This window comes from Dermacentor andersoni, chromosome 1, assembly GCF_023375885.2.
Source record: "Dermacentor andersoni chromosome 1, qqDerAnde1_hic_scaffold, whole genome shotgun sequence".
NCBI lineage: Eukaryota > Metazoa > Arthropoda > Arachnida > Ixodida > Ixodidae > Dermacentor > Dermacentor andersoni.
This window is the reverse complement of record NC_092814.1, coordinates 410,343,044-410,415,132: the sequence shown is the minus strand read 5'-3', so window position 1 is coordinate 410,415,132 and position 72,089 is coordinate 410,343,044. Positions and strand designations below refer to the sequence as shown.

The 72,089-nt window shown below is 45.6% G+C and overlaps 1 protein-coding gene across 1 annotated transcript; it reads right to left on the bottom strand.

Moving 5' to 3' along the window:
- Positions 1-29,495: 29,495 nt before the first annotated feature.
- LOC126518684 (uncharacterized) lies at positions 29,496-52,808 on the bottom strand. Its single transcript, XM_050168451.3, has 11 exons — positions 52,665-52,808; positions 50,964-51,061; positions 50,589-50,780; positions 47,609-47,643; positions 47,552-47,576; positions 43,518-43,602; positions 42,974-43,120; positions 40,267-40,479; positions 39,509-39,683; positions 36,292-36,368; positions 29,496-29,816 (listed from the first exon to the last, which is right to left on the bottom strand). The coding sequence occupies exons 1-11, from the start codon at positions 52,806-52,808 to the stop codon at positions 29,541-29,543; spliced, it is 1,467 nt and encodes a 488-aa protein (XP_050024408.1). The 3' UTR covers positions 29,496-29,540.
- Positions 52,809-72,089: the final 19,281 nt, after the last annotated feature.

Below are 72,089 nucleotides of genomic sequence, written 5' to 3'. Positions count from 1 at the left end.
TGACTTTGCGCTCCGCTTGCGAGCTACACGGACCGCGTACGACAGCAGAACTTGAGTGAGATGTTCACAGCAGCGTATGCTACCCGCGGACTGTGTTATTTCACCAAACCCGAGGGATGGTTCAGGGCCCCTTTAATCCACACTCCAGAGGTGACTCTCATAGAGTAGAAACAAATCTTGAAGGCTATGTTTTAGCTGGCTGAGCCAGCAACGCGGCTGTGCGTGTGTGTGCGCGAAATGCCCCCCCCCCCCCTCCTCCTCAGTGCATCATTCTTTGAGCCGATGATATTGTCACAGTCGGTAATGTGGAAAGAAGACAACGCTGATGGTGGTCTTGGAGGCGACGAAGAAGAGTTTAGCAGTATCGATGCTCTACGCTTGTTGGCTCAGCCATTAAAAGCCATATCTGTAAATAGACGAACGCTTCTTCCTTCCCGTAACATAATTGGTGGACGTGCGGGGTAATCACTTGAGCAAGACGGAGCTCCGCAGCGGACGTAACCTGGCCGCCATGTCATCCGAAGGAGAGAGTCCAACCGCGGCCCCGTCGTCGCCACCGACGGTCATCCTGGCCCAGCCTCGCGACCCTGGCATGTTTTCCGGTATTGACAACGTTGACGTCGATGACTGGTTACAGAATTATGAACGGGTCAGCGCACACAACAGGTGGGATAACACGCTTATGCTGGCTAATATAATATTCTATCTCAAAAAAACAGCACGGGTCTGGTTCGAAACACATGAAGAAGAGATTACGAGTTGGGACCAGTGTAAACAGAAGCTGAGAGATTTGTTCGGCAAACTCGTCGGCCGCCAACGTGCTGCGAAGAATGGCCTTGGGACCCGTGTACAGACGTCCACTGAATCTTACGTGGCGTATATCCAGGACGTCCTCGCTCTTTGCCGCAAAGTAGATAACAGTAACTAACCGCGTGAGTCTACCTCCTGCGAGAACGTCGTACGTATCGTTCGGCGAGAAATCGAAGCCGCGTCTCCTTCCAGGCCAGTCACGCAGTGCTTTGCCGATTCCCGGCCGCTTGTGTTCCTCATTCAGTCGGTCATTCGACAAGAACTTGCCAATATAGGTCTTCCATCCATCTGCTCCGCCAGCCGTCCTGACTTTGCTTCGTCTGCTGCCTCTGCCACTGTTAACCGGAGCCAATACGGTCCATATCCGAGCTATCGCAACCCGGCCGAATGGCGCACCCATGACGATAGACCCATCTGCTTTTACTGTGGACGTGTGGGCCACATCTCTCGCCAATGTCGAAGTTCCTGGCCAGCCCACTCTCGACCAAGCTTTCCCGCCTACCGCCGTTCCCCACTGAATCCTCGCCGGCCATCACTCTCCACCGAGGTTGAAGACGCACCTGACAACGCTCGAGCCACTGCGACCAGCCGATCGCCATCACCACACAGTCGCCGCTCCCGTTCGCCCCAGCTGCGTCGCTCTCCATCCCCAGCTTACCGTCGCCGCTCTCCGACGGGAAACAAACTGGGGCAGCTCCTGCAGGTGACGCTGCTCTAGAACACCGGCCTGAAATTCTTCTGCTGACCCTGCCTACTAATCGGAAACTTCTGGATGTGAACGTGCATGGTTTGCCCGTTACAGCACTCATCGACCCTGGAGCCCAAATTTCCATCATGAGTGTGGAGCTTCGAAAGCGCTTGAAGAAAGTACTTACTCCTGCTCCGACTCGACTGCTCCAGGTCGCCGATGGTGGAACTCCGGCTGTGCTTGGAATGTGTACTGCTCGTGTCAGTGTCGCCGGTCGCCGCACGTCCGTTTTGTTTAGTGTGCTTGAACGTTGCCCTCACAATGTGATCCTCGGACTCGACTTTTTGTCCGCCCATTCTGCTCTGATTGACTGTTCCGCCGGTGTTGTACAACTTGACCTACCCCTACCTATTCCCATTGACCTTCCTGCTCAAGCTCGAGCTCAGCTTTGTTCCGCAGATTTTATACGCCTGCCATGTCTTGCAGCAACCTTCATCCCTGTTTTAGCCAGCCCACCTGTACCTGACGGAGACTATGTCCTTACTCCCGCGACGTCAGTCCTGCTTTCTCACAATGTCTCCTTCCCACACACCATCGTTTCTGTTGCGGACAGTCAGACATGTCTTCCCATCCTAAATTTCGGACAGTGCCCGCAAGTAGTTCCTCGAGGCATGTCTCTTGCCACGTTGTCGCCAACGCACGAGTGCCACATTTCTGCTCTATCTGTTGCGCCGTCTTCGACCACTGCTCATTCTGCGCCTTCTGCATCAGTCCCGACCGAAGACTTTACAAAGATGATTGCACCGGACCTTTCAACCCAACAAGCCGCACAGCTCCGTGGCCTCCTCGAGTCCTACTCCGACGTTTTCGATCTGAACGATCGCCCTTTGCGTCTAACTACGGTCCTGAAGCATCGGATAAATACCGGCGATGCAGCACCTGTTCGCAGACGCCCATACCGGGTGTCGCCCTCTGAGCGACAAGTTATCCAGAGCGAGGTTGACAAGATGCTTGCCAAAGGGATTATTGAACACTCTTCCAGCCCGTGGGCGTCCCCTGTCGTTCTCGTCAAAAAGAAGGATAACAGCTGGCGATTCTGCGTTGACTATGGTCATCTAAACACGATCACCAAAAAGATGTATATCCACTTCCCCGCATTAACGATGCTCTGGATTGTCTCCACGGTGCCACTTATTTTTCATCTATAGACCTTCGCTCTGGATATTGGCAAATTGCCGTGGATGAAATGGACCGTGAAAAGACCGCATTCGTCACAACAGACGGCCTATATTAGTTCCGAGTAATGCCATTTGGGTTGTGCAATGACCTTTAAACGGATTATGGACATGCTCTTGCGTGGTTTGAAATGGTCCATCTGTTTGTGCTACTTGGATGACGTCATCGTATTCTCTTCAACTTTTGCGCCTCATCTTGAAAGACTTTCATCTGTTCTTTCTGTTTTTCGCACCGCTGGCTTGCAGCTCAACTCATCCAAGTGCCACTTCAGTCACCGCCAAATAACCATGCTCGGACACCTCGTCGATTCGTCAGGCATTCGCCCCGACCCCGCTAAAGTTCATGCAGTGCAGAATTTCCCCGTACCAACTTGTGCCAAAGACGTTCGCAGCTTTATGGGCCTTTGCTCTTACTTCCGCAGGTATGTGGAAAATTTCGCCCATGTTGCCCGTCCCCTTACTGACCTCCTGAAGAAAGACGTTCCTTTCCGTTGGGGCTCTGAACAAGCGTCTGCTTTCTCGCAGCTCATCACGCTGCTTACCACACCTCCTGTTCTCACCCATTTTGACCCCTCCGCTCCGCCAGAAATCCGCACTGACGCCAGTGGCTACGGCATCGGCGCAGTTTTAGCTCAACGCCAATGTGGGCACGACCACGTTGTCGCCTACGCCAGTCGCCTCCTCTCTCCCGCCGAGCGCAATTACTCGATTACTGAGCGCGAGTGCCTCGCCCTCATTTGGGCGGTGGGCAAGTTCCGACCCTACATGTATGGTCGACCATTTACAGTTACAACCGACCACCACACCCTTTGTTGGCTTTCCTCTCTCAAGGATCCCACCGGACGCCTCGGTCGCTGGGCCCTACGGCTGCAAGAATACACATACACTGTGGCCTACAAGTCGGGTCGTCTACATCAGGACGCCGACTGCCTGTCTCGTCATCCCGTCGATGTACCGGACGGTTTAGTGGATGTCGCACCGATCTGCGTTCTTTCGCTCTCAGCCTTTCAAGACATTGGCGCTGAACAACGACGCGATGAGTCGTTACGCCCCATTATCGAACGCCTGCTCTCTGCTCCGTCTGACCCATCCCTTCACATGTTCGTACTACAAAATGGCATCTTGTATCGCCGCAACATGCACCCAGACGGGCCCGAGCTCCTAACCGTCATTCCGTCTCATCTGCAACAGATTGTACTGAAGCAACTGCATGACATTCCCACCGCTGGACACCTTGGCGTCACGCGGACGTATGACCGAATTCGGTGACGGTTTGTCTGGCCCCGTCTCAACCGCTCCGTCCGGCACTTTGTTGCCTCGTGTGAGTCGTGTCAACGCCGAAAAAGACCAGCTGTGCCTCCTGCCGGACTGCTGGAGCCTTTGGATATACCGGCCGACCCTTTCTTTCGCGTTGGCCTTGATCTCCTCGGACCATTCCCTATATCCAAGGACGGAAATAGGTGGATTGCCGTCGCTACGGACTATACAACTCGCTATGCCATTACTAGAGCCCTACCGGCCAGCTGCGCTACAGACGTCGCTGATTTTTTGCTTCACGACGTTATCTTGCACCACGGTGCACCTCGTCAACTTCTCACCGATCGCGGCAGATACTTTCTTGCCAAATTCATAGACGACCTACTTCGATCATGTGCTACTAAACACAAACTTACTACCACTTACCATCCTCAAACTAACGGTCTTACCGAACGCCTGAACCGCACAATAACTGACATGCTAGCAATGTTTGTTTCCTCCGATCATCGCGACTGGGACATTGCTCTACCATTTGTCACGTTCGCCTACAATTCCTCGCGCCACGACACAGCTGGCTGTTCACCCTTCTATCTCCTCTTCGGCCGTGAGCCGACTTTGCCTTTCGAGACTCTCCTTTCGACCACACTCGACTCGCCGACAGAGTACTTTCGGGATGTAATAGCCACAGCGACCCAAGCACGCCAGATTGCCCGCATTCGTCTTTCTGCTTTACAGACATGCCAGAAGTGCCGTTACGACCAGCGCCATCACGACGTCAACTACGAACCAGGTGCTCTTGTGCTAGTTTGGTATCCAACTCGGCATGTTAGTCTTTCCGAGAAATTCTTCTCGCGATACTATGGCCCTTACCGCATCCTTCGCCAGGTGACCCCTGTCCCATATGAAGTGTCTCCGATGAATGCCACGGTGCCTTCACCTCTCTGTGACATCATCCACGTCAGCCGTCTCAAACCTTACCTTTCTCAGACCGATGAGCCGCAGCAATCAGGTGCTTTTTCCGACGGGGGTGATGTCACAGCCGGTAATGTGGAAAGAAGACAACGCTGATAGTGGTCTTGGAGACGACGAAGAAGTGTTTAGCAGTATCGATGCTCTACGCTTGTTGGCTCAACCATTAAAAGCCATCTGTAAATAGACGAACGCTTCTTCCTTCCCGTAACATCATTATGCTTGACGCACTTAAATTTACACCGCGCTTCATCGTGCTAACATTTACTTCAGCGATGTTGTTTCATCTTCGCCTTATCTCAACAACCAATCACCGGGCATCGGGATGAGCCTGGGACTGGAGGGTATTTCACAGTGCACTGTACTAACATGGCCATGCATGTCACGTGGTAGTGACGGTGAAGAAAGAAGCAGTACGGTGGAATACAAAACTAGCTTTTATTGGGCGAACCTGTGCCCACAAAACAGGCTACACTTATAGCACAACGAAAGCGGCGAACACAGTCGGCGATCGTCGAAAATCTGATCTGCGGGTCAAGCGGGTCGGCTTTTATAGAGCAGTCGTCGAATGTTCCAGACTAATCGTTCGCACCCGCGTGCCTTCCACAAAGTTCTACACCATTCGCGTCAGGTGATGAAATCAGATAACATAAGTCTCGGCGACAACAGACAGCGGATAGAAGCATCGATAACTTTCCAGAAACTTCGGATACATGCAGGCGCGTCCCATGCTGTGCGATTACATTTGTTAGGTGGCGAAACGTGGTTGCCCGATAAAGATAAGTACACGTGTCAATACCCCCCTCTTAAAAAAACATCGTCCCGATGCTACAAATATAAGAGAGCGAAACAAAAGGACACTTCTTAAACATAAGTAACAAAAAAGAAATGAAGTCCAAAGGTCAGTTACGCGAAGCCACAAAGTTCGTTAACGCTGGTAGTAGGGCTTGAGTCGCACAACGTGGACTATTTCAGGTCGCGAGCGGCGCCGCTGTGATAGCGAAATACCGTCTGGCACGACCTCATAGTCCAGTGCGCCAATACGTCGGATGATCTTGTACGGTCCGAAATAGCGACGCAAAAGCTTCTCGCTCAGTCCTCGTCGGCGTATAGGGGTCCAAACCCAAACAAGGTCACCGGGCTGGTACTCCAAGAAGCGTCGTCGGAGGTTGTAGTGTCGGCTGTCGGTCCTCTGCTGGTTCTTGATTCGCAGGCGGGCGAGCTGTCGGGCTTCTTCGGCGCACTGGAGGTAGGTACGGACGTCAAAGTTCTCCTCGTCCGTGACGTGAGGCAGCATGGCATCGAGCGTCGTCGTCGGGTTCCTGCCGTAGACGAGCTTGAACGGCGTGATCTGTGTTGTTTCTTGTACCGCCGTGTTATAAGCGAATGTTACGTACGGCAGGACGGCATCCCAGGTCTTGTGTTCGACGTCGACGTACATCGCTAGCATGTCGGCGAGGGTCTTATTCAGCCGCTCCGTAAGACCATTCGTCTGCGGGTGGTAAGCCGTTGTCCTCCTGTGCCTTGTCTGACTGTATTTCAGAATGGCTTGGGTGAGCTCCGCTGTAAAGGCCGTTCCTCGGTCGGTGATGAGGACTTCTGGGGCGCCATGTCGCAGCAGAATGTTTTCGACAAAGAATTTCGCCACTTCGGCTGCGCTACCTTTCGGCAGTGCTTTTGTTTCAGCGAAGCGGGTCAGGTAGTCCGTCGCCACGACTATCCACTTATTCCGGTTATTGACGTCGGAAAGGGTCCCAACAAGTCCATCCCGATCTGCTGGAATGGTCGGCAAGGAGGCTCGATTGGCTGTAGTAATCCGGCTGGCCTTGTCGGCGGTGTCTTGCGTCGCTGACAGTCTCGGCATGTTCTGACATAACGGGTGACGTCGGCGGTCAGGCGCGGCCAATAATACTTTTCTTGTATCCTCGATAGTGTCCGGGAAAATCCGAGGTGTCCAGCGGTCGGATCGTCATGTAGGGCGTGCAATACTTCTGGACGAAGTCCTGACGGGACAACAAGAAGGTAATTGGCGCGGACTGGTGAGAAGTTCTTCTTCACGAGTAGACTGTCTTAAAGCGTGAAGGAAGATAATCCGCGCTTAAATGCCCTGGGAACAACGTCGGTGTGCCCTTCCAAATAATCGACGAGGCCTTTAAGTTCCGGGTCCGCTCGTTGTTGTTCGGCGAAGTCTTCCGCGCTTATTATTCCAAGGAAGGCGTCGTCATCCTCGTCATCTTGCGGCGGCGGGTCAATGGGGGCGCGTGATAGGCAATCGGCGTCTGAGTGTTTTCGTCCGGACTTGTATGTTACAGTGATGTCGTATTCTTGTAGTCTCAGGCTCCACCGTGCCAGCCGTCCTGAGGGATCCTTTAAATTCGCTAGCCAACACAAGGCGTGATGGTCGCTGACGACTTTGAATGGCCTGCCATATAGGTAGGGGCGAAATTTCGCTGTAGCCCAAACGATGGCGAGGCATTCCTTTTCGGTTGTAGAATAATTGCCTTCCGCTTTTGACAACGACCGGCTAGCGTAAGCTATCACGTGTTCATGTCCATCTTTTCTCTGGACCAGGACGGCGCCGAGGCCTAGGCTACTGGCGTCAGTGTGGATTTCGGTATCGGCGTGCTCGTCGAAGTGCGCAAGTACGGGCGGCGACTGCATGCGTCGTTTGAGTTCTTGAAATGCGTCGGCCTGCGGCGTTTCCCACTTGAACTCGACGTCACATTTAGTTAGCTGCGTCAGCGGCTCAGCGATGCGTGAAAAGTTCTTGACAAATCGCCTGTAGTAGGCACACATGCCAAGAAATCTACGCACTGCCTTCTTGTCGATGGGCTGTGGGAACTTTGCTATGGCAGCTGTCTTCTGCGGGTCGGGGCGGACTCCAGATTTGCTGATGACGTGGCCTAAAAATAGAAGCTCCTCGTAAGCGAAGCGGCACTTTTCCGGCGTCAGAGTAAGTCCTGATGACTTGATGGCCTCTAGTACTGTTGCCAGCCGCCTAAGGTGAACGTCGAAATTTCCGGCGAAGACGACGACGTCATCCAAGTATACGAGACAGGTCTGCCACTTCAATCCTGCTAAAACCGTGTCCATCACGCGCTGGAACGTTGCAGGCGCCGAGCACAGTCCGAATGGCATAACCTTGAACTCGTAGAGGCCGTCTGGGGTGATGAAGGCGGTCTTTTCGCGATCTCTTTCGTCGACTTCTATTTGCCAATAGCCAGACTTGAGGTCCATGGACGAGAAGTATTTAGCGTTGCAGAGCCGATCCAATGCGTCGTCTATCCGTGGGAGGGGGTATACGTCCTTCTTCGTGATCTTGTTCAGACGACGATAATCGACGCAGAAACGTAGGGTTCCGTCCTTTTTCTTTACCAGAACAACAGGGGATGCCCACGGGCTTTTCGACGGCTGGATGATGTCGTCGCGCAGCATTTCGTCGACTTGTTCTCTTATAGCTTCACGTTCTCGCGCCGAAACTCGGTAAGGGCTCTGACGGAGTGGTCGAGCGCATTCCTCGGTGATTATGCGATGCTTGGCGACTGGTGTTTGTCGAATCCTCGATGACGTCGAAAAGCAGCCTTTGTATCGTCTCAGCAGACTTCTGAGCTGCTGTTGCTTAATCATAGGGAGATTTGGATTAATGTCGTAGTCTGGTTCGGGAACCATGGTCGTCGGGGTAGATGCGGCGGAATCCGAGAGGACAAACGCATTGCTTCCGGCTGCGGTGGTTCTGGTTGCACCTCAGGAACTCCAAGGGATCGGTGCACCTCTTCTTTCACGATGTCGGCGATAGAGGCCACTTGAGGCTGCGACGAAGGCAAGACCTTGCGCAGTTCTTCGCGCACAATGGCCCTGATGGTCTCGCGCAGATCGTCCGTGGCCAGTGATTGAATTCCTGCGTAGTGGGTAGAGCTTGTGCGGCGGTTGAATTGCCGGTTCCGCATTTCGAGTGTCTTCTCAATGCCGGTGGCCTCGCGAAGGAACTCTGCTACGGTCGTCGGTGGGCTTCGTACCATTGCGCCGAAAAGTTCTTCCTTCACACCACGCATGAGTAGGCGTACTTTCTTTTCCTCGGCCATATCCGGGTCGGCGTGGCGGAACAGACGGCTCATTTCTTCCGTAAAGATGGCAACGTTCTCATTTGGTAGCTGCACTCGGGCGTCCAGCATAGCTTCGGCCCTTTCCTTGCGCACGACGCTTGTAAAGGTGCGCAGGAAGCCGGTACGGAACAGGTCCCATGTTGTCATTGTCGACTCCCTGTTCTCGAACCACGTTCTGGCGGCGTCTTCTCGGGCGAAGTATACATGCCGCAACTTGTCGTCGGAGTCCCAGTTGTTGAAAGTCGCGATTCGCTCGTACGTCTCCAGCCAGGATTCCGGGTCTTCAGTTGCTGCTCCATGGAAGGTTGGTGGGTCCCGAGGTTGCTGTAGGATAACGGGGGACACTGGGGCAGCCATTTGGTTTGTCTTGACCACGGCGATCTTCTTTGTCGTTTCAGGCAGAAGTCCGTGCTCTGGGGGCAGTCTTTGCAGTCTGCGGCTAGCACGCTGGTCTTGGGCGATGTCGGTTTTGTCCTCGGGCTTCGGGCTTGGATCGCGGCTTTGCGGGGGCGTTCGGTACATGAACGCACAAGCACCTCCACCAGATGTCACGTGGTAGTGACGGTGAAGAAAGAAGCAGTACGGTGGAATACAAAACTAGCTTTTATTGGGCGAACCTGTGCCCACAAAACAGGCTACACTTATAGCACAACGAAAGCGGCGAACACAGTCGGCGATCGTCGAAAATCTGATCTGCGGGTCAAGCGGGTCGGCTTTTATAGAGCAGTCGTCGAATGTTCCAGACTAATCGTTCGGACCCGCGTGCCTTCCACAAAGTTCTACACCATTCGCGTCAGGTGATGAAATCAGATAACATAAGTCTCGGCGACAACAGACAGCGGATAGAAGCATCGATAACTTTCCAGAAACTTCGGATACATGCAGGCGCGTCCCATGCTGTGCGATTACATTTGTTAGGTGGCGAAACGTGGTTGCCCGATAAAGATAAGTACACGTGTCAATATGGTTGGGCGATCGTGGCGCCAACATGAAAGAAGGGAAGCATGGGTAGATGACACGCTCCAGTGTGTCCAAGGGGAAGGCGTCTGGTTGAAGTATCGCGCTGGGCACAGTTTTCGGCCTAGTTCGCGTTTCTCACGGTAAGATGTTTACTGCCATTTTCCTTTGCGTGTGAAATGAACTTTACCGCGACAGGCGTTAAGGGCCCCATGTCGCAGAAGATCTGGCGTCGACGCCGTTGCCGTGTGAAAAAATGATTTTCACACAGCAACGGCTGTTTTCACGGCTGGAACATATGCATTACTGAAGTAATTGATTTTCTCAAAGTAGAAGGCGTCAGAAAATTCGTAAAGTACGACTTACACTCAACCTACACACATGGTAGCGTCGAATTGAAATCTGAATATACGAGAAAACATGTTTGTCACGCGGAACCTCGAACACAAACCCCTTTTCCAGCTGCCGTTCGACATCTTAGTAGGGGGGCGATGGTTTGGGATAGTTGGTTTTCCATGAGACTGAGTGGTGCAGCGTGAAGCAGGAAGGGGACACAGGAAAAACACGAGGACAAGCGGTTACTGCCAAGTAGGAGCGGTGCGCCCCGCTCGGTTCAATGCAACACCATCCAGATGGCCCTCTCCTCCGCAGCAGCGGCGGCGCCTGCCATGCGAGTGGAATGAAAAAAAAGAACCAGAAAGCTCGCCGTCGTGCATATTGTTCGCCTCCAGCGTTTGCAGGTAAATATTGTGATTGCATACGCTGCAGTTGCCTGGAAGCGCGAGAAGCAGTCAGGGATCTTTGAATGCTATCACATTCCACTCTAAAATCTGAATATTAAAGAGCTGAGAGCCAATTTTCTTGGTACCTATTTTTTAATACAATGGAAAGTTTACTGGTCAGAGTGTGTAATCAATGAGTGGTAACGCGGAAAACGCCGTGGAACATTTTTTATCAGAATTTTTTTATCTGCAGTGAGGATATAGTCTTTCACTGGCTGCTTGTTGACAGCGGTGGTAGGTGAGCGTGATAGTGATTATACGCCGGCATTAGTGGGAGGCAGACGACAAGTGCGGTCGTAATTGTGACAAAATATTTTGTCTAACAATTCGACATTCCTGCGATTCATGTTTTCCGAAGCATTATGTACTTTTGCGGTAATAGCTACGTGTTTTCATTGTTTTCTCCCCAACTGCTGCGGTATTTAAACAGTCAAAGCGAAACCAATCGTATTCAAAACGAAACGACGATTTTACGCGTGATACGCAGTTGAGCGTGTTGCCGTAGCCATGCGTGCGCTTTTGATTTCCGAAGCATAGAATAAAGCGCAAGTGTCTAATATTATAGCAACAGCAATTTTAAGCAATAATTATGTTGTACTTAACAGCCTTCTTACAGTGATCTCATAGACTACATCCGAAGTACCAAGATTTCATTGCCAGGCCTCGCCACTTGCTGGCCTTTGAGATTTTCTTTGCCAATTTAAAATTAGGATCCCTACTTCAATCCCGAACAGCGTGCCTGTTTCTATTACCATAAGTCATGATCAGTCATGATCAGTTCATTTCCATCAACGTCACAACACTTTCTGGCCAGTTGTCCTCCAAGCGTCCTCCGAATTTTTTGTTCGTGCCTCCATTCGACATTCATTTCGATAGGTTCTCCCTCAGCAGCGATTCGCTGGAACTTGAGTTTCCGGCGCCAACAAAAAAGTGTTCTATGTGCAAGCATCATGTAGCTGTTTGTAGAAGGATCGACGTTTGGGCGAGTTGGTACTGGATGAACATCTTGAAGGGACAGCGCAATATGACGAAGACAGAAGGCAGAAACACCCAGGACAGCGCTGATCTCACAACTTCATTCGAAGGTATACACAAACGTATGTACACAACCCATAGCCAAGTGCTCTCCCATCGATGGCGTCATTATCAGTGCGCAAGCGAAAAAACGCAAAACTCTGTAATCTAATGCTATACTATGAGGCGGCTTAAAAATTCAAATTCACTGCCAGGCAAATTTAACGATGGCATGCTTACACAACGCGACCCTTTTTTCCTGATATAGTAGGCCTCAATAATCTTCCTCGTGGTCAGATTCCTATGCGCGGATTTCTAGGCCCAGGCTGCCTGCACTCATGCTGGGAAAGGCTGCACTGTTAAGCCTGCTTCCCTGTTTGTGCACTGTAGAATGGGAGTTGTTTACGAGCTTCAATTTTCCTGCGGTCACGTCTATATCGGCCAAACAGGTTGTTGCCTGAACGTTAGATTGTCTGAGCATATATGCGCTCGCTAACGGGTAATGCCTACTCACATTTCGTGCGCCATTGCTCTGAGCATGGGTGGACTCCACTCTATAAAAACGCCACAATACTTTCCGCGTATAGAAATCAGGCCACGAGGGAGATTATTGAGGCCTACTATATCAGGAAAAAAGGGTCGCGTTGTGTAAGCATGCCATCGATAAATTTGCATGATAGTGAATTTGAATTTTTAAGCCGCTTTATAGAGTAGCATTAGATTAAATGGTTTTGCGTGTTTTTTTGCCTGCGCACTGTTAATGACGCCATCGACGGGAGAGCACGTGGCTATGGGTTGTGTACATAAGTTTGTGTATGCCTTCGATTGAAGTTAGTTGTGAGATCAGCGCTGTCCTGTGTGTTCCTGCGTTCTGTCTTCGTCATATTGCGCTGCCCCTTCAAGATGTTTAGCTGTTGTAGATGTCAAGGCTCGACCGTCACGGCATCACGGACATTTTTTTATGACGGGTTGTACGAAAAGGGATTACCGTAGTTGAATCTGAGAATGTATATACTGATAAAACTGAAAATAACAATGGCTATATTTGGCTACAAATTTGTTTTGCTCTTTTTTGTGTTTGGCTACATTGGGGATAAAGTTTCTCTTGCTTTGGGCTACGCCGCGTTGTACGACCTGGCAACACTGGTGATCCGTCCAGCGAGCAGGAACGGAGGCCAGGCCCCGCACACTCTCAAGTTCAACAAATGGCCACAGAGGGCGAAAAATCAATCGAGGCGTGTTTCAGCGTAAGCGCGCAAGTGGAGCTACTGTAATTTGGTCGAATACTTTAATTTGTGCTTTTTCTGCTAGGGGCGCTGAACATGCTGAATTTTTTACTTTACACAAACCATTGACATAAACAATCGAGGTGTCTAAGGATGTTTTGTTACCTCAGGCAAATAGGCAGTTGATTTTTTTTTAATTTGATTGTTTAAGCTGCTTTTTAGTCATAGCGTCAAGGTTTTTGTACTTGATTAACCACCGACAGCCGACAGCCTATTGGCATCGATGTGTTTCCTGGCCGTTGGCGTTCGAATACTACGGCGGTAAAACATTTTCGATAGCATGCTGGTTTCGTCTGCGACTTATTACATAGACTTGCTGTAAAGAGGTCTACTCTTGGCAAGAAATAGTGCCTCATTTTGTTTAGGCGTTGATTATCATAATGAATACGGCGGAGGTTGAGGGAGTACGCTTGAAGGTACGTTTTTATGCCGTTGATCTCCATAACACCGTAAGTACGCAAACCGATGTCACAGAACACCCGATGCATCATTGTGTGTTCTCCGTCATCGCTTGTTTGCTGTACGCCTACTAATTCTTCATTTCTTCAAGTGTTGTATCCTCCTTTTGTCCTTGTTCTCTCGTGCTTCACTTGCAGTATGTCGTTCCGTCAGCTGTAATGCGCATTTGCAAAACCAATACGTTTGATAAGACGCAGTGGTTATCATAATTTTACTACACATGTGTTAAGCTGGCACATATGGTTCAGATACAGATGCCTGTATGCGGACTTGCACGACGTTGATGCGGAGATTAGGATAATTATGACACCCGTAAGGAAGAGGCAGCTGACGGCCGTAGGCTGTTGCGTTCTTTCCGCCAAACTACCCGGCCTGGTAGTGCTGTAAAGATGCTGTACAAAAGTGACACGCGGTGACCGGGAAATCATTATACTTAGCAGCCGACCGTACGTTTTGTAGCTTAGGTCTTCTTTCTTGTGCGCTTGTTCTACCCTTATTAATGAGCGATTTCTTGACTATGTTCTTGACTATGTAACCGCGTTTGTGTGGATGCGTAGACGTGTGCTTTTTGTTGTACTTGTATAATGCAAATAAAATATTTTCAGGCTTACTCAATCTTTGGTGTCGTGTGCGTTTATTCCACCCGAGGCCATCGTGCCACCTGGAAACCGCATTCTGTCAGTAGCCCTACACGAAATGCAACAGCTGGAGCGCGGCGGCACAACTCGGCGTAACGGCGGCGTAATAAACGAAAAACCGCTCGGGATGCCCTTAAAAGTCAGTTCAGAGTGTGCCTTAACTCGATATGACTCAGCGCTACATGTATTCTGCTGCGCCTCGATCGTGCTCCCGCCAGTTTGGTTGCTGTATGGCAAACGCAGCGCCTACGTAGGCGCTACGTTTGCTACACAGCAATTAAACTGGCGGGAGCACGATCGAGGCGCAGCCGCCAGAAACCCAGTAAAGCCACAGAACACCTGGTAAAGCGTGTGCAAAACCCCGTTTCCGTTTCCTGTTGTACAGCGCCACCTGTGGTCACATACTTTAGTTCACGACGCCACCGCTACGCTTATTTCCGTAGCACTGTGGAAGGTACAGTTTCCCTTCTCTAATTTTGTGTAGGTGTTCTGTGCGGAGGCCATCCAAGGGAAATAGTGTGTCAGCCATCTCGTGTCGCCGCGAGAACACGGCAGTCGTTCGTCTTCTCTTGCATATAACAACAAATCCTCCACGGTAAGTGAATTCTAACTTAGGCGCACATTCTGCGTATATGACGTGCTATCGTCAGAAAGTCGTCGCGGCGCTTAGCCGACGCAGTTGACGACGGACTAGGCAAGCGCGCTGTGTCTCCCGCTGTCAATCGAAAAAGCCAGTCGTCGCGATAACTGCGTGTGATTTTATCACTTGCCGCTATCCGTAAGAGTTTTGAAAATCGCAAAAGCTGTCAGAACCATGGTATGTTCCATAAGACGTGAGGCGAGAGGACGCTTAAAATGGTTTGTTCACCAGCCCATGATTCCGAGCCTATGCGGAGCGTGCTTAGCGTGTGTTTTAATTTATTCAGTTTGGCGGTCTACTGCGTACGGAACGTTCTTGAAATAAGGAGTCGCGTAACCAAAGGCGTCATTTTGCTGGCGGCATGCTTTCGTTATAAATAAGCCGAGCACTTGACGGTGTCTCGCACATGGGTAATCTGAAGTTACGTGCAGCGCCAGTGCTAGTTAGAAACTTTGCCGCAGGCATTCAGCTACATGCTGCAAGAGTTCCGTTGGGCGCGTTATCTTGAACTTATTGAAAACGCATGAGGAATTCATGTTTTATGCTGAATAAAGTATAAACCCCATATAAGCGATCTTGCGCGCGACAGCTACAAGCGATGCGATGGAGATGGCTATCGCGTTCGCTCGTCGCCTACAAGTCGTACTCCGTCCGAGCGACGATATTGAGCGACGCCTCCCCGGTGTTGCCGGTATGAGGGCTGAAAAGACGCGTCGAAACTAGCGTGAGGCGTGCTTTAGTAATTTAAGTTTATGTATTTTACTGTAAACAGTAGCTAAAATATTTCCGAAGGTCTTGCAGTAAGTTCTGCACGTATAAAAATTCTGTCGTTTTCTCCTTCCGCGCGACAATCGGTAGTATTTCAGCGATGTAAATCCAGTTCCGGCTTCGCTCTATTGGCTAGTCGCTCATAGCACTTCCGGTCGACGAGCGACGAATTCTAGATTTCGAGAACCGAGCGATCTTTTCATGCGACAGCCTGTTTTGTCGCTCGAAGCCGTCGCTCGTCGCCGTCGCACATTAAATATCTCTCATGAGGTTTAGCCCCAAGACTGAACTGTTTTGCTCATGTATTGATATGGTGTGATTTTATGTCTAATTTTATGTCTCCTGTTGCGGTTCTCGAGCACGGTGCAAATCTGAAAGGGTGCTTATATCTACGAACTCGGTGAATTGTCAAACAGCTAATTACACATCGGCATCGAATATAACCGCTGCTGTATGGAATTACAATTGCGGGGGCGCTTTGCATACGTTTATTGTTTTGGACATGCCTGTGCGTTTGATAATATGATTTGGGGTTTCAGAGTTGTGTCGAATGAACAGCTAAATCACCCATCCTCTGGGGGTTACAAGTGTAATGTGTGCATCTTGCTACTGCATGGCAGATCAAAATGTGTTTATCGCTTTAATATCTTTAGTGGAAAAATAAAGTGTCAAAATAAAACGTTGCTTTAATTCTGTGTTACGAGTCGTCTGTCGTACTCAAGACAAATAGTCGGTCTAATAAACTAATAACTGCAGTCTAAGTGCAACTTTTACGTGCCTTCAAGAATGTAAAAGGCTAGATTTCAAGCTGCAGCAGTAGTCGAGTCTGTCAAAGATGAACTCCATTGCGCACCTCATAAATGAAAATAAGTTCATGCCTTTAGTAAGCTTAGATGCAGGGCGCAGGGAACTTTCTTGTTAGTATTGAAATGTTGGTAAGCTTGCCAGAACAAGCCTTGTGGCCCTTTCTTATAGGCACATCCAGTCATATGCATTGAACTGGAGGACCATATTTTCATCCCTACTAAGTATCATGTTTGCAGATATGATCCTCAAATTACGGCTTGAGATGTAGCACAACCAGAGATGGTGCGGGGGGCACACTGGGCACGTGCTTAGGATGTGTCACAAGTGGTGTTTGCGACACACCAGACTAATGACAGACTTATGACATCTGACAATGACCAATATTCTATTTTTATTTATTTATTTATTTATTTTATTTATTTATAGATACTGCGATGTTTTAAAAGATCTTAGCAGGGTGGGAACATACAAGTACATTCATACAAACATACAGTTCAAGCAATCATGCCGAGGCTTGAATTCAACAATTCAACAACAGGACAGAATGCATGAAAGAAGGAGCGAATAAACTATGTGCGGTTGAGTCATGAATGCAGGAGCGCCTGAAAACGGGATAAAAATTTTGTGTAATGACTTCATCAGGAAGTTTATTCCAATCAACTATTGTTCTTGTAAAATAAGAGTATTTAAAGCAGCTGTACGGTGTTAACGGGGTTACCGCTAGGGAGTGTTTATGACGAGTAGCCTAACCAGTTAAAGGTATTAAGATGTGCAAGGTGTGCAATATGGTAGTGGCCATTCATTAGCTGAAAAAAGAATTTTAATCGGGAAACACAATTTTGTACTGTAATCGGAGAAGCCACTAAGTTTAAGGAGATCTGTTATAGAAGCTCGACCATAAGAATTGTAAATAAATCGGACAGCTTTCTTTTGACTTCTTTCTAATTTTTCAATATTTGTTTTTGTGTAGGGTCCTAAATGATTATTGCATATTCTAAAGTAGGACCAACCATTGTATTATATGCCAGGAGGACGGCAGCTGGTGTGGAGAATTTTAGCGACCGTCTGAGGGTGAACAATTTGTGAAGACAATTAGCCATTACAGTATCAGTATGTTTTGACCAGGAAAGATTGTGGGATATGTGTATACCGAGATATTTATAGTGAGATACTTCGGAGATATAAGCGTTCTGGGTAAAATAATGGAAGACAAGGGGCTTTTTCCTTAGTGTTATTCTCATAAAGACGGTTTTTTCATAGTTCATAGCCATTTGCCATTGACAGTACCATGCAACTATTTTGCCCAAGTCACTGTTTAGGCTGATTTCATCTTGAGGTGAGTCAATTTCGTCATATATTATACAGCCATCCGCGTAAAGTTTAATTTTTACAGGTAGATTATTGCCAATGTCATTCATATAAAGCAAGAAAAAAAGAACCCAGTACGGATCCCTGGGGTTCCCTGGAACGCCAGAGGTTAAACACGTGGTTATTGCCGGCAATTCGTCGTGGTTCAGCCCTATCGTCCATGCGTATGGTTGGCGTGAATTTACTGCGCACTTTCTTCCTCTGGTGGTTCTGCGCACTCCTGTGGATGCTCCTTGCGTGGCCACTCCGACTGGGGACGCCATCGGATCGGTGGCGGCAAGCTTCTTCAGTATAAAAGCTCCGTCGTTCCAGCGCCCCGGCAGTGGGCAATGCACCAGCAGCAGCTTCAGCATGTTGTCTAAACGCTTCTTCTTGTTTGCACAGGTACGTTACTTAGACAACTCGTACTGTATCCGATCCGATAATCGATTCCTGCTGCGCCTGTGTTGTCCACACAGTTGTTTGCGTAGTAGACTGACGACTGCAAATAGTGCTTTGACAGCTTTGTTACCCTTCAAAATGAGTCTTTTGGAATGTGGTGATGTTGAATCAAACCCTGGCCCAACGTGAAAGGAAATGTTGTCGCAACTTTTATCTGGCCAAACTAGTATGACTGCCTCTATCAATGATGTACTGTCTAGACAGTAGAATTGAAACAGATATCGCTGATTTAAAAGAGCGCATGCTCAGGTTGGAAGCTCAACTGAGTACTTTACGTTTATTACCAACTGATGTTAATAATGTCAAGGAAGCAGAAACTCATTTGGAATATAACGTCTCCAGTTTGCTATGTAAAGTCGATGAATTAGAAAACAGAGGTAGAAGAAACAGTTTGATCATGTATGGCCTAAATGAACAAGACAGGGACACAAACGACAGTCTCTTGAATGTGATTAAAAAGATGTTTTCAAGGAAAGGCTTGGACTTACTATTGATAATGTAGAAAGATGTCACAGGCTAGGAAAGAAGAAAGAAAAATCACGCCCCGTGATTTTAAGGTGCTTGGACTATCGCAATAAAAGTTCAGTGCTGAAAGAGTGCAAAAAGCTTAAAGGGACAACGTTTTCTATAACAGAGGACATTTCTTTTAAAGTTAGGGAGATAAAAAAAATTATGGCAAAGCTCAAACGTGATCAAGGCTCCAAAGTTAAACTTGTTTTTGATAAATACAGCATAGATGGTGAAATGCTTGTGTGGGATGTGGAAAAGGACAAACGCTGTAAGCTAAAAAGAGGGAGTAAATGACGTGCTAACATTTGCCAATTACCATTCACCATCTTAAACCTTAACTGCCGCAGCGTTGTCAACAAAGTAGAGCAGTTTGAAGGCATCCTTTGCTCGCTTGACCTTGATACTGCCGTATTGACGGAAACTTGGTTAAATGAAGATATATATGATAGAAAATTTGTACCCATAAACTACAGAATCATGCAAAAAGACCGCACTAGAAGAGGAGGGGGTGTAGCTATTCTTTTTAAACATTCCCTTCGAATTTTAAGAATGTTGCACACCTCGGGAGCAGAAAGCATTTTCTGCAACTTTTTATTTGTAGTTTTTTTATTTGTAATTTATTAGTAGGAGTATTTTAACATTGGTGCTGAACGAGGATGAACTGTCGGTTATTTCTCTTTTGTTTAAATCTAAAAATTTAAGTTAGTTAAGCACTTGACTGTTTCAGTCATCTAGATGGTTGGCATGCATTTCAGTAGGAAGACTAAGAGCTAAGACTTTATTTTAGTGCCATGACCTTCCTGACTCTCTTGATGTTGTTTCTTGATGTTTCACACCATGTCCTCGTGTTGACTTTCGCACACAATATTTTTCAGGCACCCGCTTTATATAACGCAAGAAGGCAGCTGCAAGGACACAAGGATGTCAAAGGCCAGCCCAGCGCGACTCCACGTAGTGCAGGGGAGCGCAAGCCAAAGCATCAAAATACATTGCCGTGCAATTTCCGCGAGAAAACTAGAGTGTGGATATGTTATGTGTACCATTTGACTAAATGTCAACAAAACTTTCAAAATACAGCATGTCACACCAAGATGAAGATTCTAACGTGCTCTAGGCAGTCATTTTAACATAGTATATTTATGTAATATCTCTGATGGGAAAGTCATAATCAAGTATGCTCTCTGGAGACAAGCACATAGAAGCAAGTGTCAAAGTTAAAAATGTGTATAAAAACAGCTGATTAGTTTTGTGAGAAGTGACTGTTTTTTGTATTGCCTCTAACATATATATCCTTGTGATAAAAAATAGTGGTACAATGAAATTGCATATTTGCTTAGTGACATGATACATACTTGCAATGAGGATGGTGCCTGTGTTCACTATAAAAAGCAGTAGCTCATGCTTGGTTAGGTGCTTAGATTAACAGCTTTAATAGCTTACAATCAACAGCACGTGAATGCAAGGGTGCAAATACAAACCACTGTCATTCTGTATTTTAAATGCTGACATGAAGCAGACAGATTTTCAAGTCCTCCCTTTCATCTCTTTTTTACACCTACTTTTAGAAGTATGGCTTCCTTTTAGGTTCCAGAAAGGGGAAGCATTGGGGTAAGAGAATCCCATGTTTAAAATGTCATTATCGTTTACGTGCATGCTCACAAAACCAGTTCGTTAGAACGGCTCGTGCTTCCCGAAGCGAAAGCAAGGAGCAATTAAGGCTTTTAACTGTGTACACCGTGGTGCACACCTCACGTCTTAGAAGCCGGAGAATCACTTGGAATTGAAAATTATTTTAAAAATGTAAAATTTTGGTTTCTCCTGTGAAATAGTCATATGATAGCTTCTGGCAGGTATTTGGTATTTTGATTAGAGGGACTCAATCTGCTTACCAACCATGTATGCTAATGGAGGTAGAGATGCGTTCAATGCAAAGAACTGAGAGCATCTGAGTAGAACACTTGTTCATCAATTGGCGGATGTGAACATATAGTGTTAAGCAAAATCCCCCTAGTTTCATGGCTTCTGTAGAAGTAATTTTTGTAAGGCAAAATAAAAGTAAACCATTTTTTGCACATGGTAAATTTCTGGACTTAAGATAAAGTGCACAGTGAGGCGATGTATTAATCTTCCCAGACACGTATGTACTTGTTTTGAGACGAATATTACGTGAAGTCCGGAAATTTTTCTTACTTTAGCCAGTTCAGTAGAAAAAAAGCTTTGGTTTCAGGTAGTTGGTTCTTTGTTTAAGTATATGCATAGTCACATGCAAAATCCACGTGCATGGAAGGGATATGTGAAACAGGATGGTGCCTTTCTCAATATAAGATTTGCTTCTTTGTTTGTCTTTTTCGTGCACTTCCCTGCCTGCACTTATGCTTATGTCGCCCTTGATGCATTATATTCATCACATCTGATTTTTGGTTCACACCTGAAGCCATGCTACACTTTAGTTACGTTGCATTTTCCACTAGTCACAATAATTGTTTATGTAATTATGCAAGCTGCTTCTCAGAAGTATAGCATTCTTACTATAATGGGAATGAAAAGCTACCGTATATGACAAGAAATTTGATGCGCAAGATTTTAATGCGAATGCTCATTTCACTTTTATACTCATTTACTACACACTAGATAATATTGTGAATTTAATTTTATCTATTTGTGAGAAAGTCTAACGGATCAATTACAACAGCACCAGGAAACTACTTTCGTGAGGAGGCCAACCGAATAAGATATCTGATACGCCTATATACCACTTTGAAACCGGGCAGGATATTGCTGCAGAACCACGACGAGCACTTAAAAACAATGGGGTGCAGCCCATACATGAATAACTTTATGTGAAATATAAGCAAAGCTAGCTAGAGCTGCGGCCTCACATGAGAATTTACAACACTTCTCTAAATGCACTGTACTCTCAGTCGGGAACATCCGTACACTGTACAGGACGTTATCAAATCAGCTGCTGTCTTAGAATATGGCGCACAGAAAAGTTTCTTGCACAATTTATCTCCATTACCAGCCCCATGCTTAGAAGCTCATCTGATAACCTCTGCCATAAACGTGCATGCGTTTTGTGCCAGAAATGCGTTTGTTGGCCAATAATGTGGCGCATATTTCTCTTCGATCATAGTGTCATTACTTTGTGAGTTTGCACAAGTTTGTTCTATGTTTAACTTTCTGTTGTATACGTTATTTTTGGGAAGGTGGAGCCAATTGCAATAAAGGATATTTCTACACTGTAATAATAATGAAGCTTTAGAGAATATATTTATGTTTTATTACTAGATGTGTTCTAAAGTTCATGGGCATCATTGTAATCTGATTTTATGTGTTTGTCAGTATGTTTCTCAAATTATTATTCAGTTTGTCTTGTGACTGATCACTCAAGATATTGACCTTTTAAGAGTGAAAATGTTTCATTTAAGTAACTCGGCGACTACAGATTACACCCCATTCACCAACCATAAGTGCAGGAGCTGTTTATGAAGGAATCAAATATTCCCCACATGTAAGTATTGCGAATCCCTTCTAATGTGACCATGGATCTACATCGTGCTATTGGGAAGAGTACTAACTCTGTTCTGAAGGAGTAAAAGCACTCTGTTTGGGGGAGTAGAAACACTCGGCTTGGAGGAGTAGAAGTACTCGGTTCGGATGAGTACTATTACCTCTGTGGGGAGAGTATTAGCACTCTGCAGAAGAGTACTAGCACTCCCTTGCGGTGGAGTAACCAAACTCTGTCGGGAGGAGTTAACCTACCCTCTCTCAAAGAGGGTCGACCTACTCTCGAAAAGAGAGTGAAATATGGGACAAGCAGATACTCCCTCGAGGAGAGTGCCCGGAACTCTGTTTTTAGAGTGAAGAACATTTACGAACTAAAAGCTCCGTCAATACCTGTTTGGCTTTGTCCGGCCGCCTTCGCACAAATGTAGCAACCCACCCCTCATGTAAAACACCGCACCAGGGGCTTTTGAGGTATCAATAAATAAATAAATAAATGTTCGCTATAGTAATTGGCGAGCACCTATTTTTACACACCGCTTTATACCTCACTAATTGTTCTGTGAAATCAGCCCCAGGGCTCGTTTTAACAAAGCTTCTCTTACGTGACAGCGCTTTCTCAGTGGCCAGCGTTCAAGGGTACAACACTCATGATAGCGATCTGCGGGGTGACGACACGTTTGTGGCGGATCTGGCCCTTCTCTGAAGGCATTGCGAAAGACGGCCCGAATTCGCAATGCTCTTTATTCATGCTGTTTGCCACTGGCAGGTTGTCTTCGCGAATAGTATGGTAAAAATCACATTTGGCTGTAATCTGCTCGTAAGAACAGTTCTAACGTAAAAAGGTTTTCAGATGCGTAAACATTTCTATGCCTACCCGACGAGGAAACCCGTCCGTCCATCACGTAAGACGATCGCTTTCAAGATAGGGCCGGCAGAAACGAGCCAATTGACCATCGTGCTGCCTCGCTCATACTAAGCGGTGAGAGCACGGCGCACACGAAGCACTCTGCCCCCATCGCTTTCAAGATGGTGCCCGCGCCACACGCAGCCGGAGTACGGTTGTTCAAGGTTAATAATGATTGGCATGGAGCTGAGGCAGTGTCATGGATCACGTCTACATACCAAGTCCACCAAAGGTGACACTGCTCAATTAGGTCACCTACTACAGCACGCACTTGCCAGTGCTCATCTTCCACGAAGCAGCGGCATCGTCCAAACGTACCCTCATAACATGAGTCAACAGTGCCTCTTCTTCGTCGTCTCATGCTGGTCTCAGTTAACATTTCAGTGTGGTAACCGCGCTTCTCCGTTTCACGATTTTTTCGCGGTTTCTCGCAATTATACCAAACAGAGCAGCACACGACGATCATACGATTAGAAGTAAATGCTTGCGCCTCATTTACATAATTCCCACAGGAGATTATGTGCCTACTTTTTCTCTTTTTTTTGTATACACGAGCTGGGAAAATTTATTATTACAAACCCAGGTCAGGTATAAAGCACCAATCCCTTTCACTCAATTCTATTCCTTCCTCGTAATCTAGTTTTCACGACCGGCACATTCCAGTACTAACGAAGCATTCGAGTACATTCGTTCATTATCCTGGCTAAGGTCTCGTATTCACAAAGCTTTTCGAACACTCAAGCTGTGCATGCGAGCAATCGCCGGCCAACCCTAAGACCGAACGTATTCGCCAGAGTCGCCGGTCTATTGCAAGTGAGTGAGTGAGTGAAGAAACTTTGTTGTGAACGCCTGCAGAACGGTTAGCCTTCCCCTGTTAGGGAGGCGTTACCGTGACGCGGCCATGACGTCTTCGCGGCGTGTGGCGCCTCTACTTCGGCCGCGGCCGCACTATTCCCTTTGGTCGACCGCGCCTGCCCCTCTTTTGGGGTGGCAGCCTCCCTCCGGTTTCGCTCGGTCGTTGCCGTTCGAGGGCCGCCGAGATCTGCTGGACGGCCTGGGTTTGGACATCTTGGTCATAGCACCTCGTTGCGGCCTCAAGCCGCGGCGGGATCGTTGTCATGGTTGCAGCTTCATGCGGATTCTTAGCACAGTCCAAAAGGATATGAGCTGCAGGGGCTCTTTTCGGCACACAAAGCACAGATCACTTTCATAAACACTTGGACACACGTGCCTCATCAGCACCGGGGTGAATAACGGCCCTGTTTGAAGTTGTCGATATAAAACCGCCTCCTTACGGGTCAAGCCCGGATGAAGTGGCGGCGTAGTCCTTCGCTCTAGTCGGTACCATTTCACAATTTCGTTGTAGGAAGTCATTTTGTCCTTGGTTTCCCACCACCACGACGGGTCGGCTGTAGTAGCAGCGGCACGGTTGGTTAGTCCTCGAGCCGCCGCGTTCGCCGTCTCGCTGTGGTTAGCGTTGCCGCGATCCGACACATCACTGCCCATGTGGGCAGTGATGTGATGCATGTTTTTACAAAGGAAGAAATAATTGCAGACCCAGCGTATGAGTTGGAATCCATGTGAAGCGGAGCTGTTCGTCTTACGTGTGTGCTCTCACGTGATCTCGCGCACAGGTACCATAGGTGGCATGCCGCATGCGTCAATCGTCTGAAAGAGAGGCTTGATGTTGGCCGCTGAAAAGTATAGGTGAGATTACAGAGTAACGACAATAAAGAAAGAAATGCGGTTGCGACCTATTTGACTTGAAGCAAAGTGTAAAAAAACACGAGGACAACAGAAGGGAACGAAGACACAGCGCTGCTAACACAAGTTATGCTGTACCAACTAGCCCACCAGTCTGTTACCTTGAACTGTAATAATCAGAGGGGCTTACGGCGCTATAAAAACACGGACAAATGAAGTATAAGTGGACAGGACTGCGTGCGTCCACAAGAGAAGGCGAAGTGCTTCTCTTGTGCACGATGTGCACCACATCTCGCCCGTCTCTGTGCTTATCTGGACTTCTCACTGCACTTGTGGGGTCTAACACCCACTACATCGCGGTGATAGATGTACAACACCCCGACGACCCTCACGGTTCCCGTTCACCCGCGGACATCGCTTCGAGGAAGCGAGGAAAAACATCGAATGATAGCAAAGGCACAGAGCTATACTCCGCATCACTTGGCGAGTCCTCGGAAGACAGCTTTCGACTTGTCCAGTACCGCAAGGCCAAACGAAGAATTCTCAACGCATCTTCGGCATCAAGTTCGAACACCGTGAAAACTGCGCCTCAACGATGGCCTCACTCCATCCTGTTTGTGCCACAGAACGTTACTGACAACCTACGCGTCCTCAACAGGCAGGCACTCTCCGTATAACTAGAAAACACCGTGCCGAGCGAGGTCATGGATGTCAGGATAAACACTAGGCGAAACATCCTGGCAATCGGTGTGATGAACCCGAGCGTGCTGAACATACAACACGTAACGCAGCTGAATAACATCAAGGTCCGCTCCATCGTGCCAGTGAATCTTGCCACAATAACAGCAGTCCTGTATGACATTGAAATACCTAACGCAGACCTCCCAGTTCTCATAAAACCAGCAAGTGAACACAACGTCATTGTGCATGTTGGCTGCCTCGGTAACACATGTTGTGGGAGGATAACGTTCAAAGGTGACTGCCTTCCAGCCTTCGTGAAGGTTGGCGACTTTCGCCACCAGGTTCGACCATTTATTCCAAGAGCAATGCAATGTTTCAACCGTCAGAAAGTTGGCCATGTGAAGGGTGTTTGCAGAAATTCCGCCGTGTGCCTTCGATGCGCCGAACCCCACTCGGAAGACAACTGCAGCGCAACCACGTTGAAGTGTCCTAACGGCCATGGTGATCACTGCGCCTCTTCCAAAAACGGTCCCCAGATCAAGAAAGAGATCACCATTCTTAAACAAATGGTAAGAGACACCTACCCCCAAAGAGACCGCGGTGAAAGTGAGGCGAAGACGACGTCACCATCGAAGGACTTCACGACGGAAAATATCAACTTTTCAAGAAAAGTCAACTCGTCAAGCAGCACCATCAGTGGAAGTCTTCAGCACTCCAAGCACCGATGTTTGAAGGGAGAAAACTGCCAGATCTGTCTCTACAAAGGAATGGCCCCCACTTCCGCGGACACGACCGGCCGAGGAGCCGCAGAAGAAGCCGCCCCCAGTACAGCAGGGTTCTGTATCCGAGGAGTTGCGGAAAACAAATGAGCAAGTGGTAGCTCTTATTAAGCCTTTAATGAATGCCATTCGCATGTTGCTAAACAACATGCACACACCGTCTGCCAGAAGTGCGCTTCAAGTACTGGACGCTCTGAGTCCGGTGCTGGCAACCCTTGGTAGATCATGGCTCTCCAACCACTGTCTTTTAGGGCTAAGGTCCGACAAGCAGCTATTTTTCAGTTGAATGCCCGTGGACTCAGAGCGCGCATTTCGAATTTCCGTCACATCGTATATGCAAATGTTTCCTATAATCGGCATTTGCGAGCCGCCTTATCGCACACGATCAGGCTTTCTGGATATGAATCGTTTATGTCTTCAACTGTTGGTGACAATAGTAAGGTTTTGGTGTTTATTCGCCGTGACCTCACTTACATTCATCAGCCTGTGCCACCTAATTACGATAATCAATATATAGGCCTAATAGTAAAGAGAGAGAAAGTGAGTGAACTTTATTGGGCACCAGCAGTTTAGTCGGCTGGGCCTAGGCCTCCCACGATTGGACGTCGAGGTCTTGCCTCTTCGCCGCTTCGTAGGCCTGCTAGGTCGCCCAGAGTTGGTCATCGAGATGGGAGCTGCGCAGGTCGGTGGGAAATATCGACGAGAGGATCACGGGATTAAGGTCTGGGTATTGATGTTTGCACTCCCATAGCATGTGGAGGAGTGTTGCTGATTGAGTTTTACAGACCTTGCACGTCTGGGTCGGGTATGTGTCGGGGTAACAAAAATAATTTTACCTTTACTGCTGTGGGCGCCTACCTAACTTCGTCAAGTCGATTTGGTCACAAAAGACTACGAGACATCCTTTGCTCAACTCCCTGTCCCTGGGTCATCATTGGAGATTTCAACGCCCATGATACACTCTGGGGAAGTTCGAAGATCAACGATAGAGGCAGAGCTCTGGTATCTTTCGCCTCCAGTAATGAACTTTGGCTGAATGATGGAAGTCCTACGTTTCTACGTGGCTCCACATACAGCAACTGTCTTGGCTTTTGACTCACGAAGCCTTGTCAGACGTGCTGGGTGGTTTGCGGACATAAAGATGCACCGAAGCGACCATATCCCCACGTAAGTCAAGATCAGAGGATTGTCCCCTTACAAAGTACGGGATACGATCCAAAGAGTGGACTGGTCTATAGTTCAGTGTCATGGAATTACACTGCGAAGCCAATCCATCTTTCGACATGGAAGAGGCAATCAGGAGCGCGGTACGAGACACTATGCGTACTCACATGCTCTTCGACACTGACGGATTTTGATGTGCAACTAGAACGACTTCGAGCAATCCGACAACGTGCTGAACGAAGGTACCTACGTGCGAAGACAATGGACGATTTGCGTACCGCCAGACGCGCACAAAAGAAGATTCAGCGCTGGTTAGACAAGCTCGAATCGTAACGTTGGACTGCCTTCTGTGAGTCGCTAGATCCCCGCAAGCCTTTATCGCAACTATGGAGAACGGTGCGCAGTCTTCGTACACTCCTCGTACAGAGGTTCCCATTCAAGGCTCTAGCCCTCTCTCAAAATAGACCGGAGATAGACGTGGCAAAGGACTTCTGCTCCAGATAATCCGGCCAACTCACAGCTCCCAACATTCCATCGCCTTCGAGTAGTTTCCGCCACCACATGATCACCGCATGAATCTACCATTTTGAATTTACGAACTTAAGGCAGCATTAGCTTTGTGTGGCCGTAAGTCAGCTCCAGGACCTGACGAAATTTGCTACCGAGCTCTGTGTCACCTGGGTGAGCGAGCGAGAGGTGTTCACCTTGAGCTGTGCAATGAACCTTGGAGAGATGGCACGCTAGCAACAAGCTGTAAGACAAGTCGCCTTGTTGCACTGCTGAATCCTGGCAAGTCGCCGTTGGAACTCTCATCATATCGCCCGATCGCTTTGGCAAGCTGTGTGGGCATAGTAATAGAGAGGATGGTCCTAGGACGCCTGGAGTGGTACTTGGAGTACCACAACACCTAACCAGATGCCATGCCGGGCTTTTGACGTGGTCGATCATTGATCGATAACGTCGTCGACCTGGTCACCTACATTCAGCATGAGAAAAGCCCTAAGCGTCTCTGCACTTCTTTGTTCCTCGACGTATCACAACGTTACGCATGAAACCATCCTCTCTGCTCTCGAAGAGGTAAGAGTGTGTGGTCGGATGTTTCAATGGATACGGAAGTACCTCGCCATACGATCCTTTTTTGTAAGCACCGAGGAAGGCCGTACTTCTCTACATTATAGCTACCGCGGCGCCCCCAGGGCACTGTATTTAGCCCTGTGTTATTTAATCTAACCCTAATTGCTCTCCTTGAGCACGTATCAAGCACAGTCAGGCTATCAATGTACGCGGATGACATCTGCATATAGACGTCTGCAGTAACACGCCTACAGTTGTGAGGGAGAGTTCAGAGAGCCGCCACCTAAACTGCTATCTACCTCTGTGATCGAGGCCTGGAAATTTCCTCCTAGAAATGCACACTAGTGCCATTTACGCGTAAACCCATGACAAACTACACTCTAAGCCAAAAAGGACTAAAAAGGGTAGGGGGGTTAGTCTCTTTGGGGAGCAAGTGCATTGCCACAACCATTAGTCCCTGAAGGACGAAGCATTCGTCCCTTCGAGAGTAACTGCAAAAGGACGAACTGTTCCTCCTCTAGCAGTTGCTCCCAAGGGGACTAACAGATGCTCCTTGCACATGCTCCCACAAAGGACTAAATGTTCATCCTTCAAGATGCTCCCCCTCAGACTAACAATTCGTCCTGTAGGACTAAACATTCATCCCTGTACATACTCCCCACAAGGACTAAATCTTCATCCTTTCCAATCCTCCCCCTCAGACTAACAATTTGTCTTATAGGACTAACAGTTTATCCTCGCAGATGATCCAGTGGGGAGCACCACTTTCTCCCATAGGACCAACTTTTACACTAGCTTTGCACTGCCAGGGATGAATTGTTCCTCCACTGGGGATTAATGTTTTATGCTCAAACGTTCCATATAGAGCCTTCTCAGTGTCTGCCCTGGCTGAGGGTTGCATGCTGCAACTTGGTCAAAACATTGTCACAACAGAAAAGTGGGGTGGGGGTGTGAAAAATAATTTATTTTTCAAGCATCATAAATGCTATGTAAGATTATTGCTTGAGCAAGGTTTGTGCTACACGGACAAGTGGTGTTGCCTGTATGCCACTGCTTACACCAATAAGGCGGCACAGCAGGTCAAAAGTTTTCTGTGCTTTTGCACAAAAAACTATGTCAAAAGTCCAGTACAATGCCATCTGTATGGCGACAGCTTGTAGTAGGTTGGGCGCCTGGATCTCCAGCGCTTCCAGTTGGATCGTAAACTCTGGCAGCTCCAGAATGTTGCCGGTGTAAGTGACAGTCGGTACAACATGCACCGCTTCAGGCTCCTGGAAGAGTGATGCATTGCAAGTGGCCTTAGGAGTAATAACATTCAGAAAAAGCAATATGTATTCGGATGATGATGATGATAGCAACTTTATTGTACCGCCGGATAAGGAGGCCCCTACTCCCCGTCCCCGGTACACAGGCCTTGGGGACGGGGGCCGGAACCTCCGCGATTAGAAGCAAGCAAAGAGGTCTTGACTCTTCGCGGCTTCTTCCGCCAGGCGGATGGCGTGTTGCTGTGGAGTAGGGTCCTCGCTCCGCAGCAGGGCTTCCCAGGCTTCTCTACAATTTATATTTGCTTTAGCCCCTGGTGAGCTAGCGCATTCCCAGATTATGTGATCGAGGGTCCCTCTCGCCCCACAGTGTTTGCACTCATCGTTTTCTCTATCATGCATAATATGGTATGCCCAGACCGGGTTTACGAAGTTCCCAGCTTGCAGGCGCCGCCATGCGACTGCCTCTCTATTGTTTAGACTTTTATCCGGTGGTGGCACCAGTCTCCTACGTAGCCGATAATTTTCGACAATCTCTGTATAATTTTGCAGACGCTCGTCCATGTTCCGGCAGTCGGGCGGTTCCACAGCCACCCGGAAGTAGAGAGCTCGGGCTAACTCGTGGGCCGCCTCGTTGCCAGGAACGGACGTGTGTGCAGGGGTCCAAATTAGGCTAATTTTTCTGTTCAGCCGTCTACTAGCCAGAACCCTTGCCGCTTCCGGCGAGATTCTGCCCTTTCCAAAATTCCAGATGGCCGTTTTGCTATCGCTAATTATGAAATTTGCTTCCGTTCCCACGCAAGCGAGCGCTATCGCAACTTCTTCAGCTGTTTCCGAGTTGCGGCTTCTAATGGTGGCGGCCGATACGGGGGCACCTCGGCCGTCGACCACCGAGGCGACCGCCGCACCCGACTTGCCACTTGCCGCGTCCACGTACGCAACTGACTTGCTGTCCATTGAATCAAAGCGTTTGATTAGTGCTTCTGCTCTTTTTTCCCTCCTCTCCGTGTGGAATATGGGATGCATGTTACGAGGGAGGGGGGGAATGATTATATTTTCTCGGCAGTCCAGCGGGATGTTTGTCTTGCCTCGTAGTCCCCTATCTGTTTGCAGGCCTACCATTTCGAGGATAGCTCTGCCCGTGGTCGTTCGGCTTAATCTTTCAAGCTGCGAAATTCTGACAGCCTCCGCTATTTCGTCCCAGGTATTGTGCACTCCCATAGAGAGGAGCTTTTCTGTGGAGGTGGTAATTGGTAAGCCTAAGGCCCTCTTTATGCACCGTCGGATGAGCGAGTCGAGTTTCCTCTTCTCCTCTGACCTGATGTTTAAGAAAGGCGTAGCATAGCACACGCGGCTTATTACGTATGCTTGGGTTAGTTTAAGCAAGCTTCTTTCTTTCAGGCCTCGTCCTTTCAGCGCGACCCTTCTAAATATGCCAAGTGCTTGCGTGGCAAAGCCCTCTAGATTTTTGATTGTCCCATCATTATATCCGTTTTCCTGTATGAAAAGTCCTAGGATTCTGATTTGGTTAACCTTTGGGACTGGTTTCCCCTCTATTTTGATGTCAAATTCCCAGCTACGCTTGCACCGGAGCGACTTTGGGTTGTAGACGAATAACTCCGATTTTTGTGGTGAGCACGAGAGACCCCTACTGGCAGCATAGTCCACGACAGTGTCCGCCGCCGCCTGCAGGCGCTCCTCGATGCTCGCATCGCTCCCCTGGTTGGTCCAGAGGGTGATGTCATCCGCATAAATACTGAAATTTAGCCCCTGTATGCTTCTCAGGGCTTCGGGGAGGCCCCTCATCGCCACGTTGAAGAGGAACGGGGACAGAACCGAGCCCTGCGGCGTGCCCCTGCTTCCTAATTTCAGTGTTGGAGATTTAATATCTTGGAACTTCATGCAGGCAGTTCTGTCTGACAGAAAGTCCTTGACATAGTCGAATGTTCGCGCGCCTACCCCGATTTCTTGGAGACCGTGGAGTATCGCTTCGTGTTTAACATTATCAAAAGCCTTTGTCAAGTCCAGGCCGAGGATTACCTTGGCGTCTCTAGAACGTGAGTCGATTATGTCATGTTTTAGTCGGAGCATCACGTCCTGCGTACACAAGCCCGGTCGGAAACCGATGATCTCGTGCGGCCACAGGTCGTTCTGCTCCATAAAGTGCGTCAGTCTGGTCTGGACTACGCGCTCCATCAATTTCCCCATGCATGAGGTTAGGGAAATGGGTCTTAGATTTTCTAGTTTAGGAGGTTTGCCCGGCTTTGGAATTAGGATCACGTTTGCCATCTTCCACTGGCGTGGCAGGTGGCCTTTAGTCCAAATTTCTTGCATGTACTCCGTCAGAGCGCTGATGGAGGCATCGTCCAGATTTCTTAGAATTTTGTTTGTTATCCCGTCAGGGCCCGGGGCTGATTTGGTTTTTAGTCCCAATATTATTGCCCTGACCTCCGCCTCCGTGATGGGTGCGTCGAGCTCCTCATTGGGAGCTCCGTCGTATTCCGGGAGGGGGGTGCTATGCGTATCGCCAATGTACATGGTGATCAGTTTGTCCATAAATTCCACGTCTGTACCCTCATACGCGTGCCTGGCTTTTGATAATCTAATTCCCGATAGGGTTTTCGAATTAGTCGGATCTAATAGGTGTCTCAGCAGACCCCACGTTTTGGAAAGGCTCATGCCCCTCTCCATCTCGTCGCATCTGCTGCACCAATTCTGTTCGCATAATTTGATCGCGTAATTTTCAATTTCTTTGTTATGTCTAGCAATCCGCCTTCTAAGATTACGGTTCCATTTTTGCTTCTTGAGTCTGCGCTCCATACCACGTTTTGCCTCCCACATGTGAAGCAGTTTGCTATCTATTGTTTCCGGGGCATCGTCCCCTTCAATCGTCTTGGTTGCCTCTTCAACGTGACGCGCGATGACCTCCGTCCATTTCTCTATGTTTGTGATTTTCCCTATGGCAGCTTTCTCTCGCTTCTCCCTAAATAATCCCCATTCAGTGATCCTCGGTTGACGCACACGACGCGTCTTCACCCTTTTTTTAAGGATCGAGGCCAGAACGAAATGATCACTTCCGAAATTGAGCTCCGAGTTTTTCCAATTCAGATCTGTCATGTTTTTTGAGAAGGTCAGGTCAGGGGAGGTGTCTGCGCACACGCTGTTACCCACCCTGGTCGGACAGCTAGGGTCCGTGTGTAGGGTGAGTCCTAGCTCGTGCGCGTCCTCCCATAGCTGCCTACCTTTTGGATCTTGCTTAGCGTAACCCCATTCCGGATGCGCTGCATTAAAGTCACCTACTATTAGCAAGGGATTAATCCCGGCTGCCTGAATAGCTTTGCGAAAGAGGGCCCTGAATCGCACCTTTCTCTGCTGTGGAGTGCTGTACAAGTTTAATAGGAACACGCTCGGTTCCTCTTTTCGTCCCGTAATAATTTCCAGAAGCACTGCCTCAATGTCTCTCGAGTTGATTTCGTGCACGATTGCCGCAATATTCCTCTTAATGAACGTAGTGACGCGAGATTTCTCACCCCTGTCACTTGAAAAAGCTTGGTATCCCGAGAGTTGTGCTGCTTTGCCCGTCTCCTGCAGGGCTATAGCTAGCGGTTTCTCATCTAATAGCGTCAAGTACTGTTGCACTAACGCTCGCTTGCGTTGGAAGCCGCGACAGTTCCACTGCCAGATTACAGACTCACTTTGCGCGCCTCTGGCCATGTTGGAGCTGGTCGAGTTGTTCCTCCGCTTTTAGTTGCCATTGTCCGATGGCTACTAATTCTGCCCTTTGCTTTTGTACTTCACCCGTAAGGGCTTGGATCTGGCTTTGAGTCTGCTGTATTGCTCCCATAATTTGGGCCATGAAAGAATCAAATTTAGCTTCGATTTTGGCTTCTAATCTTTTCTCTAGTGCCACCAACGGATCAACGTCTTCCCCTTTGCGTTTCATTGGGGGTGGTCTAGCCGATTCGATAACCATATTTTCCTCCTCCGGTGCCGCAGGCTGCATGGGAGTCGCAGCCATAGGGACCGGGCGGGTTGGTTTCGATACCAATTTTGGTTGCGCGTTGTGGTTGGAGGGGGACCCCGTGCACGCCTGTGATTTTGATCTATGCAACTCTTGAGTGAGCTTATTAATGACCTCTTTAAGCTCCCCAACCTCTTTCCGTAATTTATCGATATCCTCATCTTTCTTATCTTTTGCCTGGGAAACCCCACTGCCAAAGCTTACATTGTTTCGGTCCCTGCTCTGCTTCCGCTTCTTAGTCCATGGGTTCGCCGGGTCCCTGGAGCTTGATCTCCCCCTTTGTCTGGATCCGGAGCGGCCCCTGGTGCGGGACCGCGAACGGCCACGCTGCTGTTGCCCTCCGGTGGTCTCCTCCAGCCTCGGAAAGGAGTCGGTTCTGACGCGAAAGTCCTCGTTTCCGCGCCTGACCTTGGAACAACCCCTGGGATTCACTTCGGCAGTCGCTCCGGCTTGCTGCTGCTTTTGAAGTTGCTGCTGCTGTAGCATGTTGGTCTTTCGTTCCCACTGCCTCTTCTTCACCTCGTAAGGAACACGGTAGAGTTCTCTGCATTTTCTGTCACCGAGCGGGTGTCCTTTCCCGCACAGTTGACACTTGGGTTCACATAAATGGTCTTGTGGTGGTTGTTCCATGCCACAGCCACGACACTTCACATTCGCGGGGTCCGGGCAGACGTCCTCGCGGTGTCCGAGCCGCCCGCAGGCGTTACAAACTTCGTACTTCTTGCGGTAGATTACGCAGCGTTGCGCCACGGGCGTAAGTCTCACCCACCGCGGCACCTCTTTGTCTTCGAACAGTATTAAAACTGTCCTCGACGTTCTTCCGAGTCGTCGTACTCCCAGGACCGGGGGATTCCCGTAGATTTGCAACCTTTTCAAGATCTCTGCGTCCGAGAAGGACAAAGGGACTTCATGCACGACGCCTTTTCCGCAGTCGTCCGGCATAGCGACGTACGTAGTCATTTCAATTTTTTCCCCTTCGAACACGAGGAGCTTCAAGTCGGCGTATTTTCGCTTCCTTTCCGCGCTGATGGTAGCGACAAGAATGGAATGTTGCTTCACATTCATCAGGATGACGTCCTCTCCGGCGGCGTCTGGACTGACGCCAGCCTCCCTAAGTATTACGTCTGCCAAATACGCACTTCCGTATTTCATTAGACGTACGAGACCGCCGTGCGGCCTCATGACTACTTTCTCGGCGCCATCCGGAAGTCGGGCAAATTGCCTTTCAACCGACTTAGCTGCCATCTTCCTCCCTGCGAGCTTCTCGGCGGCTCGCTGCCGTTCCATATGTCGTGCCTCATTGTTCTTATTCCGAATATGTATTCGGAATAAGATACATGACGGTTCAGGCATTTTAATTGTTTCCCAAAATCTGGCAAACATTTTTTTCTTTCTGCTAATTTCTACCCCAAATATTCTTTTCAGTGAACAAATCTCATCAGATAAACTTTCAGTGGCTTTTTGATCAGCTCACTAATTTTACTGATGCTGATATGAGCAGTTATAATTTCATAATTTGCACTTGACATTAAGTTTTACAGTGCCCAGAAAAATGTATTGAGAAGTAGCCTTGCAAGAGTACACTAACACAAACAGAATTACCACTTATTTGGAAACACTGCAGAAAGTGCATCCTGTTACCAGTGAACTTGCACAGTTCAGCCACCACAGAAACTTTAGCATAAGGAGTGCACAGCCCCATGCTCCCCAGCTGTCTGCATAATTTACTGTCTCCGCTGAATTTATTTTTCAGGGGACGTAAAAATGTAAACTTTAGTAAAAAGAAGTAATGATTGCTAAGGCAACAGGGGCTGATGAGTGATCTCGACTTTGCTAGGAGCCTTTTGTATCAAGCACACTAAGTTTATACGGATTCATAGGTGCCCATGAATTGCTTTCTTAGCGCTCAGACTGTTTTAGAGATGCTTTTCTGCTCTGAATAAATGCTGAAAGAAATTTTCTGCACTTTCACATCAATCGCATAGGCACCTTAGGTATAGTCATGTTGCTTTTTCGAATCAAGGCATTTTCTAAAATGAGTGATTTATAAAAAGCATAAAATGCGTACTTTATGCCTATTCTGCAGTTTAGGAAATGCCCTATTAATGAGACATCAAGACATCTCGTTAAAATAATGAATGCAAAAGTTGCTTCCCCTTGCACTGCTGTTTATTTCATGTATCTATCTTGCTGCTGCTGTGGGAATACGCATATCCTGAACTTCAGAACAGGCATAAAATAGGCCTTTTATGCTTATAATAAATTACTGCACTTAGAAAATGCCTTGCATTTGAAATATCCGGCACATGGCTATTCCTAAGGTGCCTATTCTATGCTCATACACCATTATCAACCTTGATAGCCTGTTTACAAACAAAGGTACAACCGGACATGGCAAAACCATTGCACCTTACAGCAGCTGTGAGCTTTCTAATGTGTTCCCAAAAAAATAAAAGAACTCACGCGACTGCACACAAACGCCTCAACCCGTTCCTTCACCAGGCTGGGCAGCACAAATATGGCCGCGGTGAGCATCAAGTCTGAAAAATAACAAGGTGGTAAAAAGAAAGATTAATAAATACGGCAAATATGAAAGATGAACTAGCCTCTTGCTGCATACTGAAGTCCAACATCCTGCTTGCTCTCTTTTGTTTGCATTATATACTATATGCACAGCAGTCCCTTAACTTTGAATATACAAAACCTAAAACTCTAGTAGCCACAGGCTTTTGTTCATTCTGCTCTTTAATAATGGTGGTAACCACAAGCAGGGGTGCCAATGCTGAGATATAGTGTTTGCCACCTGCCTCAAGCTTGGGAAGCATGCACATGACGTAAGTCACTAAGCACCGTTGCCACAGTTGCAGGCACACTACACGCTTTTAATAAATCCTAACCAAAACATTCTGTGCTGCTGAGTCCTTGTGCAGGACCACTACGTGCATGTCGCTTGTAGAAACCGAAGCAGCTCATTGTCAGGAGTAGAGCACGTATGAAAAAACCTTACTGCACAGACACTCCCAAGGCATACGTATACGTACACATGGTTCTCTTGCCAATGACAGCATGAGCTTAGTAGGAAACGCACTGCACACAGCTAATTAAAAATGTTTCACTCTAGGTGGCAGCAGGTGCTGCATTTCCATGAAATGGCACTGGTTTTCACTCAGTAGCAGATTGCTATACGGTTATTTCATACAAAACATCCCAGACACCTAAAGTGACCGTCAGCAATTTTCTTGAAGAAATTGGGCTCGATGGCTATTGTGTGCATAAGGTTTCACCAAAGTATTTTAGTTGCAAAAAAATGTTTTGATCATGTGAGCGCTGAGATCTCCGCAAGGAAGCAAAAGTTGGTTGCAAGTACATATGTTTTAATCAGTCTGAAACTAGGTGCAATAGCAAATTTTATTTCAGACCATTGTAGTGGCATCCTTCTTTCATATGACGTCATAATTGAATGCATTTTACAATTTTCCATGTTTATTTGGCTCAGTAAAAATGCAATAAAAGTAGCTTTTCCTAACTTTTTTCAATACACTGCGTTATTTTTTCAGCTACTATAATTTTTCTCCCTTTTTGCCTGCTGCTATAGTGCATGCTAAATATAATTTGGAATTATTAATAAATATATCTTTAGAGAAGAATACCTCCAAAGTTGGCAGGAAATGAATTTTATGCAATATTCAAGCCAAATTTAAGCATTAAGGCTCTCCTGATAAATGTATGTCAGATAGCTCAATATACGCACCAAGCTCTTAGCTTGCGATTCAGAAATTTTCGTTCGAGTATATGTCGCCTGAAGCAAGAAAACAATATTTGAAGTCGACATTCAACATCACCAGCAGGCACTCTATACATGCCACTGCTCTCGCCGTCTGCGCGTTGTCTGCTCTTTTCCTTGTCATCTGCCGCCCAGCAGACTACGGCTAGTATATGGGGTGATCGTTTTTCAGTTTTATGGAATTTTTCAAAAATCCCGTGTTGCAGATAGCACTATTCTAGTCCTTGAGCTGAATTGTTCAGAGAGGTGTACATGCACCAAAAATCAAAACACATCTTCAACAAAATTACGAGCACTCACTAATGAACTTCCTAATTAGTTATTGTACGGCACATATTGATTGTCAGGAGTATTCATTTAGAATTAATTTCCAGAATGACACCGATGTCAAAATACTTCCCAAAGTATGGGATGAAATAGTTACCCTTGTACTTCAATGCATAAAAGCATTTTGTTAAAAAAAAAGTAAGCGGACCAACAGTGAATCTTTACACAGTTTGATGGCACATATCGAAACTGGTGGCATTCTGGAAATTCATTCAAAGTGGATATGCCTGTCAATCTCACCAGCTACAGTGTGTAAATTTCAATACGTATTTCAATTAGGAAATTGATTAGCAAACATGTTATTTTGTTGAATATGTGTTTCGATTTTTTATGTAAGTAATGTCCACCCCTCTGAACAATTCAGCTCAAGGACTAGAATTATGGTATCTGCAGTAGCCAATTTATAAAAGTTAAATAAAACTGAAAAATGATCACCCCGTATGCTAGCTGTTGAGTGCTGGGTGGCAGATGGCGAGGAGAAGAGCAGACGACAACACACAGACGACGACAGCAGTGGCATATACACAGTGCCTGCTAGTGATATTGGTTGTTAACTTCAAAAATTGTTTTCTCGCTTCAGACAATATTTACTCAACCGAAAATTTCTGAATCTCAAGCTAAGAGGTCGGTGCGTATATTGAGATATTTGAAATATCTTGATCTGGAGTGTCTCAATGCTTAAATTTGGCTTGAATATCACAAGAAATTAAATTTCTTGCCAACTCTGCAGGTATTTTTCAAAAAAATAATTTATTATTAATTCCAAATTATTTTTAGCATACAGTATGGCAAGAGGCAGAACGGGAGAAAAATTATGGTAGCTCAAAAGCAACGAAGTTTATAGAAAAGATTTCTGAAAACGCAACTTCTATTGCTTCTTTTTTTTTACTGAACCAAAAAAGCAATGAAAATTCTAAAATGCATTCAATTGTGATGTCATATGAAAGAAGGATGCCAATACAATCTGTTATTGCACCTAGTTTCAGACCTGAATAAAAAATATGTACCTCCAACCAAATTTTGCTTCTTTGCAGAAATCTCAAAGAGCACTCATGTAAGCAAAACATTTTCTTTAACAAAAATACTTTGGTGAAACCTTATTCACACAATAGCCATCTAGCCCGTTTTTTTTTTTTCAAGAAAATCAATGATGGCCACTTTTTGTGTCTGGGGCGTTTTGCATGAAATGACCCTATACAAATGTGCACAGAGGCATCGGGGAAAGCAGGGCAAGTCGGCTGCCTGTTCTACCACCACATCAGCCGCTGCGTATGCTCCTTGACATTGCATGGCAACGAAATCTTGTTAAAAGTTTGTGCTGTCTTGTCTATCCCAGTCATTCTCTTTGCACGCGTAATGCGAAACGTGGGATCATTCTTCACTTACAGCAAGTTGTTTTTTCATCAACTTTCATTGCCATTAATTAAACATTTCTTTAATTCAATTAGTAAGTACAAATAATTTCCCCTACGTTGTCCTTTGTGTCATTGTTTGTTGGCTTCTCATGATACAAATGTTTTCATGTGGCACAACAAGAAGTTAATGTACCTTTGCTGAAAGTAAACATACCGTTCTGCTCCGGCTGGGGGACGCCATCTTTCATTTTCTCCAGCCCTATAAGGAAATCTTCCAGGTGGCGTTTCTTCTGGGCACTTTGGAGAATTTTGTGGGCTATTGGGTCAAGGACTCCTCTTAATGCGTCAACCAGGGTCACATTAGTGATTGCTTTAAATTCCTGGAGGACCTAAAAAGTGCAAAGTTAGAAAGCGAGAAATTAAGAGCAAGAATTCCAGGCAGCTTTATGGTGTCAGACACTACAGAAGTGCTTCAATTGCTGTGGTAACTGGTTCCTTAAGTTGACACTGGAATGGTGAATAATCTCGCAGGACTGTGATGTTTGTATATCTACAATTGGAAAACAGCCTGGTGAATCAAATAGGATGCCACCTCCTTTATCACAAGATCTTTAACAGTGGCTCGAGAAGTAGGATAGGAATAGAAGGGTAGAATCGATGCTTTAATGCCGAGATTTACAGAAATTGAGGTATTACAGAAAGCTCACTACATTAAATTATGTAAAAATCCATAAGCAGTAAACGATATGCGGACATTGACCCGAGTATACCATGAAACTACAGAAATTGAATAAAAACAGAAGAGCCGATTTGGCTTCATGCAGACAGTTTTTGGCGACATGGTCAATGCAGTCCTTAAAACTGTGCAGCTTATAAGTTCTCAAGCAATTATCTCAATCATTGAAGACTGCATGCATTAGGTCGCACTAAAGTGTGCATCGTGTGAGAAAAGAATGCACAACAAATGCGTACCACGGAGCCAACAGCAAGGGCCGGATATTTTTCAACAATATCCGTAACACTTGGTGTTTCTTCTGAGATCCACTTCCTCCTCTCAGCAAATGTGCGCATCATAGCATCTAGGAGGTAAATGGTGTCTGGAGAGGCTTTCCTTGCCTCTTTCTGCATGGCCTCCACATGCATGAGTAAGCTGATGTCATCCTCAGCATCGCCCATGTCATGAGCCTGGAAAGGCAAGCACGGTTATGAAATACAGGATTTTCATGTCATTTATGCAATATGTTGCACCCCACACACAAAAAGAATGGCATGGCTGCAAGGAACAAGGCCTAAACTGCAATCTATTTTCATAATAAACCTTGGTAGTCTGGAAAACAAAAATACACACAGTCGAATCAGGCTATATCGAACTCGCAAAAAAAAAAAAACACCTATCAGTTCGATATAGAGCGTAATTCAATATAAGCCCGCTAAATAATTGGATGTCATAAAAGTGCATAACATTTGTAAAACCACTTTAGTGGTGAAGCTAGCTTTCTTTCGCATGAAACAGTCCTGCATTTTCTTCTGCTTGAGCAATTTCGCTGTCTGCGACGCACGCACTTCTCCACATTGTCTAAGGAGTCTCAGTCGGAGCAGCTGAGGCCGCAACCTTCCGCATTCCCGCAGAAGCACCAGACTAGTGCAAGCGCACCAATAACTTCAGAGGACGTGGGCAAAGGACTGTCGTTGCTTTCCTCATTGTGCCCACTTTCACTTGTGCTCGGTACAATGTCAGCAATGTAGTCTTCGCTTTCGAGCTCTCCCGTGGTTGCAACACCATTATTTGCACTCACAAACTTATCCACCGTTGATTTGTAAACAGCTTCCAAAAATTCTGACAGCTGACTCCAAACTTCGGCAACGGGTTCGTCGCATTTATCAGAATTTACAGTCATCACCAAGCACGCAGAAGCCGTGCCGGCACGGCTGAAACAATTTTGAATGAACCACTCGTACACGGCCGTGTGTACGTGTCGGGCACCACGGGCAATGGGTTTGCAAGTTTGGCCACTTTAGCCCTAATCTCCCCCTTATTCTTTTAAGATCATGCTGAGAGTGCTCCTCGAAATCTTGCATGCTGTGGGGACATCCGACTTCTCACCGCGTTCAACTCGATTTAAAATTTCGAGCTTCACGACGAAAGGCAAATTCTACCGCTTCATCACGGCAACACTGCGGCAGAAGGCACACAAGGCGCGCACACAATTAACCAGAAAAGCAGCGAGACAACTCGCACTTCCGCCATCTTGCGCGATGCCGGCACAATAGCCTCCGATAGGCTGTCTGAGCAAGCGCTGCGGGCGGGCCAAGATCATTTTTTGCAGGGGAGTGGTGACTGCTCGTCCAAGGCAGCGCATTCCTTGGTAGGGAGAGCGGTTGGATGGAGCTGCGCCGCTTGGGTTCCCCACCACCGCAAGGAAAAGCCAACTTCTGGGGGCACTTTTCTGCCGCTTGACGTTCGATATATCGGGAGTTGCTGCTATTTTTGCTCGATGTAAGCGTCATTTTTGCTATATATACTTATTGTAACTATACTGTGTCCAGAAATTGTTCAGTATATAGAATAATTCAACTTAAGTGGGTTCGATATAGTCGGATTCGACTGTAAATCATAAAATTCAGCTTATAACACAAGGTTTTCATAACACAAACATATTTCTTGCATTACATCCAGATACTAATGTGTGAAGATATCTTAAGAAGAAAATGTAGCCTTTAAAATTAACAATGGTCAAACAAAGAATGTTACCGAGACTGACAAGGGGACTCGTCTGCCTCAAAGCAACAACTGGTCTGCTTAGCAGTGAATTTATATAAGCAAAGGTCACTCTCCTAGACAGGCAATGGAGGAAGATGAGAAGAAGCTGGTGTATAGAGTAGGGTGAAGGAAGTCAAAGCGGTCAATAAAAAAGGGGGGGAAAGGTGGTGGTGTTTAGTTCTTATAAGACGGGGACAGGTAGGGGCACCGCTGTTGGTTCTTCACTGAGTGGGGACATCAATAATGGGGAAGGACCCACACATGCAAGCACACACTGCAACATGGCTGGGTCTATTTCCAGAAAACAGGAAATAGAACAATGTGCCATTTAGACCTTTAAAAGGAGAGTGAATTTCTCGCATGGAAGAAGATATGCTATCCCGACATTTCAAAAGCAAGCTTCTTCAAATGTCAAAATAATTGTTCTTGTTTTACAAAAGAAACATGCTTGCACTTCATTGCATGTCATCACTTGGCCTTTCTGACACCTGCACTTATCAGAGGAACACCAATCTGGTCATTTCTTATACTAAGCAACCAAAGTTTTTTGTTTTAGCCCACCCCGTAATAACTCTTATGGCCCCTTTATTATGTTCCTCCAATGTGGCTGTGGCAGATTGCTATATGAAAGCAATTATGTCCTCGATGAATATCTCTCAGTCGAAATAACAGATAACCAACCATTCAAATAATTTTTTTCTCAGTTTACATGATTAGAACATAACTATTCTTAATAGCTTAATTACATACTGTCAAATTTTGGTGGCACCAATCCTTCCTGCATAATACTTTGGTATTCATTAAGTAGGATATTATGGTAGATGTCTTTACAACTGTACAGCCCATTAAATGTTCAGAATAGAGTGCTACCTAAACAGCAGGACTGTCCTCAAAAGAATGAGACACTTCAATACATACAAGAGATGGCCGGGAGATTCGCTTCTGTGCAACTTCCTCAGTGTGCCTGGTTCTTTTGACAGGCAGGGAACCAGCGGCCTCATCTTGTGTCTTCAACTTCCTCCTCTGGTATTTAGCTTTAAAGCGGAGCTGCACCCGCCAGGAGTCCTGGAAATAAATTAAGCAACTATTGAAACTTTTTTACACATAATAGAAGTAACAGTCAACACAACTAATTAGCAGGAAAATCGCCTAAATTGAACACAGTGAAGCACCATCATGTACATTTCAATGCGTGCTGCTGAGTGCTGTCCAGACTATTAATGACGGTGCTGCCACTTACGGCATAATGTTGCGGCCAGCGCAAAAATTGATTAGCATGTTGCCCTGCCCCTTCTATGTAACAGCCAACATTACAACTGGTGCCAGGGCATTGCCTTGCTCTCTAGTGTGCATATGACACTGAACAACAGAAATTTATATTACACATTGTGTGCCAGCTAACTTTTGGACCTGTACACTTATTTTGCGCATTGACAGCACAGAAAATGTTACATGTGCTTACATATCCAGTTCCTGTTGAGTCAGCCAGACAGGGGAACTTTGTGATGAGCTCCCTGGCTGCTTCTTCATAAAGTTTTCCTGGGTACCTATAGAAAGTAAAAAAATATATCAGAAACTAATTATAACCACACTGGTAGTTGCACATACAGAGCCTTTTCCGAAATGTCAGTGGCCTCGACAGTTACATGCCAGGAGGTCATCCAAGGTGGCAGTACAGCACATAAGCAAGCATATTGTTACGTGTAGAAAGACCCCTCACCTCCACCAGAATGTTACGTGCAGAAAGACACAGACGGAAGAAACTATTTACAGGCTGTTTACACTGGAGCCAGAGCGCCAGGCTGACATTCGCTTGCGCCAAGGGCACAGCCCCACTTCGTCGTTCTCGCGGCGGCTCGTCTTTTGAGCATCTCGTGATAATATCGTAATAATATAACTGAAGAAGCCTGTTCCAAATATGTTAACCTAGCTTCTTATTTCCTTTACTTATTTGTATATACTGCAGCCAAACATTTGGCTATAGCAGGAGTAGGAAGAGAAGAATGAATTTCACAGATACATTCCAACTAATAGCTGTAAGAAATTCATCTAAAGGGCATTCATGTACATTCCCAGGCAAACTATGCGGAAAAATAGTTTGAGCATGATATTGACGAGTATTTGAGGGGGCTGAAAATGAAATATAATGCCGAGAACAACATGGCGAACTTGCATAAATGTGCAAAAACTTCAAACAATCAAAGCGCGACATTTCTGGAGTGTGATAACGTTCAGGTTAGAAAGGTTCCAAGAGGCTGAAAAATATGTATCATAACGACGACAGATAAGCCTAACAGCTTTTTTCTCTACTGATTCTAACAATTTGACGTCTTTTTTATGATGGGGATTTCATGTGATAAAGGCATACTCCAATATTGCGCTTATTAGGGTTATATAGATTAACAGTCTAGTGTGTTTTGGCGTGGATCGAAGCGTGCACTGCAAATAATCGAGGCGTCGAAGAGCTTCTTGCATGTTAGTTTAATGTGTAAAGACCAAGTCATATAGCGCAAAAAAAAAAGAACTCCCAGATATTTATCCCAGGAAAATCCAACCTTAAGGAGCATACAGAAATACGCTCACTAGCCTGCTGCTTCTCGGTATGAGACTAAAAGATATGAAACAAATGCAGTGCTAGCTAGAGGACTGCAGAAATTTGAAAGAACCAAGGAACTACACATTTTCCTGGGTTTCTGCAGCTAGCATGGTTTTGCTTTATCTCTGATGCCCCACTGTTACTATCTATTCCTAACAATAACCTCATATGTGCTGCCAAGTTTGTTTCGTCACCTTCACCCCGTCACACATGTGCAAGTCCAGAAATATGGAAGGAACTTGGAAAGCACATAAAGTGTGTCACTTCATAATTGCACATGCACTATGCGTCACACAAGCTTTTTAAAAGGGACTACATATGTGGCTCCTGAATGAACAACCCTGCAAATACTTTCACCAGAGTATGCATTGTGCCCTTGCAGAGTTATGAAGTAATGCCATGGCATTGACACTTGCATGGTATTATTAAGACTCTGGTGGGTTCCACAATAACTTAAAGTACTGGAAGCTAGCATCAAGTTAGCACTGAGCTGCGCTCCACACAAAGGAAGCAATGCTGTAAAAGCCGAGAAAGTAGTGCAGTCATGGAAGTTTCACTAGGCTTGTCCTGCAGGGAAGCTGTTTATCAGCACATTCTCCAGAACAACTATTTTCTTGGTATATTAAAACAACACTTCTGGCATAATCTTATGTCAAATTTCATATAGTTGTACACCTTTTCACTTTGAAAAGGTGACCTGCTATTTTGGCTGCAACACCTAGCGGTGTGCTGTGGTCACTTTGGTCATGATGTGATAAATATTTTCCAACTGTGAAGCTTTTCATATGATAGATGGGTCACATTTTTTGACGCACAAGTACGAGACTTAATAGAATTACTTGACACATAGAGCATTTTTCAGTCTATAAGTCGCATCTTTGCATAAGTCACATTCCCTTCAAAGTGGCAGTTTTTCGAAAAATAAGATTGTATATGAGTTGCACCGAAAACATGGAACTTATATTTTTCACTTTCCTGGTCGCAAATGCAAGCAGTGAAGAAAGTCTCCCTAGCCTTCACAGCATTGCCTCCTAGATAAACACAGTACATGTCAGTGCCACTACAGCAATTTGTGTTCTGTGCTACCGGATTTTTCAAACATGCTTAAGTCCTTTATGGTACAAGAAATGCTTGGAAGCATAATTTGAAAAAAGGTAGGCGTGCAGACACAGACACAAGAGAAGAAAATGAGACAACACAAATGCCAAATATCAACTGAAAGGACACTCTGTGGTGGAAAAGAAAGACAAAACTCATTTGTGCATGCACCAGTACGCTAGTGCCATCTGTCAATCAGGAACACATGCAGGCTTACACCAGAGTTCTTTTATGCTCTATTAGTCACTGAATAATACAACGACCTGTCTGCCCTACGTAGAAACGGCCGCAGCTGAAAGGAACTTTATATTGGTGTGGTATTCTTGCTGCATTGTTGTGGTATCGGCACCGAGGACATACCGTGGTGCTGTATACCGTCAGCACCCAATTATGTAGAAAGTAGGATCACGTGCAGAGCATCTGCTACGGTGTCGCCCACTGCTAGCCTTTGCAGCGCATGGGTGCAGAATAACGGCCTGTTGTGGAAAGTATTTTAGCCGAGAGTCTGATTCAGTTGATTTGTACGCTGTATAAGCAAATCCTGTGGTTAATTTTCATATTTATGTGCCTTTATTATACAGCTTTGTTCTGAATTGGTGCTGCAAATACATTCTGCTGGTATTGACGATAGAGCTTCTCTAGAAGGCAAACGCTTGTTAAAAAAAAAGAAGAAAAAAAAGGTGGCTGGCTCTACAAAACAGTGACAAATTACGGTGTGGGAATAGATTCACACTTCATATCTGCATGAAAACGATGGCAACGCAAAATTATTGAAGGAAGTGAAACGAGCAATCCGTCCGCACCTATTTCAAGCAAAAAAAAAAACTTTTTATACCGTGCAGGAAGTAAACACGCAGCTGTCATTGCTACAGGTATACTTGCACGCGGTATCACAACATACTGAGTAACGGCGTTTAGCAAGGCTGACAGTTGGGCAGGTTGGTGAGTAATGATGATAATGTGTATGTGAAGCATCCAACAGAATAGGATAAAACAGAAAACAGCGACTGTCTTGCTCCTGATCGACAGGTGGCACTACCATACCCAAGTGTGCGTAGATAAGTTTTGTGTCTTTCTTTTTTGCCTCAGAGAGAACTTTCAGTTGATAGTCTGCGTTTGTGCTTCATTCTCTTCCCTTGAGTCTGCTTTCAAATTATGAATCCATACCAACTAACTCAACTTACTGTCATTCTAAGCTTGGTAGTATAAACAAAGTAGGTGGGGTGATGACTCACCATTGCTCATTGATTACATCACATGTTATTTGTACTATATTAAAACATTGCTACATTGTTGCCTTCCGTCTTTATGTGGGGTAGTGTGGCTATCGGGGTGTTCAAACGCAGCTTTTATCCAATAATCTTTTGTTATGTATGTACACCAATGTATGTACCAATCAAGTGAAAAATAAGTCAACTAGCCCCTTACAGACTTATATTGCTCGAAATCCTGTACTCGAAGCATGGACAAGAAAAAACTATGTATGTGGTGTGAACATTGACTGCTGCTGTTTTACTAAGGTGGGCGATACCTGCCCACAAAAATGTTCCAAGATTTTAATGCGAGGAAGCTACTACCTCAACTTCTGAATCTTCTTTCTATACCCACAACTGAAAAAACAGTCTTCTTATAGCTTTTACAGGAGAACAAGAGCCACAATGGCAGCTCAATAAACGTGTCACAGTAGCACATCACACACATAACCATGCAGGATGAAGTGCAAGCATGAAGACATCTCACAGCAATGACATGCCCATAAAGTAAAAGGAGTGACACAGCAGAGGGATCAGAAAATTGATCACCCTGTCATTGATCCCAAAGATCCTCCTTGTCATACAGCAGCGAAGAGTGCACCCTACCTCTGTCCAGAGGAAGGGCCACATAACTGCTGCGCCTGCTCAAGGCAAAAGTGGTAGCAAAGGAAAGGAAGAGAAGGCAAAGGTTATTGACTGGTAAAGATATTGCATGTAACAAAAGATGGCTGCCAGATATTTTCTTCCTTTTTATATGATGTAAAGAGCTGGCATAAGTGATCTTAACCAGGGTGTCGAACCAAACCCGTACCCGAATTGGAAGTTCGGCCAGAACTGAACCTGAACCAATATTCTCAAATGTGCCTGAACCTGACGGAAACCTTCGCAAATATATATATATATATATCTATATATATATATATATATATATATATATATATATATATTGGTTATGGGCTCAGAACAAAGCAGCTCGAAGTATAAATAAGAACACTAGTTAGAGCCTGCATGGAGAGAGTAGAGTTTTAGATTAAAGTACGCAAGCGACTTGCATACGCAAAAACTAGGGGCCACGGTACGGCACATGCGCAGTACCGCCGCCCCTAGTTTTTGAGTATGCAAGCCGCTTGCGTCCTCTAAACTAAAACTCTCCACCGATCCAAATGGAGACTCATCTAAGTGATTCTGGTACATTGCTGCTGTTGGGTTGACAATTTGATTCCTGAAAAAAATATATATATGTGTGAAGGAGGTCAACTTATCTAAAATAATTACCCACCGTTGCGCCAGTGCTTCTTGCCCTTTATGCAGTGCCTGTCAATTCGCTGTTTTGGTTTATACAAAGCCATTTATTGCTTTGCCAACCTTAACGTGTTTGTATTCCTTCAAAATGATGCGCAATACTGTAGCCTACAACTCAACAAGCACTGCACTACCCACTAGTTGAATCCAAGTAGAGCTCATTATTGATCATAACTTTCAATGTGATTGTGCACCAGATGATGCCTTGCCCTGTCACATGTAGAATACATGTATGTAAATAAGTTTTGTTACCGAACAGACTCTAGAAACTATTTGTTTTATTTCACTTCAATTCATATTTGACGGTTAATTATTTTCCTCTATTCGACCAGGCTCATATCTTGCTCTCTCCAAACATCAGAGTAAATTTCTAGTGTTTTACTCGCTCTCAGTACGATTAGCAATATAAAGAAATGCAGGAAAATGAGCACGGAGAATTGCGAGTGGATGCATCGAATTGGTGCACGTGCTTGCCGCACAATGCAGCCCTCAAAAGATGGCCGGGTTTATCAGCATGCCCATTGTAGCTATTTCCAATGAATCGCCCTTATATTTATATAACAACACCGATTGCCCTTTCCGGTCTGCCAACGGGACAATTTCTTCCACCTCCTGACAAAACTTCTGGTTGTCCCAAGAGCTTGGCACAACATGATTGGAAATGAAAAAGAAATGTAATGAAACTTAAAAATACAAGTCCTGGGGAACTTACAAGTGCAGTCACTTGAGCAGTGTTGTCTGGAGTGTTTAAGGTTAGCATGTTTAAGTCAATAGCATTGTGTAATGTGTAGCAGATAAGTTTATTGTGCTGGACCGGTTCGGTGTTGCCAACTGGTTCACAAACCGTTCTAGATCTTTATCCAAGATGGAGTGAAAGGGAGCACACTAAACATGAACTGAACCCATACTTTTTCCGGTTCGACACCCTGACCTTGACATACATTTTGGTGCATAAAATATAAAATGATTATTTTACAGAGTACCTTGCGAGTTCTATGCAAAATGTCTTGGCAGTAATGCTGTTGACTTGATCAGATAATAGAAGTTGAAGGCTGCCTCATTTCAGTGAACACCTAACAAGCATGCTTACTTGTTTGGTGTAGAAACAACAATCAAGAACAGCAAAACAGCAAAACCATGCACGAACACTGATGACAGTTGCTGTTGTTCCGATTTAAAAAAAGCTGTTTCATCACTGAAGTACACGTTTACTCAATGTAACACTTTTTCAAGCTTGTCTGCTATAGCTTCCAGCATTACTGCACCATACTGCTCACAAAAGGAATATATAAACATTATTATAATTACTTTTTGTCACCAACAAAGATGTTACGATACCGCCAACAATTCCTTCACTTGTATGCGAGCGGCAAGTTCAAGCGAAAACCTGGATATAACACATCATCATCATCAGCCTGGTTACGCCCACTGCAGGGCAAAGGCCTCTCCTACACTTTTCCAACTACCCCGGCCATGTGCTAATTGTGGCCATGTTGTCCTTGCAAACTTCCTAATCTCATCCGCCCACCTAACTTTCTGCCGCCCCCTGCTACTGCTTCCCTTCCCTTGGAATACAGTCCATAACCCTTAATGACCATCGGTTATCTTCCCTCCTTATTACATGCCCTGGGAAGCTCTCTTTCTAGCAGCTTCACGCTACAAATGAACAGGTGACAATTTTCCGTCATGGGAGTCGGCAAATGCATCAATCTCATGTATACAAAAAGAATAGCTTCAGAAAGTTGCTTTAAGAAATTGGGTAAATTTAAGTAGAAACATCCATAAGATCGTCACATTCCTTTGTAGTTGTACAGTAAAGTTGGATGAACAGTTCACTGACCGTAATTTTCACCACGTGAGAGGCAAATCAAAGTCTAATCAAACTAACGGCTGTTACCACACTGAAAGGTGGGCAGTGCCACTAGTATTCCACAGCATGCTGCTGAAGGTGGCATGTAGTGGTAATGCAGAGTGCAAATAGCTAACTGTATGTTTTACATATTTCCTCATCATTGTCACCCATCATGCGCCTTTTTCTTCCCTTTTTCTTTCCCTCCTCCCAACACAGAATAATGTACCTCAGGCCGAACTCTGCATTTCATATCATATCATTAAACATCTCTCTCTCTCTCTCTCTCTCTCTCTCTCTCTATATATATATATATATATATATATATATATATATATATATATATATATATATATATATATATATATAACACACCCTACTGAGCAATGCATTGATGAGCTGAAGTGAAGAAGTTGTAAGGGTTAGCCAGCTTACATTATGTAGGTGCAGAGGTCGTGGTACAGCCACTCAACCACTCTGCGTCGATTTGCAAAGTAGCGGCCTGGCTGGTGCTTCTCAATACTTAACCTGATATCTACAGGCACCGACGGCAGGGTGTAAACTCTGCGTGCAGGTGGTTCTTGTGGTGCAGCTGGGAGGACCTCCACATCAATGACATCAACAATTCTGCAATGCATTTAGAATAATGATTGATACTGCACAATTTGCTCATAGAAACCTTAATAAGTTCGGTGCATGTCAAAAAATTTCATCAATTTAACAAAATCAGCTGGGCATGCTGTTTATTTTTTCACCCCTAAAGGACTTTCTCTTGAAATCGACAATTGCTAAATAAAGCACAAGACTTACCGATACTGGCTCCCTTCTTTTATCTCCAACTTCGACTTGTCCTCAATGGTAAAGTCATCGGTCACATCGACATGCAATCCAAAGTCGGCATCAAAAACCTGTCAAAAATGTTTGTGGCAAATGAGCAAACACTTGTACACAGCCTTGACCTAAGTTTAAGCGTTCGAAAAAAAAATGACAATTTATGAGGAAGCCATAGCTCGGGGCCCACTACAGTGGTCAGACACGTAAAATCTAGAAAAGGTTTTGAAATAACCCAAGGACCACTTTAAATGAAATGTGTTCCATTTGGGAGAGAAAGCTGTAATCTAGTAACTGTAGGCAGTATAATTTTGTGTAAGGGTCTGGTGTTTCATAAAAAGAAACAAAAATTGGTAAAGGGAAGCAGCATGAGGTTTACAAATCTAACTCTGCATCAAATGGTTATCAAAGTTCTACAGGCTGTGTTCACAGAGCATCCATAGCGGTCAAATTTTATATATGAAGTCACAGCATGGTGTGAAAGTCAGAACGTTAACAAGGCTTTCGAAAAGTCTCACTCGCTACTTACGTTTATTTATGAGTGCATATATTTTGCACGCCTTAAAATCATTATGTGCAGTTATTACCAGTATTGTGCGACTGTTTACCATTGTCTGTTTAGGCCAGTAAACTTTATTAAGAACTAGTATGCAAACAAAGACACGTGGTGCATGCCAGGTAAGCAGGGCACATGAGGACATAGTAGAAACATGGCATATGCACTAAGGTCGTGCCTTTTGCATTCATCAAACATTTATTGCCCTTCATTACAATGAAGTTGAATTCATGGGCAGCATGTTGTCTTGATGTGCCTTGCCTATCTGGCATACAACACGTGTCATTCTTGTATATGTATATAAATTCTTGTCAATGCGATAAAGCGTTCAGTTGAGCCAGTGCTCCTGTTGTCTGAATCCCTGTCAGTTATTTTCCTACCATATCAATACTTGTTGCTGGGCCAGTTGGTTCATCTTATTGCGCAACGTTAAGACTAGACCACGGGAGGAAAAAGTTCAGGACAATAAACAGCGTCTACAACACTCTTTCCGCTGTAACCTGTCTAACTTTTCTTTCTGCCGTCGGTTGCACCTTAGCTTTGCCTGACACTGCGTAATACATCAGTAATCACAACCGCACGGAATGTTTTAACTTTGAGCTTGCCGTAAGTAACTGAATGCAACCCTCACAATCGCCCGAGTTGAAGGCAAACAATGGAACGTGACTGGAGACACCGCAAACATATTGTCACGTGGTGGTGACGTTAAGAACACAGTGGCAATACTGTGAAAGGCAAAACTAGATTTTATTGGGCGAACCTGTGCCCACAAAACAGGCTACACTTATAGCACAACGAAAGCGGCGAACACAGTCGGCGATCGTCGAAAATCTGATCAGCGGGTCAAGCGCGTCGGCTTTTATACAGAATCGTCGAATGTTCCAGACTAATCGTTGGGACCCGCGTGCCTTCCACAAAGTTCTACACCATTCGCGTCAGGCGAATAAATCAGATAACACAAGGTTCCGCGACAACAGACTGCGGATAGAAGCATCGATAACTTTCCAGAAACTTCGGATACATGCAAGCGCGTCCCGCGCTGTGCGATAAGATTTGTTAGACGGCGAAACGTGGTCGCCCGATAAATATAAGTACACGTGTCAATATATTGAAATTACACTTACCGTCAGTGTTGCGCTGCCGAAGTCTATACCGGCGAATGCCCGCTCACGCTTCAGGTATTCGAATAGCTGTGCGCGCTTCCAAGGGCCAACAAAAGGCACGACGACGTTCTTGTCGCCAAACGTTACCAAACATTTGCACGCCATGGCCTGACAAGCAAAGCACCTTCACAGCAAGAAGCAGATAATATAACCCGATGCGCGTTCTAAAGAATGCCGGCGTCGCTATCGAGTAAGTGATTACTTTAGCGGGTCAAGCAAGGCTCGCGATATAGGTGTTGACAGACAGGAGATGGTCGAGCACGTGAAAACAGACCTATATGGCATCGGTAGCCAGTGAAGCGAAGGTATTCCTCGCCGAGGTAGAGTAGTTGACAACACGTGTTGGGCTGGCCCGTGTTGTATGAAGCAATATTTCCATTTTATTAACAACAAATTATTACGCAAAATTTATCACCAGACTGCTAAATATTTTTTGGCGACCTTGCAATAACTGAAAGGAAATACGTAAATGCGGAGCTACCTCTAGGCAGTGGTCGGAGAAAACACGCGAGGCAAAGTTAAAAAACCTGCTGTGTGCCTTTCTGTGAAGACAACGATGGATGTAAAGTATTGCCCTAAGTGCCCGTACTTCTCTTGTCAGCTGACAAAAGTCGTGAACCACATAGGCATAACCCACAGCGCCGAACCGAATTTTAGTGTGTTTTGTGGCATCAACGGCTGTGCGAGTACGTACACGAACTTTTCTTCTTACCGATCGCACTTGTATCGTCGTCACAGGAGTGTGCTCGAAGAAAACGGGAGTAACTTCCAACGTGTATTCCAAGTGCAGGAAAATGACGCAGCAGAATCTCAGCACGGGGAATCGCCTCCAAATCGGCAAGCTTCAGAGAGTGACTTTTGCCACATTGATGACGACGCGCCGTCAAGTGATTCATCAGACAAGCAAAAGCCACAAGTTCACGGGTTTCATCAATTTCTCCAGCAGGCGAAGTCAACTATCTGGAACTTTTTTTTAAAGTAACTGAGCAGCACAGTTTGCCTCATACTGCTGTGGAGATGCTGTTTACCGAGTTGGAGTTCGTCTTTGAGCTGGTGCTCAAAGCTTATTCTGAAGAAATCACTCATGCTATGAAAGCACCACAGACAGCAGCTGACCTTGAGTGTCTGCTCCAGTGCTCCTTTGTGTCGCAACTATTCAATGGTATTAAGAGCAGACGACAAAGGGAGAGGTATGCCAAAGAGAATTTCCCCTTCGTTGAGCCAGAGCAGCAACTGGTTGGCCAGAATGCCGTGTATCACTATGTGCCGCTACCAAAGCTGCTGAAGCGCTTTGTGCAAAGCGCCAGACATTGTGTCTCATTTGACCACACCTGAGTTCATGGCTTCAGAACCTACTGTGTACAAAGACTTCAATGATGGCCTTATATACAGAGAACATTTCAAAAACATAATGCGAGAAGGGAGTGAATGCACCATACTGCTACTCCTCTACACAGATGAGGTGGAAGTTGCAAACCCTTTGGGACCAAAGCGAGGCATGCATAAGCTGCTGGCTGTATACTGCAGCTTGCTAAACCTTCATGTGAAGTACAGATCACAGCTGCAGAACATTTATTTATTATTGCTGGTGCGCTACATCTATGTCAAGACTTATGGCCTGACAGCCATCTTGCAGCCTTTGCTAGATGACTTGAATAAGTTGTATGAGCATGGCCTCAGCTTCGAGTACCGAGGATAAAAAAAATGTGCTCAAGTGCTAGTTTTTGGCATCTGTGGCGACAATTTGTCTTTGAATCGCCTTGGCGGCTTCTCCTGCTGTTTCAGCCGTGGCCGAGTGTGCAGATTCTGTATGGTGTTTAAGAACCAGCTGGCAGATAAAACATCGGAAGACATGTGCAAACTGCGCACTGCACAAAGGCACAAGATGCATCTTGCAGCCATTGCTGTTAACGGCACTACCAACAAACGCCTCTATGGGGTAAATGATGTATCTCCACTTTTAACACTTCCATACTTTGACGTAACCCGTCAGCTACCCCCAGATATAATGCATGACATCTTAGAAGGAGGAGCAGAGTGTGTGCTGCGTCATGTTCTGAGAGGACTTCTTTCTTCTGGCTTGCTCTCCAGGCAAGACTTGTCTGATCTGTCTGCATTTGAATATGGTCCTAATGACTTGAAAAACAAGCCTGTGCCGTTCAACATGACTTTCATCACTGGCAGTGCTGGTTTAACAGGAACAGCTTCAAATAAGTGGTGCCTGCTCAGGTTCATTACATTGATCCTGGGAGGAAAGATACCAGAGAGCAATGAGGACTGGGAGCTGCTGTTGCAGTTCAGAGAAATCCTCGACGTTGTGTTTTCACCAGAAATCCCAGCTGAAAGCCTCGCATACTTGAGTGTGCTGGTGCAGGCATTCCTCACTGAATTTGTGAAGCGCTATGGCCGAGATTCAGTGATACCAAAGTTGCATTTTCTTGTGCACTACCCAAGATTTTTGCGTGAGGTGGGACCTCTTAAACATATGTGGTCGATGAGGTTTGAGGCAAAGCATCAGCAGTTCAAGAAGCTGGCCGCAGCCGTAAAAAATTTTAGGAACCTTACATTTACACTTGCTATGCGGCACCAACTGAAGCAAAGCTACCAACTGCACAGCTATCAGTTGTATGAGGGTCTTTCGACAGTACAGAGCAAGCAAGTTGTGTGGGATGCTCTTCCAGAGTGTGCAAAAAAGGTTTTGCCAACAACTGCTCATCAAGTGCATCGTGCAACCCTTGATCATTGCCATTATAGATGTGGAAGTGTCCTTGTGAAACAAAATACAGGCCCAGAGTTTCACAAAATTGAGTCTCTCTTTGTTGCAAGAGGCAAGCTTTATGTACTAACAAGAATTATGGAAATTGAACATTTTGATCGCCATACATACTGCTTTTGCGTTAAATGTTCAGGGCAGTTGCAAATGATGGAAGCTGCAGGCCAGTTTCAGCCTTACCTGCTGGACTTGTACCATGGCAGAAACATTGTCCCAAAATGGGAAATATGGTAACTTTATATGCATTTGAAGTCTCGAGAGAGAACAAGCTTTTTTGTGTAGTGTTTGTATTTTGTGTGTTTTTTAGTGTTTTGTGTAGTGTTTGTTGTGTAGTGTTTGTAAGCTTTTTCGTGATGTGTATGCTGCTGCGTTACTTTGCACATCTGTGACTGTAGGAACTTGCCAATTTGAAGTTGTGGGGGTTGTTTCTCATTGACAGGTTTCATTCACATATTTAATTCATGGTATAACATCACTTTTCATTAGAAATAATTCGTTCAGTGAAGGACATTTATTACCGTTTTCCTGCTGATGAAATTACCAATCTCAGGAGGCTCAGGTTCGCACATTTCTACACATAATGCGATGACCAGCATGCAGCTACTTCAAGCTTATCAACTTGTTCAAATAGAACTCGAATTATTATGTTGTTAACAAGTCTGTGATGTTTGCATTATGACTACTTGTGACCTTTTTGATGAAAGGAGTGAATGGTTTTTGACCGATTAGTGATGGGCCTGTTGGAAATTGTGGCACGCCTGAAAGAAGATGAAGGAAAGGTCCAAGCACATGGGGTTGAGCTAGCGAAGCTTAGACTGTAATGCATGGCATATCTGAACAGTATCACGCTTGGCACCAATAAAGCCCGCAGACGGACCTTTTGCCACATGGTGTTTTAGTGCCTGTAGCGGCACTAGGAGCAAAGGCTTGCGATGCCTGCCGAGGAGGAAAAAGATCGGTCAGGCACGAACTAGAGAATGCTTCAGACAACGAGGCTGAATGACACCATGCTGCTCTGCTGGCCAGCCGGTGTTGTTTATTCCTTCTACACATAAATTCTGTGGTACACTGCCTCCATCAACCAGCCTCGTACAATTGGTGACTTCGAACATAGGGAAAAGCAACAGGCTCTGCAGTGCTGCCGCTGAACCCTGCATACAGATGTGAACCTGTCAGCTGATGAAGAACAGTGCTCAACGACGCTTTACAACTCTTGGCTTCTGCAGCTGCCACCCTCACAGCCCTCTCGTGTGCTTCTTACAAGTCTAGGCCCAGCTATTCGTCAATATTCTGTATTCTCAGTTGTGACGGTACCGGCTTTGCAAGTGGGAGATTCCAGCAGATGTTATCGCGCCTTTCCATCTCCTGCTCCTTGATGGGAGCATATTCGATGGCCTAAAGGGCACCTTCTTCATCCATTTCAGCTTACTGCTGCACAACAGAGACAATTAAGTCTCCTGCGGCATTGGCTGCCAGCTTTTTAACATCAGGTGCTGTCTTCAGTGAGGCTGCCACCAGGAGAGGGCGACTGAGGACAACGCACCTACTTTGCCTGTATATGCCACATTGGCCAGCAGACAGACAAGCAGCATGTCGCCCAGCACTCATGGTTTTTTGCACCAGCTACCCAAAGCCATTCCACAACCACAGGCGTGCCGTCTTAACTTGCTGCAGAGTGCATGCCTCCTGTAACCCAAAACATACTTCTTCATGAGCCCTTGATGTGCAACACCAACTACTGGGTGAGCAATTATATGCAGGCACACCGGTCACAACGGCATCAATACCTGAGCTCGATCCCGCACCACCGCATCTACAAACGACAGCAAGAGGGCAGCAGTGACTGCCCGTCGTATGCCGCCTCCGTCCACACCCACGAGATATCTATCTTGACGACCTTCGCTACGGCGACAACGCGCGCACCATAAGCAGGAAGTGCTCGGCCACAGCAGTGACCGCGCTGTACCAAGACCAAACTTTAGTTGGTCAGCAGGATCCACTGCACTGCATAACCACGCTGGCACTAGGCCCCACAACACCGTATTCAGTCAGGTCAACTTGCTTTCTGCCACCACTGAGCATCGTCCAATGACGGTGCACTTAACATCTACCTGAGACAATGCTTCCAGTGCACAATTTTATCCTGGTCGGGTATGGCAGCAGCATTACTTCGCCCACGGCTGCGTCCCCAGTCTGGCACGTGGTTCCCGGACACGCCAGGACACCATGACCTATGGGATCGCGACATGCTTCCGTGCTTTCTTTAGTTACACACCACTTCTGCAACATCTGCCTCCTGCCCACACATTATACGTCGATGCCCCACGCTGCTTCTCCACTGTGGAATTCTGAGCCTCGACCACTTGAGTACTCATTCCCCTCTTTTACATTAACACGGACTCTGCCTGGACTTCCCAACAAACATTATATAAACTGCCCCTCATGTAATAGTTTCTCTTTTAGCTCTCTGCACCTGTTTAGCATATATGCTTTCATCATGCTGAGCGCTGGGGGGGAGCTTTTGTTGGGGCACACGTAGCAAAGGCTTGTCACAGCCACTGGTGGGGAATAAGATCAGCCAGATATGAGTTAGAGAATGCTTGAGACTACCAGGCCGAATGGCACCATGTTGCTCTGCTGGCCAGCCTCCGTGCCGAAACGCGGGAGGCAAAGTGTATAATACAAAGTTATGCGAAGCTCTTCAGATGGATGCGATGCTGCCACTGAAAAGCACAAAGCACTGGCTCAAGAAAGTAGAGTAGTGACAGCAGGAGCAACTTTATTGTGGTGTTCAGCGCAAAGCACACAAGATGCCAAGTGACACTGAAGTATTTGCTGTTCAGCTGTGCTGATTGGGAGACACCCTGACAATTTGCATTATTGGTAGGGTGCCACAATGTATAGCTTGTGGTAGGGACCTTTTTCAATGTGATGTGCACTTTTTTATAGGACACTTCACAGCTGCCTGCTCACAGAACAGGCAAAGCTCTTGGCAAAACAGGTCAAGTGGAATCAGAAAATGAGAATTAGTTAATTGGGTTTTAGTGGCACAAAAGTGACTAAGGCTATGCTGCGTGAGCCGCAAGGTGTTAGATAATGAATAGTAAAAGCTGCATTGTTCTAAGATTTATTTAAGACATCAGTTTCCTGTAAAATGTTTAGCACAATAGGTGTGTACAAGTGGGTCATCTCTTAGAATCAGAGTGGGGTGTAGAGGTATGTGCAGCTTGTATGATTCGTGCCGATGTTCTTGTCTTTGTTTTGATACAAAGACACTTCATTAGAACATATATTACTGTTTACCTTTCCTAGCATTTGTCACATGTCGATTCTTTCTTTCTAAGGGTTTGTGTGAGACGTGCCTGCCCTATTTAATGTCGGCATAATAAAACCTCACTAAACCATTCTTGGTGATGGCGCATCTCCCATTCACCAAGTGCGGGTTCAATTAGATGAAACTTGTTACCTTTGCAGGAATCTCAATGGTGCTGCCATTTTGATGGTACCACCATACAAATCGTTCGGAGACTCATTCAGTGGTTTTATCATTTTTAACTCCTCTGTATGCTGCCAAGCAGGTGCATTTATCTGCCTTTCTGTTGCCTGGTATTCCAGACTGGCTTGGGACACGGCATAATTGGATGGATCTATATCTTGTTTGTTTAAAACAAGCTTGTTTAAAGTACCACCAAGTAGAAGTTCATACTCCGATTTTAGGTATACAACCTTTAATGCACTTAATTAGTGTATTAGTGTAGGTGATTGCTTTTCTGTGTTGATTAGTGACGAATTTTGGTACTGCTTCCCATATGGCATAGACTTCAGCATTCAAAATGGAAAAAGACAGGCACTCTGACACTCATTATGCACTCTTGTCGCGAACCCGATGCCCACATGGTTTCTTGTTTTCGAGCCATCATGGTAAAATTCTGTATAGTTGTTACATTTCTCCTGGAGAGGCTGGAATTCTTGTATTATGTTGCATTCATTATTTAGACAGAATTAGTGAAAGATCACAAGACTGCGTCATATAAGATCGTGGCGGCAGTCTTGGTGGTGTCTTTGTGACATTGGATGTCTCGTCAGGGATATCGTATACACGACAGTATTTAAATCGTAAAAGAAGTGGTTTGATTGTGTGTGGTTTGCTTGAATAATTAATGAGCATGAGTTACACTGTAAATGTTGTAGCATATGTGTTAAGGTGATGACTTAATTCTTAAAACATATATGACATGGTTAACAGTACTCTTCAATGACATAGAGGAGGTTCGTTGCAGTCATTGTGTAAAATCTGCGTCGGCAATGTTATGAAGTGCCATTTGACAGTCACAGTCCGAGATTGGGCACAGGATGAAGATGCCAAATGGGTAGGACTGCCGTGCTGAACCATACATGATACAACCATAGTCTAAAATGCAGCGTACCACAGAACAGTAAATGAGTAGCGAACATAGGTGATAGGAAGCCCAGTGCTTATTTGATAATACTTTGAGAATGTTGTGCACTCTATCTGCCACGAGAGCTGGAAATTTTTGCTTTTTCTTGAACGTTACTCCAAGAAACTTGTGTTCTTGTGATTTGTGGCATTGTGATTTCACTTAATTTCAGAGAAGGGTCCAAGTGTATTCCTCTTTTTGCATAACATACATAGCACAAACAGTTTCTTTTTTTTTTTCGGGTGGAGAAGTGGGAACTTTTTGTCTGGCCATTGTGTAAATTTATTTATTGTGATTTGAAGCTGCCTCGCTCAGGTGGATAAGTTTATGGCATTCTATGCTTTTTAAAAGGCGAATAGCAAGAATGTGTGAAATGCTAAGCATTCAGCAACATTTAGCATGATTAGACGAGGCAAGGTTTTCGATCATTGTGATGCTGTCGGTTGTTGAAAGGCTGCTCAGAGAGGCACAGGCAGGAAGGGCTGTATCCTCCATGGCAGCTAGCACAGAGTCCGCAAGGAAGACAACTATTGCTGTCATCTTGTATGTCCACCGCCTTTCATATAACCTGAAGAAAATAGGGCTGCGTGGAAAGGTGAAAGTGTTTTCTGCTCTGAATGGTTAGCTTATGTGCAAAAAGAAACTGTAAGTGCAATTAAAAACACATATGGGAACAAGCACCAGAATAAGTATACTAAAGCAACACCTGTGTCACTTATTGAGTTCTGTTATTCTGTGGAATAAATTACATCTAACAAACCAGCAGTTGCATTAATAAGAGTGTCAGGGAACGCTCCAATTAAGTGAGCAAATTTTTGATGGATGGTTTCCTTGTACTTAATTGTCACGACGTATGATTGCATTTCCTGCATTAAAGAAACAGACATCATTGTAAACAACCAGTCTTAATCATTTAAAGCACTCGGATTGAGGTATTTGGCGATACATGAGTAAAGAAATCGTCTTTGTCATTCTCCATGAAAGAAATGGAATTCCTGAACATGTTTGAGGCGTTATGTGAATGCCTGGTTTTGTATGCAATATTTTATTGTCGGGGTGCTTTCCATTAGTATGGTTTGTAGACATGTGCTCATGATAATAAATGCCACGTATAAAGTGTTGTTAATCAAGGGAAAATGAGACATTCACCCGTGTTAGTTTGGTTTTTCTTCAACTCCGAACTTTTATTTCGAGGAACTCGTATCGGTTTCCTTTGTAACACTTAGCTTGTTTGGGTGGATGTCTCATTTTCCCTTGATTAATTGCTTCTCTCCACCTTGCGGGTTTTCCACAGAACTGTTGCATCATAAGTGTTGTTCTGTCCCAGAAATAAATATTGTTGGAAGTTAATGCTTCGTGTGTGTCCTGTTCCTTTCTTTTTGCTCCCTTGTATTGGGTGCACTGGAACGAAAAAAAACCTGCAAATTTTCTCTCAGGTTAATGAGATATTATGTTGAGAAGGCGTGCAATGAGCTGAAAGAAAAAAATAGGTAACTTAGTTTTCTTTACCAGATTATTTCAATCTTTCCTTTCATGCCTTCTTGGAATACGTAACGTCTGCTCCCATATTCACAGCCAGATTTTTTAAATGTCCAACTATTACATACAAAGCAGTTATGAGGATGATGGGGCGTGAAACAATGTACAGTTATAGAACAGGGATTGTTACTGTGTAGCCAATATTCCTACAAGTGCACATGTCAAGACATTGGCTTTCAGCAAGTAGATTCTAGCAAGTAGACTTCATAGAAATTTTCATGAATTGCGCAGTAACTGTGCCTGGGACAGTCTTACCAAGGTATATGTATACAGTGGCATTTCCATTCTAAGTTTTACACAGTATAATGATACATGTGCTACAAATTTTAAATAGCTTAACAGACCTTATTTTGGTTGGCTGGTCATGAAAAGTTGTCTGCCGAATTCTTTTTAGCAGATTCTAGGGAATTCAGGGAACAGGCAATTCATATGTCAGCACATAACATGAAAAGCAAGAAAAAGTAATACATCACATTTCACAAGGAACAACACAGGGCTTTCGTCCCCCACGCCCACCTTGGTGTGGGGGGAGTGCCCCATGCCTTTATATGCTCAGTTTCAAAGAAGTGCGACAAGATGCGGGGGGAGGGGAGGAAGTAGTCAAGATATTAAAATATTAAGTAGTCAAAAATCTAGAATGACCCCCCCCCCCTCCCTCTATTCGCTGCGACATCACGACGAGACGGGTGCGAGAAATAAAATTATATTTTGCAAACTTCCAAAAGAAAAATCGGCGCAGCCAGTGAACCCACCGCTTTTGTCGGATGCTCAGTTACTATCACTGCCACTCGAGTTCGTCGCACCGCTTGAAACGGCGCTGTCGGTGTCCCACAGCAGGCCGTCTTCCGTTCCGTCGAAGTGGTTTGTGATCGAGCACTTAAATGATTTGATCACAACGTCCACTTGGACCCGGTTCCAAGTATCCGAAATCCACTTTGCGATGGTTGATGGGGACGCTTTCTGCAGCTTTCGTCGCACAGCCGTACAGTCCGGTTGTACGGCGTACTCGCGCCGCGGACGCCGTGCCACCTCGGGACTCGGACTATCCGACGGCTCCGGCTCGATGACAGAGTGAGCAAGCGCGCTTGGCAGCCTTGGCTACGCGCTCCTCATAACAAATAGGGGGGTGCTTAGATTCGCATGCAAACTTTTTTCCGAATTTTTTCGCGAATATAGAGTGGGGTGCTTAGAATCGCGAAAATACGGTATTTTAGGAGGGTGGCCTCTCCCCATCCCCACCGGCCACTCTACAATGGAACTTTATTATGAATTGAAGCACACACGCAACAAACGAGGACGGAAGACAACAAAGGACACATACGTCGTACTTTGCTATGTGCGTGCTGCAATTTCACATTGAAATCCTGCTAACTCACTCAGCTTTCAGTACTTTTACAAGGGGCGCCGCAGTGGAGACCACCATAATAATTTTGACCACCCGGGGCTCTTTAACGTGACCCAATGCACACGGTGCGCAACCGTAAATACATCTCGTTGAATTACACCTCCACATGGAATGTGCTGCAGCATCCACGACCGGGAATCGAAGCCGCGACCTCGTGTTTAACAGCTGAAGGCTACAACCATTGAGCCAACAGTGGGTAATAATAACAAGCATATGCCAAAGCTCAAATCTAATCGACAGCAGTGAAGCTGCCGCCTAAAGTGAGGGACTAACAGCAAGGCACAAAGAGACTAAACGTTTCCGTTCATCCCCCCATTAGTACTTCTGAAAGTGAGGACTAAACATTTGATCCCTGAAATATGCACACGGCACCTATCACTCACAGTTACTCTCCTAAGTGACTAACCGCTCATCATGAGGACAGACTGCCGCAGTTGCTCCCGTTTTCCTCCTTTGCGGCTTAGAGTGTACAGCGTAATGATAAATGGCCAAATAATACCACATGTTCGATCGTACAAGCTTCTAGGTCTCATAATCGACAGGGACTTGTCAGGGAGCCCTCACGTATCATACGTGAGAAAACGGTTGACAGGCATCTGCCACCTGTTCAAGTTTTTCACTGGCAAGACTTGGGAATGCCGACAAGTGCTGTGTTACAACTGTATAGGGTGCTTTTTCTAAGCTTTCGGCGGTACAGCTTGCTAGCAATAACCAACACTGGTAAAACGAATCTAAGCACAATACAAAGTGTTCAGCCTCAAGCGCTCTGTATCTGTCTAGGCCTGCCTCAGAATGCATCAAAAGTGGCAACGATAGCAATGGCTATAGACCACCTTCTCAAGACGCACATTGACATTGAAGCGGTCAGGACGCATATAAGGCATCTTGCCAGGACTCCTCCTCACCGCTTAGCCTCTCTACCCGCGGACAGACCACGCACATATTTCAGCCAAAGGATAACCGCACATGTTGAATCATTGCCAGCTTGTTTCACTCCGGCTGCGAGACCTAGCTTCGATTCCTCCATGGTGCCTCGCTCAGCCAAAAATCAACCTCGCAATACCTGGCATCACGAAAAACGCTGATCTATCATCATCAGCCCTTAAACGACTCACGTTACTTTTGTACTGCCGTGACTTACGCATATCTACACTGATGGATCTGTCCTGCCAAACAGCTCCTCGGCGGCAATCGTGATACCAGCATAAGTTACAATCAAATTTAAGACGACTCGCGCAACAACATCGACGGTAGAAGAGCTCGCAGCGCTCTGTACTGCCCTTCATTACATTAGTGATTAACCGCCACACAAGTGGACGATATTCTGCGACTCAAAGGCAGCGCTGCAGTCTCTACTGTCACCTTTAGGACGCGGACCGCACGAACAGCTAATATTTCAGATTACAGAGACGTTGCACCATATAAGTGATGCTGGCCATAAAATAACTTTCCAATCGCTTCCAAATCACTGCGGGATTATCGGCAATTAACGGACCGATCAAGCTGCCAGTTCAGCCCATACTAAGGACCACCACGTATGTGGTGGTCCTCAGTATGGTCTGTATGGATAGCCTTGTCACTATGGGCAACGCCCAATCACGACTGTGGTTGGGCGTTGCCTTTGCGAAGGCCTATGCGTTCCGCATAGGGATGACCGACACCGCAACCTGTGATTACTGCGGCCATGAAGAATCGTAGAACGACAGAAAGCTGAGCTAGTTGGTAAAGATTCATTATGAAAAAAAAAGAGGTGAGGCGTGCAGACAAGACACAAGAGTAGAGAAGTCGGCGTTCGTGTTGTCCACTTCTCTACTCTTGTGTCCTGTCTGCACGCCTCACCTCTTTTTTGCATAATGAAGAATCGATGGGCCATAGTTTGTGCGCCTGTCCGCAGCGCATTCCACAGAGGGAATGCCTTCGCCACGAACTCGACCAGCTGGACGACCAACCACTTTCGGAAAAAAGAATTCGACACCATCGAAAGGACCCAACGTCACAGAAGAAGGCCGTGCAAGCGCTATTTCGCTTTTTGCGATCTACCGGCCTTTGTGAATGTTTCTAACTGGAACGCCTTTTGTGTGGGTGTCTCTGTGTGTGCGTGTTTTCTAACGCTTTCCTTCCGGTCCTCTTTCTAAACCCTATCTCCCACCCCCAGTGTAGGGTAGCAAACCGGAGACTGATATCTGATTAACCTCCCTGCCTTTCCTCTTCATTTCTCGCTCTCACCACCAACTAGCCCAACTGGCCGCTTTACTATAATAGTTAGGGCATCGGACTGTTGTGCTGGGAGGTTCGGTCCGACCGTCGGACACGTAAGTCCTTTGTGTATTTTCTATGAGCTATTTGACAATTTAATTAATTACGTATTCAGCTTGGGGCTCTGTAATACATTTGTCTACGCTGTACAGAGCGATCCGTAAGAGTTGATTGTGGTTTCCCGTAACACCTTAGTCGAGGCGGCCAGACCGTAAGAAGGCCAATCATAACAAACTAAAATCGCAGCGCTTGTGGTGTCGTCTTCTCGTCTCGTGTCACGCCTACGTTTTGCGCTCTTAACACTAGGTTGACAAACCTATCGCGGTGATCCAATGGCTATGGCATTCCGCCACTGAGCACGAGGAGGCCACAATGGCCACATTCTGAAGGGGGCGGAATGCAAGAACCCTCCTGTACCGTGCATTGTTTGCACGCTAAATAATTCCATCTGGTCAAAATTATTCCAGAGCCCCAATTTCTGTGCGCTTCACAATATTATCATGGTTTTTGCACGTAACACCTAAGAAATTTAATTAATTACGTATTCAGCTTGGGGCTCTGTAATACATTTGTCTACGCTGTACAGAGCGATGCACAATGGCCACATTCTGAAGGGGGCGGAATGCAAGAACCCTCCTGTACCGTGCATTGTTTGCACGCTAAATAATTCCATCTGGTCAAAATTATTCCAGAGCCCCAATTTCTGTGCGCTTCACAATATTATCATGGTTTTTGCACGTAACACCTAAGAAATTTAATTAAATACGTATTCAGCTTGGGGCTCTGTAATACATTTGTCTACGCTGTACAGAGCGATCCGTAAGAGTTGATTGTGGTTTCCCGTAACACCTTAGTCGAGGCGGCCAGACCGTAAGAAGGCCAATCATAACAAACTAAAATCGCAGCGCTTGTGGTGTCGTCTTCTCGTCTCGTGTCACGCCTACGTTTTGCGCTCTTAACACTAGGTTGACAAACCTATCGCGGTGATCCAATGGCTATGGCATTCCGCCACTGAGCACGAGGAGGCCACAATGGCCACATTCTGAAGGGGGCGGAATGCAAGAACCCTCCTGTACCGTGCATTGTTTGCACGCTAAATAATTCCATCTGGTCAAAATTATTCCAGAGCCCCAATTTCTGTGCGCTTCACAATATTATCATGGTTTTTGCACGTAACACCTAAGAAATTTAATTAATTACGTATTCAGCTTGGGGCTCTGTAATACATTTGTCTACGCTGTACAGAGCGATGCACAATGGCCACATTCTGAAGGGGGCGGAATGCAAGAACCCTCCTGTACCGTGCATTGTTTGCACGCTAAATAATTCCATCTGGTCAAAATTATTCCAGAGCCCCAATTTCTGTGCGCTTCACAATATTATCATGGTTTTTGCACGTAACACCTAAGAAATTTAATTAAATACGTATTCAGCTTGGGGCTCTGTAATACATTTGTCTACGCTGTACAGAGCGGTCCGTAAGAGTTGAATGTGGTTTCCCGTAACACCTTAGTCGAGGCGGCCAGACAGTAAGAAGGCCAATCATGAGAAACTAATAGCATTAGGCGAATACAAAAATCGCAATTTCACCGTCCATCCGTTTTGCACAAATACACTTACCGCGCCTCTCGAGTCGGAGATCCGCCTACACGCAGCAAGTCGGCGATATTATGACCGACATCGCGGCTTTCCACCTGCGTTCGCGGCGTAACCGCTCACATGAACGCTGTAATATCCCTAATATTCAGTGCTCATTTGTTATAAAATGAGGTGGGATTTTCTTTTCAATAATATTTGGGAAATGTTAGAAATGTAGAATGTTTGCAGCAATGAGAAACGTTTCCGTTACGATGACGGAAATGTTTCCGTCCTCATTTATCCACTCATTAGAGTTATTCCGACAATTTCAACAATTTTTACTCGTACCTTCGACTTCCTTTCACATTACTTCCGGAACTATGTCGCATTTTTTTGTCTGCATAATTCAGTAAAGCCATTGGCATGTTCTCTAATTGCCTGTGGTGTCCGGAAGATCTGCCGTCCCATGAGTGTCTCGCGATCGCAGAATCGAGCTGCGGCAGAAACGTCCCACTGGGCCGCCACGCTGCGCCATTTTCCTTAAGAGATATTTAGCTAGAACGCTCCTATATGTAAATACATGGAACCAGCAAAGTCTTTTTTCGGCAACTACTTCACCCGTTTTCATGAAGTGTCTTGGATTTAACGTAAGAAAAAAAAATCTAGTAATTCTACGAAGTGAATTTTCCTTTATGCCGCTTTCTTTTATTATATAAAAGTTATATATAAAGACACAACGAGCTATGGAAAGAAGAATGATGGGTGTAACGTTAAGGGATAAGAAAAGAGCAGCTTGGGTGAGGGAACAAACACGAGTTAATGACATCTTAGTTGAAATCAAGAAAACGAAATGGGCATGGGCAGGACATGTAATGAGGAGGGAAGATAACCGATGGTCATTAAAGGAAGCTTTAGCTCGGGTGTTCCTTTCTAAGCGCATGTAAAAGGAGAATTCGTTTTTCTCGGCAACCACTGTACCATATTTGACGAAGTTTGTTGCATTCAATAGAAAAACTTAAAATGTAGTGACTGTTGGTTTCGAATTTTTGAGTTAGATCGTCAATGTTTCATTAATTATTGGCAAAAATGCGTAAAAAAAAACTATCAAGTTTACAACCCTCTAACTGAGCAATGAAAAATGATATCACACTTTTGTGAATTGCATCTGATAGCACATCTAAAGTTTGTTCATATTCATGTGTAACATATCATGGGTAACATTGATATGTTACACATGAATATGAACAAATTGAGTAAGATGGAAATACAGATTTTGCAGAACCCTTGTAGCCAACGTAACAAATTCACGTAAGATGTAAAATGACATATCGAATTTGTCCGCTTTGAATGATCTAATGGATGCCGTTTACAGAACCGCGATATCTGTTTTTTTTTATTTATTTATTGAACATACCTTACAGGCCCCTTGACGGGGCATTGAGTAAGGGGGGTAATAAAAAGTACAAAGTAACTTGTCGGTGTACAACGTACGGCTCAAATTTGCAGTTTAACATAAAGGAGAGGAATCGATGATAATGTGGTATGGCGGCAAGTACAAGGTTGGGCGGGAAAAAGGATAACATGAAGAGAGAAAAAAAAATATTGGCTGGCATTATACATATGGCAAAACTGGATACAAGAACTCTAAAGTATACCGATTACAATGACAATAGTAACAAGAAAAGAAACTACAACCAAAGATAGACTGACAAATATGCGGAATCTAGGCGCATGAACAGTTGGCAGGGTTTAAAATACGCACAATGGTAGGGCATGATAAAAACGCAGCAACTAATGGCGTGCACAGTAGAAACATTTATCAATATAAGGAATGCAGTCGGGCACAAAGTGGGATACTGAAAAAAAAAAAACATGTGCAGTGGTACAAAAAATGACGGACGTCTTTGGTCTTAAAGCTGTCAAAATAACAAATAAATAAATACATGGGTGGTATACAGAACATGGCACCGGAAGTAAAATAAAACTGGAAATACTAGTGGCAAGTTTTTATTGCGAAAAGAAAAAGTGCCGGAGTTGACGGAAATTATCGTGGTCTGGTTCGGATGCAATGTTGTCTGGAAGACCATTCCACAAACGTATGGCGCGAGGAAGAGCAGATGCGTTGAAGGCGTGAGTTGACCCCTATAATCGCGTGAAACTTAAGTGATTATGCAACCGACGTGATGTGATGGAAGGAGCATCAAGGTGAAGTGGGAATGGTCTGTTGCTGTATGCGTATTTGTGAGAAAGGCATAAAATGGCAATGTCGCGACGAGCACTAAGGGGTTCAAGTGAAAGATTGAGCTTAATTTGCGTTATGCTGTTATGGTTGTCATAATTGCGTGAAATGAAACGGGCAGCCCTATTCTGAACTGCTTCAAGCATGTTAATTAAATAATTTTGGTAGGGGGACGAGATAGATGCGGCGTATTCAAGCTGTGGGCGAACGAAGGTCTGATAAGCTAGATGAAGAACTTGAATTGGACAGTTATGTAAATTTCGACGTAAATATCCTAAAGATTTTGAAGCTTTTGCGCATATGGTGGTAATATGGTAAGACCAGGAGAGGTTGGGTGTGAAATGAATACCAGGGTACTTATAAGATGATGCCTGCGACAGTTGGTAATTGTTAATGGTGTAGCAGTAGTTGGAAATGTTTTGCTTGCGTGTGTAGCAGATTATTTTGCATGCAGAGCTATTAATTTGTAAACATTGTGCTACTATTTCCTTTCCAACTTTCGAATTTTTGAAAATCCTTTTACCAAGAGTAAAACCCTAAAGTAAGATTCCACTTCCAACAGTCACTAGATTTTAACTTTCCCTCTCAAATGCAACAAATTTCATTAGAATCGGTCCAAGGGTTATCTCAGAAAAACGTTTTTGGGTTTTACATGTATTTGAATAGGCCGCGTCGGAGTTGGGCCCGAGCTAAAGCTTCTTCTTAATGGTTACGGACTGGGTTCCAAGGGAAGGGAAGCGTAGCAGCGGGCGGCAGAAAGTTAGGTGGGTGGATGAGATTAAGAAGTTTGCCGGCACGACATGGCCACAATCAGCACATGACCGGGGTAGTTGGAGAAGTATGGGAGAGGCCTTTGCACTGCAGTGGGCGTAGCCAGGCTGATGATGATGATGATGATATAAAAGTGCAAAATTTATAAAAACATCTGTCAAGTTTACAACTCTGTTGACTTAACAGTACAAAAGAAAGAATATTACAATTGTGTACACTGCGCAAAATGATACATGCGCGCCCGTATTCACAAAAGCTTTTACGGTAGACTTGTTCGTAAAAGAAAATTGCATCCAATCCTGATGCTGCACATAATATTAGCGAAGGCAATCGACAACGGCAAACCGCACTTACGAACGAAAAACTTTGCGAATTCTGCTCTAGAAGCGAAAAAGAAAATTATGCTATTTACAACGCTCCGAAATATACCGGTAATATCTTAGCACTTCTCTTGCAAAACTATCGTAAGCATTGTAACTATTTCACGTAAGCTCTGAATGCACAGGCCCCGTTTGTCCGCTTGAGAGAAGATTACAGCTACCTTTGTTTTTGGTGCAGAGTTGCGAGTTTGCCAACTTCGTGGTTCTATATTTTGAGACTTCCTGATTTTCGGCAATCTTTATGAAACACTAGAGGTCCTAAATGATTCATACAGTTACTATAAAACTACTTTCTCCCTCAAATGCAGCAAATTTTGTTCAGATCGGTCTATCGGTCCCCTCATACAAGCATTTCAGCGTTACACATGTATTTCAATAAGGAAATTGTAATCGCACCCGAGCCTAAGGCTTTCTCTTACGCTTGTTACCATTTGACGCTCACTACCCACCGATCTGGCAGATAACGTATGCGAAACGCCGTTTATATCTCTGACGAAACGCGAAAAGCGGAATAATTGGAATATAATTTTTACATTATCCGGGCCTTAGTTTTGCTGACTGATGTAAACTAAGAATGTCTAGACGAACGATACAGACAACAACCTCAACTGCTTTATTCAACGATGCGAACCACTCTGTAAAATGTATCAAAAGAGGTCACTTAGCTTTGTCTCGCATTGGGCAAGCGAGGCTTTTTGAGAAAATATTAAGTGAAATGCCGACGGGGAGGGATTTATCCGCAACTTTGGGGAGGGATATCTCAAGCAGATGGTAGTCTCGGAATCCTGCACACTGTGAATCCACTGAGCCCTGACCGACTTCAGTTTTGTAATTGGGACATGCGCTTGAGTAATTAAATTAAATATTTAATACAATAGTTCTTTGATGATCATCACACATTTAATGACGTCCGCCACTATTAACTGCATTCCCAGTGGGAAAAAACGTGATTATCTCTTTGCGTATAGTTGGAAAATTTTGCACTTTGTATATTGCATTTTAAAGCAGGCCTTTATGAATATCAGGGTATTGAAAATTTTTTAGTAAGCCCCAAGGGTTTACTGGTGCGCATCTGTGACGACGGATGTCGAAAAATATTGCTTTACACTACACTGCATGCGCTTCACCATTGTGCGCGACATTACAATAGAAAAATGATCGAGCAATAATTTGAGACAGAGATTTGATTTTGGATGTAGCGAAGATCTTCCACATTCGACACGATTCTTCCGTACAGCCCTGACGCGTCAGAGTGTACGCGTCTCAAGTTGCCAGATACGCCGAACAATGCCGTCAGCTTACCCGCTCCTTCACAACTGCCAGACTAGTGACTTAGAAAATTCCGCCGCCATGACGACCGACCCGCGTGCTCATTTCAGCCGGACTCCGTATACCCCTGTACACGGGCGACCTCAACCGCGGTTAACATAACCGCGGTTACCCAGCAGGCGAAACTGCGGTTAGGCCGCTAACCGCAGTTGACCGCCAACCGAGCTTGGCAACCTCGGTTTAATGTAACCGACGCTTCGGAAACGGGCAAAATGGCGGACGCGACTTCTCCCGAGCGCTTCCCACACATCTTCCAAAAAGCGTATCATTTGGCCGGACGCGACAACTGAGGCACTGATTTGGGAAGATAGGCTGGCCGCTCTACGCTCAGGTGCTCAAAACGCGCGCCCCTGCACAGAGATGACGGCTACGGACATTTTTTTTTTTAAATTTAGGAACAACGCAATCAAACTGGACAAGTGAGACATGTGTGCCTCTCACTTTATGGTCCAGTTTAGTTTGGTGGCGCTGCTTTTAAACTTACATCAGTACTTTTAAAATGTAAATTTTCGGATAATTTGTGCAACGTGAAATCGCAGTGTACTTACATTATCACCTGAAAGCACTGCCTTTTCTTCCTTTTTTATTCTTTTTTTTGTAAGTGCAAGCGTATAGTTCCAAAGTGCATTCGCGTAAATTTTTCTCCCTTTAATTATGTAACCAATGTTTGTTAGTTG

What these genes read in the sequence shown, in the direction of transcription:
- LOC126518684 (XM_050168451.3), bottom strand. Translation starts at nt 52,808, where the DNA reads ATGGCGTGCAAATGTTTGGTAACGTTTGGCGACAAGAACGTCGTCGTG. An exon ending in TCTTTGGGATCAATGACAGG is followed by an intron (nt 43,603 to 47,551) that starts GTGATCAATTTT and finishes TACTTTCTATAG; the next exon opens with GTACCCAGGAAAACTTTATG. An exon ending in CCCTTGCTGTTGGCTCCGTG is followed by an intron (nt 39,684 to 40,266) that starts GTACGCATTTGT and finishes TGCACTTTTTAG; the next exon opens with GTCCTCCAGGAATTTAAAGC.